At 46.5% G+C, this 71079-nt stretch overlaps 1 protein-coding gene across 2 annotated transcripts; it reads left to right on the plus strand.

The window, feature by feature from the left end:
- Positions 1 to 2927: 2927 nt before the first annotated feature.
- Positions 2928 to 43884, plus strand: RNF4 (ring finger protein 4). Of its 2 annotated transcripts, none has more exons than XM_082838352.1 (7): positions 2928 to 2985; positions 22786 to 22947; positions 26511 to 26625; positions 28705 to 28798; positions 42116 to 42271; positions 42977 to 43025; positions 43631 to 43884. In XM_082838352.1, the coding sequence occupies exons 2-7, from the start codon at positions 22939 to 22941 to the stop codon at positions 43778 to 43780; spliced, it is 573 nt and encodes a 190-aa protein (XP_082694478.1). In that variant the 5' UTR covers positions 2928 to 2985; positions 22786 to 22938; the 3' UTR covers positions 43781 to 43884. The 2 variants fall into 2 exon arrangements, with proteins under 2 accessions (XP_082694478.1, XP_082694479.1); XM_082838353.1 differs by having other exon boundaries at positions 2929 to 2969.
- Positions 43885 to 71079: the final 27195 nt, after the last annotated feature.

Raw genomic sequence — 71079 nt, forward strand, 5'->3', positions numbered from 1 at the left:
GGAATCCCCATTCTCTGCCCGGAGTCGGGTGGCTTAATCCGGGAACCCCCAAGACTGAGAATGTGATTGTTCTTGTGCGATTAGTAGTTGAGCCGCTGGGAACTGGCCCTTCTCGGCTTTATCTCCCAAACCTCACAGCGATGGGGGGGAGCTGGCGGGGGATGTAGGATCTGTCTCCCACTCCCCGTCTGCTGATGAGGCCACGGGTGCTGAGAGGTGAAGTGACCTGCTGGGAGAGCTGGACCCAAAGCTAAGCCTGGATGCCTTTAGAGCACTGCCCAGCCTTCTCCAGCATCACTGAAGGAACAAGGTTAGAGCCACTGGGCAGGAGCTGGCCCAGGGCCTGGACAGGAATGGAGTGATTCCCCTGGGTCCTCAGACCCATCACTGGACTGGAGGTGCGTGGCTGTGAGGACAGCCTGGCTGAGTGAAGGCCTGCTGGTGAATAAAGCACAGTATGCTGCAGCTCTCAGGAGAGAGAATGAGCAAGCCCATGGGGTGCAAGGCAGTAAGAGAGGGGCTGGAAACTGCCAGGCGGACAGATGTGTAGGAGAGAGCCTCCACACCCTACATCCTCCTTGGGTCTGCAGAGGGGGGAGGCTGCACCCCAGGGCACATTCAGACTAAGAGGGTGGACATCTCAAAGCGACGAGAACAGACCAAAGACCAGCGTTCTCCCCCAATACTCTGAACTGTGTCAGAACCCCAGGACTTCCCCACAACTGAGGTTGGTAGAAAGAGGAATTTCCCACCCCCGACAAATTAGAGCTGGGAGCAGATTAAATTTCATTAAAAAAAATAAACATGGCATTTCTTACATCCTGTGTTGTTATTCAAACCCATTTCATTTGACATCGAGGGAATACGTTGATGATGACCTGTCCCAAGAGAGGCTCTCAGGAGCTCTGAGGGCTTCAAAAGGGGAATTATTAGCTTCTATAACTGGCAATCCAAAATAGGGTAGACTTCAGGACATGCCTGACCCAGGAGCTCTGTCTCCAAGCTGGTAGCAGTTCCAACCTCACATGTCTGGAGGAAGAAGGACCATCTCTCCCTGGTAGTTCTCATAGGAGGGAAACCTCTCTGTCCTCCAAGCCTTGTGCTCCAGTCTCACTGGCCTGGATTGAACATGCTCTGCTGAACCAGTTCCTGTAGTGGGAGAAGGTCTGCATGGGGGCTCTTGCAGCACATGGGGGCCGAAGCAAGCACTGTGGCAGAGGAAGAGAATTACCCTTCACCTATCAGACTGGCCTCTGGAGCAGAGGGGAGAGGTGGTGGCCCAACAGACTCAGGGTGCTATTAGGAGTAATGCTGGTTGGCAATCCACAGGGTCCCCACCTGCCCTCCTGGACTGGGCAGCTGCTCAGAGCTGCCTTGAGAGCACCTGGGGCTTCGGCTCCATACAAACCCCCGTAGGGTCAGGTCTTGGGCCATCCCCCGAGTTTATGGGCTGAGGGCCAGCCTTGTGTGGTAAACTGATGGCAACAATGTCTCCCGGTATCCATGCTCCTTGCCTTGTGACCCCTGCCAAGGCAAGGAACAGAGTAGGAAATAGGCAGAGTCTGTTTCCCCCAGTCCTTGAATCTGGGCTGACTTGCTTTGGCCAATAAGGTTCAACAGGGCTGGCTGTGCACCAGTTTAGAGCCTGGACCTAGGTGGCCTTGGAGGTCCCTCTTGTTCTCTACCTGGCCGCAGTGTGGGCATGTCCAGGGTGGCCTTGCTGGGATGACCTGGTTATTCTCAGAACAAGAGAGACAAGCTGGGCTCTCTTTTCTGGTTGCCAAATTCATGTCCAAGTCCAGTTCTGGGAGCTGAACTCAAGGAACCTACCACCAGATTCTCTAATCCCAATTCTGATATGCAGCCCCACCCAGGGCTGGCATGCACCTGTGTTCACAGCGTTGAGTCCTCCCGACTCCCACCTTCCCCGAGATAAGTACTGCTATCATCTCCCCATGCTACAGGCCAGGGAAACGTGAGACTTGCCTGAACCATGGAGCTGGGATTCAATCTCAGGCAGGAGGGATCCAGGGCCCACACTCTCTTCTTGATTCTGGGAGTTGCACCAGATGCCCCAGAGACCTCCAGGCTTTTGCCTGGGCCATGGCCCCTTTCCCAGGACGGGGCTGGACCGGACCTGGGTGAGAAGAGTACTCCACGGGTTCAGTCCTTCCCTTCCCGACACCTATTGTCTTCGGGATAATCCAAACTCTTAGCTTGGCATGTGGGCCCTCCAAGGTCTGACTCGTGCCTTCCCCGACCCCAACCTCTCCCAACCTCTGAACCCGTGGCGCACTGGGCAGCCTCCAGTTTTCTGGACATGCTAGCCCACCTTTCCCCATCCAGGCTCCCTCTTCCTGGAACTCTCTCCTCCATTCTAGTCCTTTCAGTTCGCAGGTCGTTTCCTCCGGGGAGCCCTCCCAGACGTCCTGGTTGAGTGCCTCCTCCGGGATCCCGAAGATGGGCCGGGCTGTACTTCCCTCGCGTCTCCACCAACAGCCTGGCAGAGCCCGGGATCGCAGGGACCAGGCGCAGGCCCAGGGCCTGGCACGTCGTGGGGCGCGGGCGCCCGGAGGACCTGCAGATCCAGGCCGATAGTAGAGACCCCAGGAAACTGGCTGGGAGAGGCGCGTCGGGCTCCGCGCCGCGAGCCGGGCAGCCGGAGCCCAGACCACGACTCCCGGGAGGCCTTGCGGGCCGAGGGGCGCCTACCGCTCTCTCGCGGGAAGGCGAAAGCTTGAGCTCACGAGCGTGGGCGGAGCCGGAAGGAGGCCCATTTCAAAGTGGTAATAGATGGTTTCTTATCCAATAAGATTGAAAATATACCTCCTCAACCGGCCGACCACGGGAGTAGGGACAGCGGTGGCCAATAGGGACGCGCGGAGGGCGGAGCCGAGGTCTCCGGAGCGGAAGTGGGTCTCCGTTGAGGCGGCGGTGTCTTGTTGAGGGCTTCTCAGCGGCTTCCAAAGGTCCTTCCTCGCTTCGGTGCGTCGACCGCCGCGCCTGCCGAGCCTCACCAGCGCCAGGCAGGGCCAGACTTTGCGGGGAGTGGGCGGCAAGGCAGGGCCGGGCGGATTCGGGGTTCGGGCGGCTTCGCGGCCTGCGGAGGCCTCGGCGCCGCGGCCCAAGGAGCCGCCGTGGCGCGGCCGACCACGCTCGGGCCCCGACCTCCGACCGGGCCTCCCCGGGCCCGCGGGCCTGTTCGCCTGCCCGCCCGCCCCGCTCTCCGCGCAAGCCTAGCTCGGCGCGGGGACGGAAGTGGGGAGGCCCCGCCGCGGGTGCCGGCCGCCCTGGCAGGCCACGGCGCCTCGTCTTAGCGTCGCCGGGGAAACTGAGGCTGGGCGGGGAGGGACGCGCCCAAGGTCACTCGGAGGGCCGGGCGGGACGCGGGGCGCGGGCCTGCGCCGGCGTTCGGGAACACCGGGCGACGGTTTGGTCCCCACCGAGACCGCCGCCTTTGTGTGCTCGCGCAGCCGCTCCGCCATCGCGGGCCTGCGAGTCGCCTCGGGCGGCCGGGCGGAGTCTCCTCCGGGCTAGGACGGGGCTGGGGCGCCCGCCGGGGGCAGATCTCAGCAGGTCCTCAGCTTCCGGGCGTTGGCCGGGCGCGTGGCCGCCGAGGCCTGCGGCCGAGACCCCCGCGGGCGCCTGGAGACAGGTGCCTGAGGCACAGAACTCAGTGGACGCCACTTTGCACCCTTTGACCCGTCGAGGGAGAAGGGGAGAGTTCAGATCCTTGGTAGGGGTTTTTGTGAGGTTTTGGCTTTTGTGTAACTCCAGTCCCTTCCCATCGACGGTCACGGCCATACCTTCCTTGTGCTTCTGCGCCACGTTCTCGGAGCCAGACCTGGGGTCTCAGCTCTGCGGTCCTGCATTCGCTGAGGCTGCCTGAGTGGCCGGGGAGACCGAGGTGGTCTCCCCAAGGTCACAGCCTCGGTTCCCTGACTGCGGAGCTAGGTAGCCCTTTGAATTCAGTGACCAGGAGTTTGCTAACGAGAGGCAGAAACGTTGAAGGGAATCGTTTTGCTGTCTTTCTGGTGGTTTGTTTTTTGATGGATGTGGGGGACACATTGGGTAGTTTTGTGTATGAGTTTGAGGTGAAATGGGAATATTCAAGTAGAAAGATGTGTAGCTGGCTTCTGTATTGCGTGAACTTGAGTTTCCAACTTTGACTCACATCTTGCCGTAATCCAGTATTTATAAACCTTATTACAACGACGACTCCGCGCTCCCCGCCCCCGCACACCCGAGCTTTTTTACACGTTGTTTTCTTGATTGCCCACTCCCGGAAATTTTAATGCTGCTTTCACACTGTATGCCCTTTTTATTTGCTATATGCATGTTTATGCTTTGTACATAAAAAGAGGGGGCTTTTTTTCTCCCCCTTTGAGAATGCGTACGTTAATTTTTTAAGTCATCATATTTTGAGGTCTTCTGCATGTCAAGCTTTCTGCTTGCACAAAAATAGGCATGGTACAGGCCCAGGAGCCAGAGTGGAGAGAGTGAGAGACATTCCCTGAGGTTGAAATATAAATAGTAGAAAGGTGGGACTGGAGAGGTAAGCAGGAACTAGATCACAAAAGGTCTCCGGTATTCCTCCACAATAAGGAGTTCAGAAATTATCTTAAGGCCAGGTGGGAAATCACTAAATTGAGTTCTAAGCGGGGAAGTTAACAGGGTTAAGTTTGCGTTTTAGAAAAATCACTGTGCTATGAGAAGGATGGTTAGAAAGGTGGACAAAACTAGTGGCTTCAGGACCAGTTAGGAAGAGAGAAAAGGATAGCCTGGACCAGGGTAGTGACTAGTCACTGAACTTGGTAATGGCGATTGCCAGTCATGGCAGTTCTTCACTGGCTGTTTACTTAAAAGCTCTTAGCAAGGTCCATGTCCGGTAGTTTATACCCCTGCCAATTTTTGGAAACGTTTTGGGTGCTACTCAATGAAAATATGTGCACAAGGTAATTGGTTTGTATGCTGTATAAAAATGGCTTTGTATGTTCTTGTGTATATGTTATCCACGTCTCATTTTGGAATGATTTACGTGCATCTCTCACCGTCCCCAAATCAGGCATTTTTGAGGGATGAGGTGGCCCCTGTAGCATATTACAGGGCTGACTCTGTTATGAGATATAATTCACGTATGCGCTCTTCTAACTTGTCTTTCTAAATAGCTTGTTTCCCAGCAGGACTTTGGGAATTTTAGAGCCAGGCATTTCGAGGTTTCCTCTCTGAGGAGGAAGGCCCAGAGCACAGATACCGACTTACTCTGAGGTCACAGTTCCAGTGTGAGAAAAACATATGAGGTTAAGTTGGAGGGTGCCACTATAGGGTTATGGAATCTACTTTGGAAGCATTTTTTTTCCCCCGGCATAAATAAGAATTGGCAGGTTTATTGAATACCACATCATGCAGAGTAGGAGAGGCCCGGAAACATTTCAAAATGAGTATTATCAGTAGCCTGCCGGTGCAAAAGAGAAATTGTGACCATCATGCCTTCCTGGTGTATCCTGTAGGGTACATTAACTGTAGAATGTACCTCCAGATAGCTGAGTAAATTAGCTTGCTATATATATTTAGATTTACCGGGCATACACAAATTTAAAATGAAAGAATGTCTGCTAAATGGCATTATTATCTGCTAATGCCTTTTTGTTTTGGAATCATAATTTCTGGTTTTAGGAATGCGACTCAGATGTCTGTAAGGGTTACTCTAGGTTTGTGATACCACGTCTACTGTTTAGTAGTCTCTACCACTTACAAATCCACCCTGCCAGGTAGTTGTGGTTAGTTCCATTTTGTGTGTCCTGAAGCACAGGAAGGGCAGAGTCACTTGCCCAGGGTCACACAGTAAGAAGAGACCTAGCATCTGGACCTCACGTTCCGTTGCCTTTGTTCCTTTTGCTGGACTTTGTTATGTCATTCACATTTTTCTGTGGTGGGAAAGCACAGGGCTGGTGTTTCTAGTAGCTTTAAATAGTGAAAATAAAACTTAAAAGTGGGGGATATTGTCTTTATTTTTATGTTTCTTTTTCAAGTAACGTTTACCCAGGAAGGGTCTGATTATAAATATTCTCAAGAAGCTGAATTTTCAGTGACTGCATTGTATTCCTGAGGACTCTAGTTATTTTTCGTGAGTCCCCCCAACCCCCAACCCAAGGAGGTGGTCTTAGGACCCGGACATTTGTCTGTCTGCTGCACCTCCCTTCTTACTTCAGCCAAACTGTTGCTAAATTCTCCTGCTTGCTATAGCAGACCGGTATAAAATTTGCTTTCTTTCTAAGCACCTTCTTGCTATTTTTCAGTTCTTAACTAATATTTAAGAACTTTTTGCTCTGGCCTCTTTTTCCAAGTTGCAAATGCCATGATGATCATCTGTTTTGAAGTCTTCCTTTGTTTCCTTATGGTGACACTCCCTCTCTCTCTCTCTCTCTCTCTCTCTCTCTCTCTCTCTCTCTCTCTCTCTCTCTATCTATCTATCTATATCTATCTATATATATATATTTTTTTTTTTTTTTTTTTTGCGGTACGCGGGCCTCTCACCGTTGTGGCCTCTCCCGTTGCGGAGCACAGGCTCCGGACATGCAGGCTCAGCGGCCATGGCTCACGGGCCCAGCCTATCCGTGGCATGTGGGATCTTCCCGGACCGGGGCACGAACCCGTGTCCCTTACATCGGCAGGTGGACTCTCAACCACTGCGCCACCAGGGAAGCCCAAGGTGACTATATTTTTACTTGCAATGTCAGGCTCCAGTTTTCTCATCTCTGAAAGTCATCCTTTTTTCCCCCCTCTCAAAAACACTTTATGCTATCTTTTCTAAGTATCTGCTATCTCTTTCAAGCATCTAATGAGCTTGGTAATTTAATTTCAATGGGAAAAATCATTATTTTTCACCCTGTTTGTGCCAAGTGGTGTGCAAAGAAGAGGGCATGCCCTGATCAGTATTTGACATAGAGTTATGTTTAGCATACTTGTACAGTAGAAGAAATTTAGGGTCAGGAGTGAGAGAAATGTAAGTAACATTTCTTTGAGGTAGGCCTTGAACAATGAGGAGTTCCCCAAAGTGGAATGGGGGTAGGGGAACCTTTGCAGGCAAGGCAACAGCATGTATCAAATTATGGTGCTGTGATAGGAAAGAGCATGGAGTTGATACTGACATCCAGGGTACCTGAAAAGTAAGGTACAGTCAGTTCTGCTTTAAACACTTGTTTGGAAATATGGATTTGTTCCAGTGGGATTGATACTTTAGGAAACAAGTTGAATATAACGGGAATATTGAGTTTAGTGTGCATAATTTCATCATTGGTAATAGGTAAACAGAAAATTGAACTCAGCTGAACCAAGCCATGTAGACTATATACACTTCAGACATCCACCAGCTATCTCAGTCGACTGTGTGTGCCATGAGCCACACCCTGTGCACATCTCTTGTTACAACACTCACCCTATTTCCCAATAACTCATGAGCTGCAGACCTGGTTAAGTGCCATAGTTGTAGTATGTATGCATTTCTTAACCATTTAATTTGTCAAACTGTGCTGTCATTTTTGTTAGGTTTTTGTTAGCTTCTTACCGTGTGTGTGTAAGTTTACCATCTTAAGTTTTTGGGTGTTATACCCTTAATTCCACTTTTTCCCATAAACCCTGTGGACTTTTTGTGTCATATGGTGATTTTTAGGAAAACATACGTCTATAACTACAAATGAGGCCGGACCGGTGAGTTGTTGGCTATACACGTGAAGGCAATGGGTTCGATCATTTTGGAACATTTGCAATATTCTTGGGCCTCTTGGAGTCTGGCCGATTTTTTTGAGCTACCACGTGAAGCTTTTAACTTCCTCTGGCCCACTTAATGTTCTTCCTACGGCTTTCCTGCTTTTTCTCTTAGAACATTCCCAACATTCCCTTTATAATAGGTGCTTGCTGTCCTGGGAGCCAAAGACCATTGACTTAATATTTTACTTTCTAGGGAGAGAGTTGAAGAGAAGAGGATCTGGATTTCACTGCCAAGATTAATGTCTTTAGAGAATTGGGTTTGGCTAGCCATTTGGTGACTGCATGCATCCATTCATTAGCCAGCGCGCTTGTGCAACTGCCTGAATGGAAGGCTGTGCCTTGTGCTACGGAGCTCTGGGGGCAGTGCTATTTGAGACCAGCTCCCCTCTTATGCAGATGAGGGAATTCCCTCTGTGGGGCGCTGCTGGGCTGCCCTTTGCTGTAGGTATACCAGCATTTATAAGCTTCTGCCTCCCCGCTGCCACCGCCACTACAGTCTGCACGTCGGCTCTGTTTAGTGGCTCTTGGTTTACTCCACACACATACACCCCACCCCAGCCCAGCCCAGGTTCATGATTCAGTAGAAGCAGCTAAGATTCCTAGCTTTGTGCTTGGGTGCCATCCACACAGGCCCAGCATGCCTGCCTCCTGTGAGTTCTAGAGTTGGAGGTTGTTAATGGCCTCAGCACCTGAGGTCAGTTTGTCCCCTTGGCCTCTGGTATCTTTTCAACCTCTGGTGGAAAGCTTAGGTTTCCTTCATTATATTACCCTTGCTTCTGGCCCCCAGCAATTGCCTTGTTTGTATCACTGGCCTGCTCCAGAGCCCAGACCACTGTGACTGAAAGAAAATCAGAAGTTAGGGGTCAGAGAGGTGGAGAGGCCACTCGGCTTTGCTTCTGTGCTATGCCAGAGAAACCCTTCTGCAAAGGAGTAGTTATAGGACCAAGTAGGCAGCTTCTGAGCTGCCAAAATTAGTTGGTTGAATTTGGTGTCTATTAATATCCCTCCCAGTTGTGAAAATCCTCCAAATCAATCACTGATACAGCCTCATCAGACGTGGCCGTGAGAGAAGTAAGGTGCCCTTCCCGCCTGCACCCCTCCACACCCCCGCCCCCAGGCTCCAGGGGTTTCATTGACAAAAGGGTCAACCTAGTATTTGGGGGAAATTGATCATAAACCTGCATGTGAAGCTGTGGAGAAATTTCTAAGAACAGTGTCACTGAGTAGAGAATGAGCCAAGGTCCTCTTTGGCTGTGTTAGAGTCGTAGGTGTGTCCTGCAGATCCCAGGACATGGGGGAGACTGAGGGTCCCAATACAGGTGAGCTCTTTACAGGTGTTTCTGGGGCTGTACCTACTGCAGAGTGTTTCTGAATACTCGACTAAATCCTATTTAAACTATCTAGGAAAAAAGCATTAGGTGAAGTTTATTTTTTAATTTTTTTGTTGTGGTAAAATATACATAACGTAAAATAGACGATTTATAACCACTTTTAGGTGTTCAGTGGCATTAAGTAAATTCACATTGTTGTGCAACCATCACCATCTATCTCCAGAACTTTTTTCATCTTCCCAGACAGAAACTCTGTATTCATTAAAGGATAACTCCCTGTTCGCCCTTCCCCTAGTCCCTGGCAATCACCATTCTACTTCTCTCTCTGAATTTGATGTCTTGGGACCTCACATAAGAGGAATTATGCAATGTTTGCCCTTTTGTTTCTTATTTCACTGAGCATAATGTCTTCAGGGTTCATCCATGTTGCAGCAGGTATCAGAATTTTCTTTTTAAGGCTGAATAATATTCTTTTTACTGTGGATTTTTTTTCCTCATCATTTTAAAAAAGCTGAGGTTCATTCTTAATTCTGGAGCCTTGTACCTCCAGACCTGAATCGCAAACAAAAGTAGAACATCGCTATGCCCAAAGAGCTGTTCTTTTTCTCTAGTAGAAGCAAAAGGCAATCCTTGATGGGTCCTTTGTTTGGAGAAAAGGAAAGAACTTCCCTGAGTGACAAATCACTGAGCAGGTGTGAAGTCTCCTTGGCTCTGGTGCCCCTTTCAGGCTTCTGAGACTGACTGCTTCATCAGGGTCATAAGGTTAATGTGTGAAAGACCCAGTTACTGTCTCTCAGTTAGCTGCTTTCTGTTTTTGCCAGATCTAGTCTAGTCCCTGCAAAAACCTCGGGAGATCGGTGGTCGAGGCTGCTGAGCCTGCTTTAGGAATAAATAACTGGGAGAGGGTTGCCCCACTGCCTCTGTGCTGGCTCGTCAACTTCCTTTAAGCCTAAGCAGGAGTGATTAGCCACATCCTGCCAAGTCTTTTCTGGAAATGAATTAAGCCTTGCTGAGAGCCGGAAACATTTGTTCCACTTCTTCCTGGGGCTGAAAGTTTGCTTTGCTCTCATCTAGTAGCACTCACACTTGTAAGAAGAGCTATGGTTTCTGGCTTTTCTAATGTAATCCATATTTATTACTTGATTTATTGATTGTCTTTCCACTTAGAGTATATGCTCCAGGAGTGTCTCTCTCTTTTAAAAAATAAATAAATAAATAGATTTATTTATTTATTTATATATTTGGCTGTGTTGGGTCTTTGTTGCTACGCACGGGCTTTCTCTAGTTGCAGTGAGTGGGGGCTACTCTTCATTGCGGTGCGCGGGCTTCTCATTGCAGTGGCTTCTCTTGTGGAGCATGGGCTCTAGGCGCACGGGCCTCAGTAGTTGTGACACGTGGGCTCAGTAGTTGTGGCTCACGGGCTTAGTTGCTCCGCAGCATGTGAGATCTTCCTGGACCAGGGCTTGAACCCGTGTCCCCTCCATTGGCAGGCCAATTCTTAACCACTGCGTCACCAGGGAAGCCCCAGGAATGTCTCTTGTTCGCCATTATATTTCTAGCCCCTGAAGTAGTGTCTGACCAGAGTAGGCACCTGTACATAGTTGCTGAATTACTCAGATGATAGGGTGCCTCCAGGGTGCTGGGAACCTACTGGGCCCTTTGATTCATCATCACGGCTGCAAGGTAAGGGATATTTTTCTGACATTGAAGATGATAAAACTGAGACATGGAGATCAAGTATTTGTGCAGGGCTCTGGAGCTCATTTGGCCAGTCTCATCATTGCTCTCTATACCATGCACCCTCCTCTGTATAACAAGCAAGACGTTCATATTTTTCTTAAGTACTAAGGTCTGGATGTTGATGTGACAGTGGCATCAAAGTTCATTTAAGAAGCTTTGAAGGGAATTCCCTGGCAGTCCAGTTGTTAGAACTCCGCACTTTCACTGCCTAGGGCTCGGGTTCGATCCCTGGTTGGAGAACTAAGATCCCACAAGCCGCGAGGTGCAGCCAAAATAATAAAAAGGAGAGACGTGACCTAGACTGTTGGTACTAGCCAGTGCCTAATCAGTTGCTGGTAAATTGGCATCACCCTGATGAGATTCTGTAGGATTTAGGCTTTTCTCTGCCTTTACCATGCCAACATGAAGGGGTTGCCCCGGCCACTTCAGTCGGACTCACTCTGCTTGTGTCTCAGAATGGCCATTTATGAGTTTACAGTGAGATCTGCTTTACAGTTGCCCCACAGAATGAGTGAGTGACCCAGTGTGTCTGAGTATCCTCTCCCGGAAGGAAAACGCACAAGGAGCCACCTTAGAATCCAGATTGCCTGGGACTTGTGGAAGCAGTGCTGGGGAGTTTGGTCTCAGATTTTCAGTGAGTGATTATATCAGCCTTGGCTGCCCTGGCTTGTGTGAGGGCTCTGTGTGCCTGCCGTGGGCTGGGCTGGACAGAGCTGCTCACCCAGATATCTCCCTTGGCCTCGCTGCATAGTTGCTGCTTCCTTCTGTCTCTGGTGAACCCCTCCCCTCCACTTTTCTGCTGACTCTTCCTTTCTTGGCTTGTGGGAAAACTGGTGGGAGATACGGTGACAGAATCCAGCTCTAGTCTAACACTGCCAGTCTGTTTCTAACCATCATGTGTGTAGACGTACACATATAATCACATCCACATAGGCGTCACATATATATGATTACGTGTGTCACACTCCTAACTAGAGTTGGGGGGTATCATCTTTAGTGTCCATAATAGCTTCCTGGGAAGAAAAATCAACCTCTAACAGTAACGTCACAATTGAGTAGACCATTAAATCTGTAAGAACACTGAAGGTACTAACCTCACCAACCCCCCTCCCATCTAGTCAGGGGCCTCACGTCTTTCCACTACCTCCAAGCCACACGGCTTTCTTCTTGCTTGGGTTCCTCTAAGTCTCCACGCAGGTCTGCATTCTGACATGTCCAGTTTCCCTTTGGTCCTCAGCGCCCAGGTGCCGCAGTCTCCAGATGCAACTCTGTCTGAAACCCTTGATGGCCCTGCCCCTGGGGTGTGGGTTAGGAGGCCTGTGGGGTTGCGTCACGCCACTGTGTGGCCCTCAGTTCTCACTGCTGACACACTACTTGTCTAGGGCAGATAATTCCTCTCCCCTTCGATGCCCTGCTGCCCACCCGATTTGTTTGTTAAATAAGTCCGGTCACTTTCTGGCCTCATCTTCAGTGTCACTTCCTCCGCGCAGCCCAGCTTGGCCCTCAGTAACAGTTTGGGCCTCCGCTTGCTTGGTCGACAGTGTCCAGCTCCCTGTGGCCGGCTCACTGGCCTCGTTCTGGTTCCCCTGCCTGTTTACTGCTGCTTTCTCGTTGAAATGCCAGCTTTTGTCTAACCGATACCTCCAAGTTCTCCAAGCTTTGTTTCTGGCTTTTTATTCTCTTTACAGGCTTCTTTTTTCTCTACCTGACTCCCCAGATTTTAACACAGATTCTAAAACCTCTACCTCTACCCTAGTTATCTCCTCTGAGTTTTTCAGCTACCTTTGGACCTTTCTACTTGGATACCCCACATGCAGCATTTCTAAAACTAAAGCTGGCTACCCTTGACACCTGTTTCTTTTTATCCCTTCTCTAGCCCGGTTTCATGGCATTACTACCATGGAATAACCAGTTAGACACCTTGGCATGGGTTGGTCTCCCCTCACCCTCCTGTCAGAGCTTTCGGGATTCCTGACATCTGGCCTTCTTGACCATTCCCAGTGCCAAGCTCTACCCCAGGTCTTTTCTTAGTGGCAGGGACAACATTTACCACTCCTCTCTCACCTACAAGCCTTCAGTAAACATGAGCATCTGCTTTGGGCAAGAGGTGAGCTAGGTACAAAGTATCCTCTGTGGCACTTCCATCAAGTGAGGGCATGCTGGGGCTTCCCTGGTGGCGCAGTGGTTAAGAATCCACCTGCCAGGGCAGGGGACACAGCTTCGATCCTTGCTCCCAGAAGATCCCACATGCTGTGGAGCAACTAAGCCCGTGCACCACAACTGCTGAGCCTGTGCTCTAGAGCCCTGAAGCCACAACTACTGAAGCCTGCGCGCCTAGAGCCCGTGCTCCACACAGGGAAGCCACCACAGTGAGAAGCCACACACTGCAACAAAGAGTAGCCCCCGCTTGCTGGAACTAGAGAAAGCCCGCGTGCAGGAACGGAGACCCAATGCAGCCAAAAATAAATTAAAAGAAAAAAAAAGTGAGATCTTGCTGAATGACTGCAGTTTGCTTTGGAAACCAAGGGGTGGTGGGGCCATTTGCCAAGATGGAGTGCTGGCATGTTAGAAGGAGTTTCTTTCTGGACACACTAAATTTGAGGAACCTGGAAAACATCTGTGTTCCATATTGTTTCTGGAATTAATACATCAGACTCTGGCTTAACTTTGTTTAAGGCTGGGGGGCTTCTGGCATCAGACTGCCCTGGTTTAAATCTAGGCTCTGGTGTTTACTCGGTGTGGACTTCGGGCAAGTTACTTAACCCCTGGTCATCCTTAGCTCCCTTGTGTGTGAAATGGTGATCATAACAGTACGTGCCTCCTTGTTTGGTGAGAGGAGGATTACAGGAGATGGTGCTTGGAAAGTGCTTAGTGTCTTGAACGTAGAAGTGGCCTCTGAGTTTTAGCTATCGTTAGTTTTATTGTTCTGATGACCTCTATTAACCTGCATGATCCAGAACCCTTTGCAGTTGGCGAGAGCCACTTTTCCCATGACCCCTAGCCTCTCTGTTCACACACTGCACTTCCATGTCCCCAAACTGGTCTGCTGGGAATGCCGCGCCCACCCCCCCCCAAACCCCCCCCCCCCCCCCCCCCCGCATCTTCCTATCTTCCCACCTCCGTTCTCTGGTGAAATCCAGCCCCTTGGCAGATTTCCCTAAGGCGGCCAGCCTTCCAACTTTTTATGTCGTCTGACCACTGACCTTTATTATCCCCTAAAGAAAAACACAGATATGGAACAAATTGCTAGTTGGCGTTGGGCATGGGAGGGCGTGGCAGAATCTGTAGAATGAGGAAGCTCTGGGAAGCAGCCGCTGGGGCTCAGGAGGCTGGTTTCAGAGAGCAGGGAGGGTGTGCAAGCTGAGGAATGGGGGCCCCTCCAGATGGTTGCAAGACATGTCTTTAATGACCATATTTGAAAACCTAAAAATCAAACAAGTAGAAGGCAAGAGGCTTATGGAGCAACCAAGGTATGTGCATTAAATTATTTCCCTTTGCTCAGCGGACCTATCTCTCCCTCCTCTGTCAGTGACATTTTTATCAGATTTTTCTCAATTCTAAGAGACACCGCTGAGATAGATAAGGTTTCCCCCAAAAGCTGCATCATGGCTGTATACTCAAACATAAGATACTTCTTGTGGTTAGCAACAGGAAGTACGGCGGATCTGGGACTATGTGTGATCTGGTCTTGTGAGTCCTAAGTGACTGTTGAGGTGTTCAGAACACCTGGCTTGAACACCTTCTGTTCAAGCCAGGTGTCCTGTCCTCATCTCGGGTGGTGTTGCATTGGGAAGCATTTGTGCCATTCTCGAGTGAGAGCACCTGTGGGCCAGCCTGAGGGCTGTCAGGAGATGTTGTGCTGTAGGCCACCCGCGAGTCTCCCTGGAGAGAGTGACACGGTGAAGAGATAACTCTTTAAACCACTGAGTGGATAATGGGAGATGGGGGGCATGCACAGATGCAGACCACCATGTGCTGGAGAAAGAGGCTCAGCTGGCTGGGCAGTCCTTTTATCTTTATTTTTTTAATCTTTTTCGAATTTTATTTAATCTATTTTTTTATATAGCAGATTCTTATTATCCATTTTATACGTATTAGTGTGTATATGTCAATCCTAATCTCACAATTCATGACGCTACCACCACCCCCGCCGCCACTTTTCCCCCTTGGTGTTGATACGTTTTTTCTCTACTTCTGTGACTCAATTTCTGCCCTGCAAACTGGATCTGTACCAGTTTTCTAGGTTCCACATATATGCATTAATATACGGTATTTGTTTTTCTCTTTCTGACTTACTCCACTCTGTTTGACAGTCTCTGGGTTCATCCATGTCTCTACAAATGACCCAATTTCATTCCTTTTTATGGCTGAGTAATATTCCATCGTATATATGTACCACATCTTTATCAATTTGTCTGTCAGTGGGCATTTAGTTTGCTTCCATGACCTGGCTATTGTAAATAGTGCTGCAGTGAACATTGGGGTGTATGTGTCTTTCTAAATTATGGTTTTCTCTGGGTATATGCCCAGTAGTGGGATTGCTGGGTCATATGGTAATTCTGTTTTTAGTTTTTTAAGGAACCTCCTAGTGGCTGTATCAATTTACATTCCCACCAACAGTGCAAGAGGGTTCCCTTTTCTCCACACCCCCTCCAGCATTTTTTTGTGGATTTTGTGATGATGCCCATTCTAACCGGTGTGAGGTGTAGTTTTGATTTGCATTTCTCTAATAATTAGTGATGTTGAGTAGCTTTTCATGTGCTTCTTGATCATCTGTATGTCCTCTTTGGATAAATGTCTATTTAGGCCTTCTGCCCATTTTTGGATTGGGTTGTTTGTTTTTTTGATAATGAGCTGCTTGAGCTGTTTATATATTTTGGAGATTATTCCTTTGTCCGTTGATTCATTTGCAAATATTTTCTCCCATTCTGAGGTTGTCTTTTCTTCTTGTTTGTAGTTTCCTTTGCTTTGCAAAAGGTTTTAAGTTTCATTAGGTCCCATTTGTTTATTTTTGTTTTTATTTCCATTACTCGAGGAGGTGGATCAAAAAACATCTTGCTGTGATTTATGTCAGAGTATTCTTCCTATGTTTTCCTCTAAGAGTTTTATGGTGTCTGGCCTTACATTTAGGTCTTTAATCCATTTTGAGTTTTTCGTGTGTGTATGGTATTAGGGAGTGTTCTAATTTCATTCTTTTACATTTAGCTGTCCAGTTTTCCTTATTGAAGGAAACCACTTATTGAAGAGGTCGCCTTTTCTCCATTGTATATTCTTGCCTCCTTTATCAAAGATAAGGTGACCATATGTGTGTGGGTTTATCTCTGGGCTTTCTCTCCTGTTCCATTGATCTATATTTCTGTTTTTGTGCCAGTACCATACTGTCTTGATTACTGTAGCTTTGTAGTATAGTCTGAAGTTAGGGAGTCTGATTCCTCCAGCTCCATTTTTTCCCCTCAAGACTGCTTTGGCTATTCGGGGTCTTTTATGTCTCCATACAAATTTTAAGACTTTTTGTTCTAATTCTGTAAAAAATGCCATTGGTAATTTGTTAGGGATGGCATTGAATCTGTAAATTGCTTTGTGTAGTATAGTCATTTTCACAGTATTGATTCTTCCAATCCAAGAACATGGTATATTTCTCCATCTGTTTGTATCATCTTTGATTTCTTTCATCATTGTCTTATACTTTTCTGCATACAGGTCTTTTTTCTCCCTAGGTAGGTTTATTCCTAGGTGTTTTATTCTTTTTGTTGCAGTGGTAAGTGGGGGTGTTTTCTTAATTTCTCTTTCAGATTTTTCATCATTAGTGTATAGGAATGCAGGAGATTTCTGTGCATTAATTTTGTATCCTGCAACCTTACCAAATTCGTTGATTAGCTCTAGTAGTTTTCTGGTGGCATCTTTAGGATTCTTTATGTATAGTATCATGTCATCTGCATACAGTGACAGTTTTACTTTTTCTTTTCCAATTTGTATTCCTTTTATTTCTTTTTCTTCTGTGATTGCCGTGGTTTGGACTTCCAAAACTATGTTGCATAACAGTGGTGAGAGTGGACTTCCTTCTCTTGTTCCTGATCTTAGAGGAAATGCTTTCTGTTTTTCACCATTGAGAATGATGTTTGCTCTGGGTTTGTCATATATGGCCTTTACTATGTTGAGGTAGGTTCCCTTTATGCCCACTTTCTGGAGAGTTTTTATCATAAATGGGTGTTGAATTTTGTCAAAAGCTTTTTCTGCATCTACTGAGATGATCATATGGTTTTTACCCTTCAATTTGTTAATATGGTGTATCCCATTGATGGATTTGCATATATTGAAGAATCCTTGCATCCTTGGGATAAATCCCACTTGATCATGGTGTATGATCCTTTTAATGTGTTGTTGGATTCTGTTTGCTAGTATTTTGTTGAGGATTTTTGCATGTATATTTGTCAGTGATATTGGTCTGTAATTTCCTTTTTTTGTAGCGTCTTTGTCTGGTTTTGGTATCAGGGTGATGGTGGCCTCATAGAATGAGTTTGGGAGTGTTCCTTCCTCTGCAATTTTTTGGAAGAGTTTGAGAAGGATGGGTGTTAGCTCTTCTCTAAATGTTTGATAGAATTCACCTGTGAAGCCATCTGGTCCTGGACTTTTGTTTGTTGGAAGATTTTTAATCACAGTTTCAATTTCATTAGTTGTGATTAGTCTGTTCATATTTTCTAATTCTTCCTGTTTCAACCTTTTTTTTTTTTTTTTTTTTTTTTTGTGGTACGCGGGCCTCTCACTGTTGTGGCCTCTCCTGTTGCGGAGCACAGGCTCCAGACGCGCAGGCTCAGTGGCCATGGTTCACGGGCCTAACCGCTCCGCAGCATGTGGGATCTTCCTGGACCGGGGCACGAACCCGAGTCCCCTGCATCGGCAGGCGGACTCTCAACCACTGCGCCAACAGGGAAGCCCCCTGGTTCGATCTTGAACGTTTATACCTTTCTAAGAATTTGTCCCTTTCTTCCAGGTTGTCCATCTTATTGGCATAGAGTTACTTGTAGTAGTCTCTTAGGATGCTTTGTATTTCTGTGGTGTCTGTTGTAACTTCTCCTTTTTCATTTCTAACTTTATTGATTTGAGTCCTCTCTCTCTTTTTCTTGATGAGTCTGGCTAATGGTTTATCAGTTTTGTTTATCTTCTCAAAGAATCAGCTTTTTTAGTTTTATTGAACTTTGCTGTTGTTTTCTTTGTTTCTATTTCATTTATTTCTGCTCTGATCTTTATGATTTTTTTCCTTCTACTAACTTCGGGTTTTGTTTGTTCTTTATTTAGTTTCTTTAGGTGTAAAGTTAGATTGTTTATTTGAGATTTTTCTTGTTTCCTCAGGTAGGCTTGTATTGGTATAAACTTACCTCTTAGAACTGCTTTTGCTGCATCCCATAGGTTTTGGATCATTGTATTTTCGTTGTCATTTGTCTCTAGGTATTTTTTGATTTCCTCTTTGATTTCTTCAGTGATCTCTTGGTTATTTAGTAACGTACTGTTTAGCCTTCATGTGTTTGTGTTTTTTACATTTTTTTCCCTGTAATTGATTTCTAATCTCATGGTGTGGTCAGAAAAGATGCTTGATATGATTTCAGTTTTCTTTACTGAGACTTGATTTGTGACCCAAGACGTGATCTATCCTGGAGATTGTTCCGTGCGCACTTGAGAAGAAAGTGTAATCTGCTATTTTCAGATGGAATGTGCTGTAAATATCAATTAAATCTATCTGGTCTGTTGTGTCATTTAAAGCTTGTGTTTCCTTATTAATTTTCTGTTTGGATGATCTGTCCATTGGTGTAAGTGAGGTGTTGAAGTCCCCCACTATTATTGTGTTACTGTCAATTTCCTCTTTTATGGCTGTTAGCAGTTGCCTTATGTATTGAGGTGCTCCCGTGTTGGGTGCATATGTGTTTATAATTGATATGTCTTCTTGGATTGATTCCTTCATCATTATGTAGTGTCTTTCCTTGTTTCTTGTAACATTTTTTATTTTAAAGTCTGTTTTATCTGATATGAGTATTGCTATTCCAGCTTTGTTGTGATTTCCATTTGCATGGAGTATCTTTTTCCATCCCCTCAACTTTCAGTCTGTCTGTGTCCCTAGGTCTGAAGTGGTTCTCTTGTAGACAGCATATATTTGGGTCTTGTTTTTGTATCCATTCAGCGAGCCTGTGTCTTTTGGTTGGAGCATTTAATCCATTCACGTTTAGGGTAATTATTGCTAGGTATGTTCCTGTTACCATTTTCTTAATTGTTATGGCTTTGCTTGTGTAGGTCCTTTTCTTCTCTTGTGTTTCCCAGTTAGAGAAGTTCCTTTAGCATTTGTTGTAGAGCTGGTTTGGTGGTACTGAATTCTCTTAGCTTTTTTTTTTTTTTTTTGCGGTACACGGGCCTCTCACTGTTGTGGCCTCTCCCGTTGCGGAGCACAGGCTCCGGACACGCAGGCTCAGCGGCCATGGCTCACGGGCCTAGCCGCTCCGTGGCATGTGGGATCTTCCCGGACCAGGGCACGAACCCCGTGTCCCCTGCATTGGCAGGCGGATTCTTAACCACTGCACCACCAGGGAAGCCCTCTCTTAGCTTTTACTTGTCTGTAAAGCTTTGATTTCTCCATCGAATCTGAATGAGATCCTTGCCTGGTAGAGTAATCTTGGTTGTAGATTCTTCCCTTTTATCACTTTAAATATGTCATGCCCCTCCCTTCTGGCTTGTAGAGTTTCTGCTGAGAAATCAGCTCTTAACCTTATGGGAGTTCCCTTGTATGTTACTTGTTGTTTTTGCTTTGTTGCTTTCAGTAATTTTTCTTTGTCTTTAATTTTTGTCAGTTTGATTGCTATGTGTCTCGGCATGTTTTTCCTTGGGTTTATCCTGCCTGGGACTCTCTGAGCTTCCTGGACTTGGGTGGCTACTTCCTTTCCCATGTCAGGGAAGTTTTCAACTATAATCTCTTCAAATATTTTCTCAGGTCCTTTCTCTCTCTTCTCCTTCTGGGACCCCTATACTGCGAATGTTGTTGTGTTTAATGTTGTCCCAGAGGTCTCTCAGGCTGTCTTGATTTCTTTTCATTCTCTTTTCTTTATACTGTTCCACAGCAGTGAATTCCACCATTCTGTTTTCCAGGTCACTTATCCGTTCTTCTGCCTCAGTTATTCTGTGATTGATTCCTTGTAGTGTATTTTTCATTTTAGTTATTGTATTGTCCATCTCTTGTTTGTTTGGTCTTTAATTCTTATAGGTCTTTGTTAAACATTTCTTGCATCTTCTCGATCTTTGCCTCCATGCTTTTTCTGAGATCCTGGATCATTTTCACTATCATTATACTGAATTCTTTTTCTGGAAGATTGCGTATCTCCACTTCATTTAGTTGTTTTTGTGGGGTTTTATCTTGTTCCTTAATCTGGTACATAGCCCTCTGCCTTTTCATCTTGTCTGTCTTCCTGTGAATGAGGTTTTTGTTCCACAGGCTGCAGGATTATAGTTTTTGTTGCTTCTGATGTCTGCTCTCTGCTGGATGAGGCTATCTGGGCAGTCCCATTAATGTGTCTTCTCCTGGCAAACCTCCTCTGGCCTCTCCTTGTCCTCCTGGTTTCTTTTGCACCTGGCTCATATGCCCCAGTTACCACAGCTGAGCTGCCTGCCAGCAGCCACCCCCAGATAGGAGCTGGTGGCTGGATTTATTCATCGCTGTATTCCGGGGAAGGAGCCATACTGATAAGTGAATGAGGTGGGGAGATGTGCAGTCCTGGGTTCTTTTTTAAAGCTGGATTGGGTGCAGTGTTGCACAGCACTTTAGGGCTTGAGCAAAGGGGTGGAGCTGTTCAGTGGGCGGTACATTTGGAGAGACTGCAAGGCTGGTGCTGGCAGAACAAGTCAGTGATACCCACCCACAGTCCTTGAGCCTTTAAAACTGTGCACACTGGTCCAAGTGCTCTTTACATTAACTCCTGTAATCCTCACACAACCATTGAGGTGGGTGCTATCTTGTTCTATAGATAAGGAAGTAAGGCACAGAGAAGTTCAGTGTTTCGCCCGAGGTCACAAGTAGGGGTTATGGAAGCCTGACCCCTGTCCAAGCTGTCTGGCTCTGGAGAAGTGCTCTAACTGTAAGGCCAGCTTGCCTCCACAGGCAATGCTTAGGAGTTAGGACGTGATGGGGAACCAGGGAAAGGCTGTGGGGGTCGGCTGTATGTTTTAGAGTGACGCGTTGGCAGTAGGGTAGAAGGATACCAGGAGATGGGCAGTCGTTTGGAGGAGGTAGCGGCACTGGAGATGAGAAGAAAGATGGGTTTGAGAGTGGTCCTGCATTAATTTCGCTCAGATACGACTAGTTCTCCCCAGCTCCGAGGCCATTGTCCTAGGCCATTGGGTTCCCATGTTGTAGCCTCTGGAGCAGAACCGTCAGAATTGCCTAGGAGTGCAGAGTTTTGAGCCCCATCCCAGACCTGCTGAATCAGAATCTAGTTTAACAAGCCCTCCAGATGAGCCTGACGTCCAAGCCACTATCACCCAGGACCAGGTGACCAGAGCCTTCTCCTTGCTTTGACTCTGCTCTGGTCCCTCAGCCTTGCCCTGAGCTCAGGCCCTCCCCCACTAGAAGCCCTTCTACACGGGTTACACCCTGACTCCTGGCTTCACGTTTTTGCTTCTCATTTGCTGCTTTATCCACTACATCCCTGAACACTGATATATCGTGGTTAGTTGTCACCTTCCAGTGGGCCCTGAGTGAATGCAAGGGCCTCTCATTCTCCAGGAGCCTCCGCATCTGCTGCCTTCTCTGCTCTTCCTGGAACCTGCTTGGCTTCCCAATTCACAGTTTCTAGGTTTTTGTCTACTCGTGTTGCCAGTGACAGAAGTCTCAGCTGGGCACACAGGGTGGATCAGGGTTGGTGGCTCTCATCTGCTCCCCTAAATTATCAGCTCCTCCAGAGAGCAACAGTTCCCGGTCATTGGGAAGAGGCCGAGGCTCTGGGCTCTGGACTGGCCTAGGAAGCTCTGTTCCTTCCTGGTTGCTAGGTGTTGGTGAGGTCACGTGTAAGCAGTTCTGATTCTCTTGTCTTTTCCCAGAAGCTAGTACAGGACTGTGCAGGAGGGTGTTTTTTTGTTTTGGTTTTGTTTGTTTTGTGGGGTGGAGGGGTTTCCATTTGTTTATTGATCTCCTCATTACTCCAGAGAGGATTCAAGATGGGAGGGGGCTTCAGCATCACCCACCCTCCCAGTCCGCAGGGATCCTCAGAGCATGTGCAGTGAGGCACGGTCACTGTATCCTGGGAAGCTAGGAACTGAAGGCTGTGAGCTCTGGGTCCCTAGCCTCGCACGGTCAAAGTAATGGCACAGTAGCTGCTTTGCTAAGCCTGAGTGAGGCAAGCCGCATCTGCGCAGATTGCGCGAGAGGGCTCAGGATTTCTCCTTTCTAACTGAGACACCAGGGCTCTGTCCCCTCTGCCTGCTCCCTCAGCGGGTCACAGAACATCACCATGCTGGCTGCCTGGGTTTAACCAGAGCGAATCATGCAATGACCAGCAGCTGGCTGGGGCCCTGCCATTTGCACTGTCTCCTAGCACAGCCTGGTGGGGCGGGGGTGGGCACAAGCTTGGACAAAGGCCAGAGCCTATCTTTCAACTGGGCCTCACAGGGGCAGGTCCAGACAGGCAGGGAGGGTGCCAAGGGCTGAGGAGAATCTGTGGGGGTTTCAACGGCCAGAAAGGAGGGCAAGAGGTGGCATAATGTTTCCAACTGCAGGCTTTGGGGTCAGGTAGTCCTGTATTTTACAAGAATGCTTACTTCCTAAGAAGAACATGGATTAAGGACATAAATTGCATTAAGTGTTCAGCAAAGCACGCAGCTGACAGAAAAGACCAGTAAATGATTGAACTGAGCTTTGCTGTCGATGATGCAGGGGGCAGCATTTATCAACTTGATAATCTTTGTTTTTCAGGGCTTGAAGATACTGGAAGTCTGTTTGGCTACAAATTCCTATGCTAGCCAGAGGATGAGTAATGAGCAGGCATGAGAGGTTGAGGCATTCAGCTTCTCTGCAAATCCTGGTATAGATCACCTTCTCCTCTATAGGTTGGAACCACAGAGCACAATGAGTACGGTGAGTTTTGTAAGTTCATGAATTTTATTTTTTCAGGCTAAACAATTACTTCATCCCTTGTGTACCCTAATGAGAGTACCATAAAGGTGTTTCTAAGTAACCCTAGTTCTTACAGGAGTGTGTACAGGACCTTCTGGTAGTTACACCAACCTGCTTGTCTTAGGTCAGAGTCCAGTGTTTTGGGTGGTGCCCTAAAGACAGAAGGCTGAGGATGGTTGAGGGTTTTGACGTTTTATACCTCCAGAGCAGCTGTCAGTGTCCCAGAAATATTAGGGCTCTGGTTTATTTAATTATTTACAGCCCAATCTTCCGTTTTTCCTTCTATTTCTTTTCCCTGTGTAGTTCTTGGTCCGATGTGAGCATCGGTAGTGGTAATAATCCTTGGTGAGTTTTCTTAGGGTCAGTGACCAAAGTTGGTAAGTCATTGTAACTCCTGTTTAGAGCTTTTATCAGACTGCAGGGGCAGCTCTGGTTTGGTGTAACCCAGATGTCACCTGGAGCCCCTTGAGTCCAGAGAGTGCCTGAAGGTCCCCCTCCCCACTTTACTCCCTACTAACAGGGCTGCTCATATGATCTAAACTCAAAACAGCTGTTTTCTGAGATAGTGCATTCACATCAGGTGGACCAGATGTGAAACCCATACTCTTTTTCCAGGTTCCAGAAGTGCTGTGAATGGTGTTGGGTGGGGGGGTGCAGGATAAGGCTGAAAAAACGGTTCCCAGGGTGATAGAAACAGTGGTAGAAATCCTGTAGACTCTGTTCACCGACCCCCACCCCCTCCCCTTGGCCCATCCCTTCTGACCACTCCTGGCCCCCACTGTGTTCCAGACCCACTGTTGACCTTCATACACAAAAGGGCCTTTGTTTCGCTGGAGCTATCTTTTTAAAGGGCAGGTGACCTCCCATCTTGGTCCCGTATCTGAAGGTTGCCACCACAGTTCACCTTAGGGAAACCTCCTAAGCCTGGGCACCTCACCTCTGAAGCCCACGCTCTGCCCAGGCAGGACCTGAACAGACTGAGCAGTGTAGCCTCTTATAAGAGTGTGTGAAGAATTTGGTTAAAATTTCCTCAGAGTGGTGTGAATAACTTGTGTGGTGGTGATTGGATGGTCGGTTTTAACTGGAAGCTGTGAGGGCTCTGCTATTAAAAAGCAGGAGAGCGTGACAAGAGTAATAGGAAGGCAGAGGGGGCGAAGTCTTTTCCCATATTCTAGGGTTTCTTGAGCCTGGCCCTGTGCTAACAGCCACCTCCTCCCTGCCCTCGGGGAGTGCAGGTGGAAGAGGAGGTGGAGTGGGGGTTCTGGAGGCTTGGGGTGGGGGGTCATGAGATGGTCAGCCGGAGGGCATGAGGAACGTCCTCATGGTGGAGCTCACAGTGAGTAGGTTCCTGAAAGCTGTGTAAGAACTGGCTGAGTGAAGAAGGGAAGGGATGGGTCATCCAGGCTGGGAAGGGTGCCAGGTGAAGGGCAGGGAGCGGCTGAAAGAGCAGCCAGGAAAGGACTGCTGTTGGTGGGGGCAGGGGTGAGTGCTGGCAGGACACATTACTACAGTGACCACGACGGGGCTTTTAGGCTTCAGCACCTGGACTTTGGCCAGGACCTGTGACTACTTCTTAACCTCCCTCATTGGAAAAGCTGCACAGGTTGGGGCATGAAGGGTTCTGTTTAGCAGTGTCTGCTAAGACAGATTTGGTCCTTTTCAGAGGATGGAAGATACAAGGGCAACTTCAAAGAGAATGGGGTAAAAGTTAAGGAGCCCTAAGTAACCTGGCAGCTGCTGGGGAAACTCACACAAACACCAGGTAATGGACTCATGCCAGCTCCCCGGAGGGACAGAGCAGCTCCTCACTGGGCCGTTTGGAGCAGCTGCTGTCGCTTGCCTCTGGGACTTCCTGGGGGTGCTTCCCTGTTTCTTAGATCCGTGGGAGTTGCTCAACCCAGCTACATTTCCGAAACTTCTCAAGCTGCCATTTGATAAGAGAGTCAGAACACAAACGGAATCAGGCTTCTGTCTGTTGCCAGAGAGTTGGGCTGGGTGATGGATGTTCCCGAGTCTTGTGCACATCTCATGGACACTTGCCTGTCCTTCAGCATTTCCAGGGATATGATGCCTAGTAAGGCGTATAAGGAACTAGGGTAGTAATGCTATCTTCTAACAGCACTCAGTACTGTACATATGGTATGTCGCCTCGTCCTTAGGAGAGCTCTGCGAGTCTGGTACTGGTGAGGAAGTTCAGACTTAGTAGTGAAGTAACTGCCCCACATCGCCCAGTGTGAAGCAGAGCAGGCCCGGTGTCAGTGAGGAGTGGGACAGGCCAGGGGAGAGAAGAAGCACCGAAACACAGGGAGCTAGGTTTGGGTGGGGCCGTACAGGGTGGGAGTGATGAGGCTGCGGGTCACTTGGGAGGTTCTGTCTCTTGAGGAAGATGGCAGGGGGCGGGTTCTCAACTTGTCTTTCAGGACCAGCCAGGCCCCAGCCAGGCCAGAAATGCTGGAGCGTATTGGTAAACCAGCTCAAGGACGTGGAAGAAAGGCTGGTCAGGGGGTCTGGGCTGCAGATAGGCTGGTTAACAGCTCAGACCTTCCAGAGGCATGTTTCTCGGGCAGCCCCCAGGAACAGCCTTTTAAAGACTTTGGTTCTTAGAGTACCTACTGTACAGCACAGGGAACTCTACTCAGCACTTGGTAATGGTCTTTATGGATATGTGTATATGTGTAACTAATTCACTTTGCTGTATAGCAGAAACTGCACAACATTGTAAATCAACTACAATGAAAAAATTTTTTTAAAAGTTCTCATCACAAGAAAAAAAAATAAAACTTTGGTTCTTGGAGCTGTGGCGGGTGATTATTAGGGTGTAAACTACAACTTGATAGCATCCTAAAAGGTTAGAGGCCAGAAACCTTTCCCAAAGAAAGACCCACTTTTCACAGTGAATAGAAACTTGGGAAACTGAAGGGCTTTGGGCTGAAAAACAGAAGGGGCTCAGTAAGGCCAAATACAAATCCAAGGAAAATAGGTCTGTAACTTTTGGTTAAAAGAAGGGGTTTCTGGCCAAATCCCAACCTGGACCAGAGGCTTCCATAGAGTTATGTGTCATGTACTTTAGACAGACCAATAGTCTTTATAACAGAAATTTTACTTTATAGAATTTGTATTCACTATGTTCTGGATGATTTCTCTCTATAAACATTCAGTGTTCTAGAATCTCAAGTTTTGAAAGGACCCTGACCTCAGGTCTGCTCACTGGCCTCCTATTCTTCTTCTTCTTTTTTTAATTTTTTTAATTTTTTTTTGCGGTACGCGGGCCTCTCACTGTCGTGGCCTCTTCCGTTGCGGAGCACAGGCTCCAGACGCGCAGGCTCAGCCGTTCCGCGGCACGTGGGATCTTCCCGGACCGGGGCATGAACCCGTGTCCCCTGCATCGGCAGGCGGACTCTCAGCCACTGCGCCACCAGGGAAGCCCCTGTTCTTCTTAATGAGTTGATCTTTTTATTCTTTTGGCTGAAATCTTACTGGTCAGGAGCTTATGTAACTGTTTCTTTTTCCCCCGATACCCTCAGAGAAAGCGTCGTGGAGGAACAGTAAATTCTAGACAAGCCCAGAAGCGAACTCGAGAAGCATCCTCCCCCCCTGAGATGGCCCTGGAGGCAGAACCCATAGAACTTGTGGAAAGCGGTAAGATTGCCAGTGACACTGGGCATGAGTGAGCACATATGCCCAACATGCCACCTACCAGCCACGGGCCTTGTGCAAGTTACACAACCTGTAACTCAGGCTTAAGTTTCCTCATCTGAAACGGGGGATAATGCTGTGCATATATATGCAGTAGCTGCTGTGTAGAGTTATCATAGCACTGAAATGAGTCAATGACACAGGACACGTAGAACAGTGCTTGTCACGTAACACTATACGAGGTTTAGCTTATATCAGTGTATTTATAAGACCTACAGTCTCAGACTCGCCTACCGTTCGCAACTTAAAAAAGCTAAGGTGAGCAAGAGCTGCCTCCTTGGTTGCCCTGAGACTCCACAGGTTTAGAAACGGCCACTCAGCTGGGCTCACCGTCCAGCCTTTCAGGGGTGTGCAGCATGGAGTGGAGACTGCCGTGGGTCCACCTTTTCTCTTTGAAACTGTGCCTCAACTTACTTGGCCTCGGGAAGTACTCAGCTTTCTTCCTCTCTCCTTCCTTAAGACAAAAAATTGCCCCAGCAGGCAGACTTGTTGGCAGAGCTGGGTGTGTTGGGAGTTTGGTGCAGGCAGAGGCCAGATTGGCTTTTCCCCCTTCTTCCTGCCTCGGGAGTGGCAGATGGCCTGAATCAAGTGCCTCAGCTCTGCAGGTAGTAAGGTTGTTTTTATAATTACGATGCCTGAAAACTGACATTAGAAGAGAAGCAAGCAGGTTAGCTTGTCTGTAGATTTCATGGGCCCTTCAGGGGAGTGAAGTTCTCTGTATTGTCTCTGTGGTCTCTGAGCTTCACTTCTAACATAAATTCACAGCCCTGGGCCGTCCTCCCCTCCACCCCAAAGCTGATGCCCTGGTGTCTGAATTCTTCCACCCTGCAGGAGAGGCAGGTGCAGGAGGCTCCTCATTTGGGACCCTGAACCCACAAGTGGAATCTCCAACCTGGCCAAGATCCACTGCTTTCCACTGCAGCACTGCTCGTCCTCAGTCAGTCTTACACCCATGTGCAGGGCTGTATGCACAAGCTGCCCGTTGGAATACCGTTTTTATTTGTAGGAGCCAAAAATTGTGTCCATCAGAAAGAGAGCGGTTCTGTAAATTATGGTATGTCCATATATGGACTATTCTTTAAAAAGAATGAAGTCATTTTGTATAAATTACGTTGGACGGCTTTGATGTATTGTGGTTTTTATTCCTGTGAAACTTTTTAATACATGAGAACAAAACAAGTTTGAATATGTTAAATGTATTACAAGTCACTTTCCCTGAGTATTAAACAAACATTATTTCTAAGAGTTCTTCCCTCTTACTTTTTAATGTTAATAATAATAGAAACAAACATGGTTGTAAGTCTTGTTTCAGTTTATATAAATGGAAGTTGTACTCCGCCCCTCTTTTCTGCCTGCTGGATGTAAGCGCTGGTGACCGTTTGGCACGTGCCTTTCCCCCCCTTGTCTTGTGCTCAGGTAGACAGTGCGCTGTCCTCTAGGGCTCAAAGGCAAGTTGCAGAACAGGCTCAACCCATCTGCGTGGGTTGGGGTTCTAGGGGACCAGTAATAAACGCTTGTTGTCCACCCAAGTGGGAAGCACTTTAGAGCCAAATGGAGTTTAAAACGTAACTGATGAAGGTGCAGAGCTAAGCATGACCGGAGGTCTGAGGGGAGCAGAGGTTTCAGACAGATCCATCCCAAAGCCCAAGCTGAGCATGCTTGGTCCCTTCCCCAGATGTGCACCCCCCATCCCACCTCAGGTAAGTTGCTGCCTCTCCCCTGTGAATGAGCTGAGCAGGTGCGGGGCACGGAGGCCTAGCTGTGTGGCAGTGTGAGGACACGGGGAGAGGTGTGCGTGTGCACAGACACACACAGGATGGTGTATTTGTAAAGCCCATACCCTGTTACTCACAGTAGAATTCTGGAAGAGTATTCATTGCCTGTCACCCCGTTACTTCTGTACTTCAGGGACTTTAGTTTGGTATAAGACTGTGCTCTGTTTGTAATCATATTAATAATGAAACTTAGAGCAGTAGTCCTTTACTTTCCTCCTAAAGCTTGTTCAAATGCTTTATTTTGAAGCTGGAGATGAAATAGTGGACCTCACCTGTGAATCTTTAGAGCCTGTGGTCGTCGACCTGACTCACAGCGACTCTGTCGTGGTAAGTGCTGGAGCGTGAGGATTGCCCTTTCTTGGCTGTGGGCCCCTGGCCTGCACGTCTGAAGGCCTTGGTCACAGGCTACAGCTTGGGCTAAAGAAGGCATGCTTTCAGTGACTGGTGCTCAAGATGGAAAATGTTTCAGGAAAGTCATTTGTTGCGACATTATTGCTTAAATTAATCACATTAGTAAATCTGTGCGATCCTGTCCTTTACATAGCTGGCCATAAAGGCTTTTGGGGAGAACTCTGAGGCCCGATCTCTCTTTGGTCCCCGATTCTACGCTTAACACCAGCTGTGTGACCTTGGGCAAGTTACTTAGCCTCATTCACTTTGTCCATAAGATGGGGATAATGCCATCCATGTCAATAGAGTGTTGTGAGGATTAAAAGAGATCCTGTATGTGAGTGCCTGGCACCTAACGTGGTGCCCAGTAAAGCTGAGTAAATGTGAGTTTACACCCTCGCGGCTGGTGGGAATGGGGATATTTGCTCAGCACTGCCAGTGGGAAATCTCTCGAGTCCCAGAAGCAGCTGCCTTGGAGGATGCAGGCCCCCTGCATTGCCACCTGATGCCTTGGTTGTGTCGTGCCTCCAGGGAGGGTGGCACCTGGGAGGCTGCTTGTGCCCCCTCCCACAGGGAGCATGCCTGCCCCTGTGCGGCCCTCAGGAAGGAGACCTGGTCTGGTCAGGGGACATGTGGAGAAGTGGTTCTGGCAGCCTGGCTCCACAGGTCAGGGGCGCATAGCTGTGTGTGGGTCTGGGAGTCTGGTCAGCCCACAGACCCACATCCTGAGGACATACTGGCCTCTTGGGATGCTTCTGCAGTGCCTTTTGATGCAGTGTGCAGTTGTGTGGAGTGGAGGTGGTGACACCCTGGATGGTCTTGGGCCAGTAGGGGGCAGGTGCTGCTGAGGGCTGCGGTTTGGTGGGGCGAGTGGGGTTGCTAGGAGCTGAGTCTTCCCCTTGGCCTTGGGGCTGTCCTGGCTGTGCTTAGAACCGTAGACTAGGGTTGCACTGAGAAGCTTCAAGACTTTAAAAGGAGAAAAGAGCGAGGACAGGGAACGTCTTGACAAATTAAGAGATTTAGACTCTGGTCAGTCTGAAACTGCTGGGCTGTCCTGTGGTGTGTCCTTCCCTCTCATTCCTCCCCTCCCCCCATCCCAAAGGCGAGGCAGCTGCCCTTGCTGCGTCATCAGACCGTCCCCAGCAGATTTTGGATGAATGCTCAGGGGAGACCGTGGCCCCCAAACAGGAGGCAGTAATTTCCCTGGAGACCAGTCGGAACTTTCTGAGATAAGCCTGAGCAGGTTTAGGGCCTGATTAGTGTGATTGCTAGGGCAGGGGTCCCCAACCCCTGGGCCGCAGCCTGTTAGGAACCAGACCGCAGAGCTGGAGGTGAGCAGCCAGTGAGCAAAGCTTCATCTGGGGCTCCCCATCGCTCGCATCACCGCCTGAACCTCCACCTGCCACCCCGCCACTGGTGCGCAGAAAAATTGTCTTCCACAAAACCGGTCCCTGGTTCCAAAAAGGCTGGGACCGCTGTTCTAAGGTACACACATATTGGGTTGGCTGAAAAGTTCGTTCCGGATTTTCCGTGACATCTAATGGGAAAGTACCCGAATGAACTTTTTAGCCAAGCCCACACATACAGCTTTGCTGCTGCTCCCTGCGGGCTCCCGCAGGTTCTGGAAAGGTAGCTTGATTTGGTACCGTGGCTGGAGCCTCAGCCCAGTTGCTGATTAACACTTCAAAGTGCTGCTAGTCCTTAATTTCTCCAGTATTCAGTGTCCACCTGCAGTGTGCCAGGCCCTGGGAGATGGCCGGGATTCTGCTCACAAGACTGCATTTTCTGCCCTCAAGGAGACAAGGATTGGCTTCTGTTGGGTGCCAGACCCATGTCATCATGTCCCCTTTTACGCCTTGGTTTTGTTTTGATGGCCAGTCTGCCCTCCCTACATGGGCTTCTTTTCTGAGCTTTCCAGCCTTCTTCCTGTTTCTCTGGGTGTGGAGAGTCATTGAGAGACAACAGGATGGGAATGCTAGAGTTGGGGGAGCTGCCCTGGGAGTGGGTGGATAGCCAGGGGCAGGTGGATAGGTGAAGGGGAGGCTAACTTGAGAAGGAGTCCTCGCTTCTTGTCCCAGAGGCACTGGCCAGTTTGGTCGGAGGACTTACCTTCCCATGGCCTCAGTGGCCCCAGACATGGAATAATTGTTTTGGACTTAATAGCACCCCTTATTCTAATCATCCTTCATTCTTTATTGGTGTTTAATAAATCCAAATGCCAGTTTTAAAATTTACAGTGAGAAGTATACCTGAGACTGAAATTCTCACTCTCTAAAGCAGATCTACTTGGAAAACCTAATAGTATTATTAGCTTATCAAGGAGCATCTATTAGAGGAATTACAAGTTTAGGGTTACCTCAGGCCCCGCCTACAGGAGAGTATGAAATGAATAAATATATCGTTTCCCAAATTGGGGTAATCGTACCAGTTCGGCCAGAATGCAGGGGGACAGGCTTAAGTGTACCACCTGAATATCACCTGGGAGTAGCTCTGCATCTTTTACATCCCAGGATCCAGGGACAACGTTAGAACTCTTGTGAACCCTCTTAAGACTGGATGAGAAACTACACAGGCTGTGTTATTCTAACTCTAAGGAATCCTAAACCCCTGATGAATTAGGAGAAGCCTTAAAAGCTGTAAGGTGCAATGAGACCTTGTACATCTCTGCTTTAATATTTTCCCTCAAAATTTAACTTATTTTTGGCATTGCGTACCCAAAAAAGGCCGTCACTGCTGGGTCCTAGGGTATGTATATCTTTGATTGTCACTAGATAGTGACAAGCTGTTCTCCAGAGAGGATGTACCAGTTGATGCTCCTACCAGTGCTGGAGGTTCTTCCACATCTCACTGCCACTGTAACCTTTAGCCAGTCTGGTGTTGTCTAGAGTACCCCACATGGTTTTAATGTGTGTTTTCCCATCAGTGGTGGGGTTGAACATCTTTTCATGTTTAGTGGTGTTTCATTTTCCTCTTTGGCGAATTGCCTGTTGCAATCTTTTTTTTAAAACACTTGAGTCTTTTTTTCTACTCATTTTTCTGTGTGATTGTCGACCTTGTCTCATTTTTTAGGAATTCTTTATAAGTTCTAAATATGAGCCTGCCATTAGTTGTGTTTTGAATCTGCTACTCAGAGGCTTGTCTTTTCTCTTTTTGGTTTATGTACAGAGGTTCTTAATTTTAATACAGTTCAACTTATCAATTTGTTGATGAAAATCCCATACCATAAAAATATGTTCCTCTACTCCAAAAGTTTTACTGTTTTGCATTTCACATTTAGGTCTATAATCTATATGAGTTTTGTGTATGTTTTTTTTTTTAATTATTTTTATTTATTTTTGGCTGCATTGGATCTTCGTTGCGGTGCGCGGGCTTCTCATTGCAGTGACTTCTCTTGTTGCAGAGCACGGGCTGTAGGCACGCGGGCTTCAGTAGTTGTGGCTCGCGGGCTCTAGAGCGCAGGCTCAGTAGTCGTGGCACGTGGGCTTAGTTGCTCTGCGGCATGTGGGATCTTCCCAGACCAGGGCTGGAACCCGTGTCCCCTGCATTGGCAGGCGGATTCTTAACCACTGCGCCACCAGGAAAGCCCTTTGTGTATGGATTTATAATATTCCCTGGAGTGATTTTGCAAGTCTTTTGTTAGAGATTTATTTCTAGGTACATAGTATTTTAGGATGCTATAAAAAAATGGTGTTTAAAATTTTCACTTTTTTGTTTTTATTATTAGCTAATATAAAGAAATGCAATTGGTTTTTCTTTTTTTTAGTACAACAGTTCTTAATCTGTAAATCTTTTTTTTTAATTTATTTTAATTTATTTATTTTTGGCTGCATTGGGTCTTTGTTGCTGTGTGCGGGCTTTCTCTGCGGTGAGCGGGGGCTACTCTTTTGTTGCGGTGCGCTGGCTTCTCATTGAGGCGGCTTCTCTTGTTGCAGAGCACAGGCTATAGGTGTGCAGGCTTCAGTAGTTGTGGCCCACGGGCTCAGTAGTTGTGGCTTGCGGCCTCTAGAGTGCAGGCTCAGTAGTTGTGGCACACGGGCTTAGTTGCTCCGCAGCATGTGGGATCTTCCCAGACCAGGGCTCGAACCCATGTCTCCTGCACTGGCAGGTGGATTTTTAACTGCTGTGCCACCAGGGAAGCCTTTAATATGTAAATCTTTGAATTTCTGTGTACACAGAACAAGTTTTGGTTCTTCTCTATTTTCCTTTTTTTTTTTCCTTGGCCTTAACACACTGGCTAGAAAATTCAACACTGGCTGAATAAAAATGGTGACAGTCATTGACATTCTTGTTTCATTCTAAATCTGAAAGAGTCTTTTCAGAGTTCCACCATTAAATAAGACTTCTGCTCTAAGTTTTTTCGATTTGTTTATATCCTTTACCAGAGTGGAAAAGTTTCTCTATTTCCTGTTTGGCTATAAGTTTCATCTTGAATCAATGTCGAAATTTAACAATTTCATCTAATGTTGCTTTTTCCCCTGCTTCTAGTGTTAAACCACTTAAGCATTGTGGTCATGGCATTATCTTTTTATGTTGCTAGATTTGGTTTGGTAATGTTTCATATATAATTTTGCCTCTGTTTTTATGAGTAAGATTGGTGGTCTGTAATTTTTCCTTATAGAGTTCTGGTATCAGCATATTGGTATCTTTACAAAGTGAGTTGGACACCTTTTTTTCCGTTCCACAGAAGATTTTGTAAGATTGGACTATTTCTTCCATGAATGTTTGTTAGAACTTGACAGTGAAGTACATAACCTAGAGTTTTAATAGGGTTTGGTAATTACATTTTTTAGGAATTTGTTGATGTCATCTAAAGTTTTCACTTTTATTTGCATAAATTTGTTCATAATGTCTTGTGTTCTGTGGAATCTATAGTGATGTCTCCTTTTTCATTTCTGATACTGGTTATTTGTGTTTTCTATTTTTTTAGATTAGTATCACCAGAGCTTTATTAGATCTTTCAAAGAACCAACTTTTAGCTTTGTGGATCCTTTCTCTTGTAAGTTTTTCATTCATTGATTATTCCTTTCTTTGTTTGAGTTTATTTTGCTGTTTTTCTAATTTTCATCATTTCTTTTCCAATAAATGCATTAAAGATTATACTGTCTTTAGCTATATCTTACAAATTATGTTACTGGTACTTTATGTTTAATTCAACATATTTATCAAATTTATATTTTTTAACTTCCAAATATATGGGTACTTTCTTTTTGTTATTGATTGCTTGCAGTATTGGTCAGAAAATAACATTCTGTATGTCAGTTCTTTGATACTTACTGGGTCTTGCTTTAAGCCTGGCTTGCCCCCGATGGCTGGCCTTCACTAGATAACCTGCCCCCATGGTTCCTGCCTGGGCTTTGGTTTCTCTGTGGGGCTTTCAAAAGTAGGCTTCAATTTTTTAAGAATTCTCTGTGCTTTTTTTCCCTCTGGGTTACTGTATTCCCTATACTGTTGACCGAATTCTTCTCTTTTTTTGATACCTCTTTATTTAAAAATATGTATGTTTTATCTTGTTTTTGGTTGTTTTCAGTGGAAAAATGGATGGAAATACCAGCCTGCCATTTATTGGAAGTCTCTGCTTGTTTTCCATCCTTCTGCTCTCTTTCTTTTTTCATTATTTTAATTAATTTATTTATTTAATTTTGGCTGTGTTGGGTCTTCGTTGCTGTGCATGGGCATTCTCTAGTTGTGGCGAGCGGGGGCTACTCTTTTTTGCGGTGCATGGGCTTCTTATTATGGTGGCTTCTCTTGTTGCAGAGCACAGGCTATAGGTGTGCAGGCTTCAGTAGTTCCAGCACGTGGCCTCAGTATTTGTGGCACACGGGCTTAGTTGCTCCGCGGCATGTGGGATCTTCCCGGACCAGGGCTCGAACCCGTGTCCCCTGCATTAGCAGGCGGATTCTTAACCACTGTGCCACCAGGGAAGTCCCATCCTTCTGCTTTCTTATCTGGTTTGATAGATGAATTAAAATTTTCAGACCACTTTTCATGAGCATTTGCAGTACGCCAGTCTCTGTTCCAGCTGGAAGTCATGCAGTGATGGAAAAGAGACTCACTCCTCTCGTTAAGAAACTGAGTCTTCCAGGGGAAAGTTATTAAAAATGGGACTTGCTTGGACTATTTTCCTTCATCGAATTTCAAAAGATTGTTTCTTTTAAAGTCAGGTTGGTTTTCCTGGAATCTTTTTTTGTTCTGTTCCCATAGTGTACTAATGTATAGAGCTATTTGTGTTATACTCTGTACCTCACCTGGTTTATGATTTATGAGACTGTTGAAAGGGTCTGCTTGGTGAAGCCTTACGGGCAGGGACAGAGCCTGGTCCGTCTCTGGCTGGGAGTAGTAAAGGGCATGAGAGGTACACAGTGACTGCTAGAATGAGTGAATGAACCAGTGTAATTATATATGAAGGAAGAAGAGCCCAGACATCGTATCCCAGAATTGGGGAAGTGAAACAGTTGTCCGTGGAATCCGACATGATTGCTCACTCGACTGGGATGTTCACGTCAGCACAGTCTTCCTGGTGCTCGTGGCGGTGCTACAGTAAAAGTACTCTGTAATTGTGTGATGCGAGCACCTGTTGGATGTGAGGCGTATCCTTCGTGGGCACGGTGGTTGCGTGTGGCTGTTCCTTCCAGTGGAATGATGTGCCGTGCTGCCTAGGAAGGTCACTTAGAGCAAGCGGCTCTCTGAGCTCCCAGCTGGGTGAGCTTTCTTGGGAATGCCAGAGGTCAGCTTGCCTGCAGAGGACCCCAGGGACCCTGCTACTTGGTTCCATTCTGTTGTTTAACCCCAGCATGTTGCTGTAGCCCTAAGAATGCCAAGCGTTTTGTCCACTAGTAGAAGAAGAAAGGCTTATCCTGCCCCACTGACCAGGAGTCTGTGACACAGGTGTCACTGTTTGCAGGGGTTCTGAGGCTCACTTGTGCTTCAGAAGCCCACCGGGGTTCTGGGTGCCTGACATGGAGTCAGTGTGCCCGGGTGTGGAGGCAGGCGGCGCCGGTGCTGCTGTGGGTTGTTCATGCTCCACATGTCTCCACGTGTTTGTCTCTGACACACTGCCTGTAGTTTATTCTAGAGTCAGGAAGGAGAAGCCAGGCTGAAGGTGGGGTGGAATGTGTGGTCTGAGCTTGAGCCAGTTTTTCACAGTGTTGATTTGGCTGTACATACTAGGGGACTGGGGAATTGTTTCCCTTTGGTATTTTGTTTCTTTGAAAGGCCTCTCAGCCAGATGAGAGGTCCAAGAGCTGGTATTATTCCTATTTGCATCTGTTTACTCCTGGAGTCAACATTTCTGAAGCCCCAGTGCTTCTCCCCACCTCTGTCTCTTGTGCTAGGTAAGCACTTTGTTACCTGCAGAGCTATGACCACGGGGAAGGGACATTCCAGAACACCTGCAGAGTTCTTGATTTTTTTGTTTGTTTGTTTGTTTTTGTTTTGGCTGTGTTGGGTCTTCGCTGCTGTGCACGGGCTTTCTCTAGTTGCGGCGAGCAGGGGCTACTCTTTGTTGCAGTGTGCGGGCTTCTCATTGCAGTGGCTTCTTTTGTTGGAGAGTACGGGCTTGAGGCGCGCAAGCTTCAGTAGTTGGGCCTGCGGGCTCTAGAGCACGTGGGCTCAGTAGTTGTGGCTTGCGGGCTCTAGAGCGCAGGCTCAGTAGTGTGGCACACGTGCTTAGTTGCTCTGTGGCATGTGGGATCTTCCTGGACCAGGGCTCAAACCCGTGTCCCCTGCATTGGCAGGTGGATTCTTAACCACTGCGCCACCAGGGAAGTCCAGAGTTCTCGATTTGTTGTGACTTGGCTGCTGGGTGGAGGGAATACCAGTGATAGTATCTCACCTCCATCAGCTAGGAGGTGGCTCCGGGTCACCGGAAGTCATGGAGCTTGGAGGCCAGGCTGTGGTGCCATTCTTTTCTGCCCTTTGGGCAAGAAGCCTCATCTCTGAGCTGTTCTTCCATTGAACATGGATGGGGACAGAGTCATCACCAGTGAAGGAGGCTCTCTGGCCACCGTGTATTCATTTACCTAGTAGTTAAGTATGGAGCACCTGCCGTTGTGCCAGCAGCATCCTGGGCCTTGGGACTTTCCTGGGGGCTCAGTGTTCAGGTCCGGCCTCAGCTTGGCACTGCCAAGAGGCGAGCTGGGTCTGGCTCACAAGAGCCTGTGGAGACCTGGTTGCCACATTCTGGTGGCCTGGGACCCAGGGGCGTCACATTCCTTCCAGGTGCATCCACACCTGGTCAGTGGTCCTTCTTGGCAAAGGGCAGTAAAAGCAGTGTTGGAGTGGAGGAAAACTGGGGTCTTCCCTGCCCACAGCAGAATTTCCTTCTGCTCTTGGCTAACTTCAGAGCTCCCCTTATAGGCTTCATATGAACAGCACCTTCTGCCAGCCCAAGCTTGTCTTCCAGTTCATGGTCCTGGTGATGAAGTTGACTGTCGCCAGTTTCATAGTCACACTTTCCAGCTTCTTCTGGGGGGAAGGGGAAGTGTCTTCAGTGGCTTCTCATCTGCAAAATGAAGATCTTTATGCTCAGACCTTCTTCCTTCCTGTGATGGCCATTTGTATTTGGCAGGGTTGAGGCTGGAGAAACCGAAATCCGCTCTACTTATTCTGGAGCAGAAATGGATTTTAATACATGGGAGGGGGACTTCCCTGGTGGCAGTGGGCAGTGGTTAAAAATCCACCTGCCAGTGCAAGGGACACGGGTTTGATCCCTGGTCCGCAAAGAATGCCACATGCCGCGGGAACAACTAAGCCCGTGCGCCACAACTTCTGATCCTGCGCTGTAGAGCCCGCGAGCCACAACTGCTGAGCCCGTGAGCCACAACTGAGACTGTGTGCCACAACTACTGAAGCCTGCGTGCCTAGAGCCCGTGTTCCGCGACAAGAGAAGCCGCCGCAATGAGAAGCCCGCGCACGGCAACGGAGAGTAGCCCCTGCTCGCCGCAACTGGAGAAAGCCCGCACACAGCAATGAAGACCCAACACGGCCAAAAATAAATAAATTAATTTATTAATTAAAAAAAATACACGGGAGGAATTGCTTCATGGTGTTGTAAAGGCGGGAGGAGCAGGTGTCTAGGAATAACTCCGGACATCTCAGCCTTGACGCACCATGGGATCTGCTACCTCCGCTCCAAGCAGAAGGATGGGAGGGGGCAGCTACCACCTGTACTAATCTCTTTGGGCTCAAGGAAATGCTACTGTGTTTTCTTGCTTGGGAGGACAGACCTGGGCTTTGGACATTGCAGCCTCGGCCACGACTGCCTCTTGATCCCCGCATCTGTGTCCACCTACAGCAGCTGAAATTGTCCTCTACCCTTCTGCCCTCCAAATAGCATGAGTGTATCTCACTGAGGGAATTTAGTTCGTGTCTAGAATCCCCACTGCAAGGGAGTTGGAATAGAGTTGAGCTTCCCATCTCTGCGGGGCAGGATGGCATGCCAGAAAGGGTCAGCCTCTGTGCCCCTGAACACGGGGGCAGCCAAGGAGAGGTGGCAGCAGGGCTTTCAACAGCAATCCTGAGAGCTCTCCTGAAGTAGCTGATCACACACACAAGCGAGAGGGAAAAGGGGTGCTACTGGTGATGGTGTAGACAGACAGGTAGTAGCTCAGTGAGAGAGCTGACTTGACAGGTTTGAAACTGTTGCAGAAAAGAATCTTAACAAGTTCTGAGTACAGGCACACCTTGGAGATGGTGGGCTCAGTTCCAGACCACCGTAGTACAGTGAGTACGTTTCTCAGTGCATGTAAAAAAGTTGTTTGTGCTATACTGCAGTCTATTAAGTGCGCAATCGCACATTATGACAATTTGCCTTCCTTAATTTTCTTTCTTTTTTCTTTTTTTTTTTTTTTTTTTGCGGTACGCGGGCCTCTCACTGCTGTGGCCTCTCCCATCGCGGAGCAGAGGCTCAGCAGCTGTGGCTCACGGGCCCAGCCGCTCCGCAGCATGTGGGATCCTCCCAGACCAGGGCACGAACCCGCGTCCTCCGCATCGGCAGGCGGACTCCCAACCACTGTGCCAGCGGGGAAGCCCTTGCCTTCCTTAATTTAAAAGTACTTTATTGCTAAGTGCTAACCATCATCTGAGCCTTCAGCAGGTTGTAATCTCTTTACAGGTGGAGGGTCTGGCCTCGATGTTGATGCTGCTGCCTGATCAGGGCGGTGGCTGCTGAAGGCTGGGGGCCCTGTGAGAATTTCTTCAAAGAAGACAGCGATGAAGTTGCTGTATTAATCAACTCTTCCTTTCATGAACAGTTTCTCTGTAGCAGCAATGCTGTTTGACAGCATTTTACCCATAGCAGAATTTCTTTCAAACCCTGCTGCTGCTTTACCAACTAAGTTTATGTGGTATTCTAATTCTTCCCTGTTATTTCAACAATCTTCACAGCATCTTCACCAGGAGTAGCTTCCATCTCAAGAAACCACTTTCTCATCCGCACGGAGCAAGTCGTCACCTGTTCACGTTTCACTTGGAGATTACAGCAGCTCAGCCCCGTCTGCAGGCCCCACTCCCAACTCTAGTTCTCTTGCTTTTTCCACCACAGATGCAGCTTCTTCCTCCCCTGCAGTCTCGAACCCCTCAAAGTCATCTGATAGGGTTGGAATCAACTTCTTCCAAATTCCTCACCCGTGAAATCACAAGTGTTCTTAATGGCATCTAGAATGGTGAACCCCTTCCAGAAGGTTTTTAGTTTACTTTGCCTGGATCCATGAGAGAAATTACTGTCTATGGCAGCTATCCTTACAAAATATATTTCTTAAATTATAAGACTTGAAAGTTGAAATGACTCCTTGATCCGTGGGCTGCAGGATGGATGCTGTGTTAGCAGGCCTGGAAACATCACTGATCTCATTGTCCGTCTCCATCAGAGCTCTTGGCTGACCAGGTGCACTGTCAGCGAGCAGTAATATTGTGAAAGAAATCTTTTTTTCTGAGCAGTATGTCTCAGTAGTTTAAAATATTCAGTAAACGATTTTGTAAACAGATGTGCTGTCATTCAGGCTTTGTTGTTTCATTTGTAGAGCACAGGCAGAGTAGATTTAGCACCATTCTTAAGGGCTCTAGGACTTTTGGAATGGTAAATGAGCACTTAAAAGGCCTCAGCTTAAAGTCACCAGCTAAGGAGAGAGTCAGCCTGTCCTTTGAAGCTTTGAAGCCAGGCACTGACTTCTCCTCTCTAGCTATGAAGGTCCTAGATGGTATCTTCTTCCAATAGCGGCTGTTGTCTACATTGAAAATCTGTTGTTCAGTGTAGCCACCTTCGTTAATGATCTTAGCTGGATATTTTGGATAACTTGCTGCAGCTTCTACACCAGCACTTGCTGCCTTACCTTTGCAATATGGTGTTATGGAGACGGTTTTTTTCCTTCAGCCTCATGAGCCAACCTCTGCTGGCTTCAGACGTTTCTTCTGCAGCTTCCTCACCTCTCTCAGCCTTCATAGAATTGAAGAGAGTTAGGGCCTTTCTCTGATTAGGCTTCAACTTAAGAGAATGTTGTGGCTGGTTTGATCTTCTATCCAGACCACTCGAACTTTCTACACATCAGCAATAAGGCTGTTCCACTTTCTTATCATTGTGTGTTCACTGGAGTAGCACTTTAATTTCCTTCAAGAGCTTTTCCTTTGCATTCACGACTGGGCTAACTGGCGCAAGAGGCCTGGCTCTAGGCCTGTCTCAGCTTGACATGCCTTCCTCAGTAACCTTAATCATTTCTAGGTTTTGATTTAAAGTGAGACATGTGCAGCTCTTCCTTTCATTTGAAGACTTAGAGGTTATTGTAGGATATATATTTTTTAATATTTATTTATTCATTTATTTATTTGGCTGTGCTGGGTCTTAGTTGCGGCACGCGGGCTGTTTTAGTTGCAGCATGCAGGCTTTAGTTCCCTGACCAGGGATCGAACCCGGGCCCCCTGCTTTGGGAGGGCAGAGTCCCAACCACTAGACCACCAGGGAAGTCCCTATTGTAGGATTATTAATTGGCCTAATTTCAATATTGTTGTGTGTAGGGAGTAGGGAGGCTCAAAAAGAGGGAGGGAGTCATGAAAGAGTTGTTCTGTGGAGCAGTCAGAACACACATTTATCAATTAAATTCATCGTCTTGTATGGGTGAGGTTCACGGTGCCCAAAACAATTACAGTAGTAACATCAGAAATCACCGATCACATATAGCCATAGCGAATATAATAATGATGAACAAGTTTGACATATTGTGAGAATTACTGAAAAGTGACACAGACACGAGGTGAGCAAATGATGTTGGAAAAATGGTACCAATAGACTTGATTGACACAGGGTTGCCACAAACCTTTAATTTGTACGAAACGCGGTATCTGTGAAGCGCAGTAAAGCAAAGCACAGGTGTGCCTGTAGTCAGGCGATGGGCTTGTCAGGTTCTCACTAGCTCTTTCTGTAGGCCTCGAACACAGGATTGGATTGATCTCAGTCCTTGGTGTATGCTACTCTCCGTAGTCCCTGCATGGCCTACTTCAGCTGTTTAATTATTTTTAATAAAGTATTAAGCACTGCAAACCCTTCTGCCAGTAAAGGCTCCGTCTCCGGCAGTAGCCCACGTGGAGTGAAGACAAGGAGAACGGGTGGAGCTGGTTGGGAGCTTCAGGCCACTGGTGCCCTGTGGCATCGTTGTGATCTCACTTAGTTCTCACAGCAGCGAGGGGGCGCTGTTTTTCAGAAGAGGAAGTTGGCAGTTCCTGAGGGTATGGAACTTCCCCAGGTCACGCAGCTCCCAGAGACTCACTAAACACCTGCAGGCTGGGGCACAGTGTGTCAGCTGCTGGGAGGCTTTGCTGCTCCCGAGGATTTTGCATTTGAAACAAATGCTTCAATTTTATTGTTTTAAGAGTTTAAAAGAATACAGAATATTTTATGTCAAATTAATTGTGTATTTCTCTTTTGTTTTTCTCCTTTTTCAAAGATTGTTGAAGGTGAGTGGTTTCCTCTCCTTCCTTGGGTTTGGGTAGAGGACTGACGAGGGTGCGGTGGCAGGGCCTCGGGCCTTGCCAGCTCTGTAGGTGTGGGAACACTCCCGGGATGCTGCTGCTCACGCCTGCAGTCAGTCCCCTTCCTGCTGAGGAGACGTCCCCCTGGGCATCTGCACGCAGCAGGGGTGGGGGCTTCTTCTCTTGGGAAGATGGGAGGGTGGTCTCCGTGCAGCTGGGACTGGCCTTTTCCCAGTCAGAAAGGAGGGTGGGTGGTGAGGGTGGTAGGACTGGGAGGCCCTGCTCTGAACGTGGGCTCACATCTCAGAAAGGAGGCGGCCAAGGAGGAACGGCAGGAGGCTGCGCCAGGAACACGCCGACAGCTGTGTGCTGAGCAGTGATGACGAGGAGCTGCCCAGGGACAAGGACGTGTATGTGACCACCCACACCCCCAGAAATGCCCGGGAGGAGGCCGCTACCGGACTCAGGTACCAGCGTGCCCGCTGCTCTGCTGCTGCCGTGCTGGGGACAGGCTCTCTGCCGGGAAGCTTCTGGATCTGTGGGACCCCATCGTCCCTGGAGTGAGGATCCTCTTCCTTCCTCTCCATATTTCAGTGGAGAGGTTGGGGCAGGAAGCAGGGTATTAGAGACACTGACCTTCAGCCCTGGGCTCAAGAAGGGCTTGTTGTAGCATCTGGGTGGCAGGTGGATCTGGAGCTGGGCTCAGCTGTTCGCACTGTGACCAGGGCGTGCCAGGCACTGGCTGGGCGGGTGTGAATAGCTCCAGGCTGAAGGCAAAGCCCCGCCACCTGGGGTGGAGAACAGACCCAGCGGCCCCCGGCCTTCTGCAGCAGGACTCCTTGGAGGAAGGGGGTGCTAGGCGCAGCCCCTGCCCCAGACAGGGAGGCTGGAAGGGGGCTCTGAGGGAGCACAGGCCAGAGGTGCGGGGCGGGGGCAGGGCGGCCCCAGTTGCCTGTGCCTTCTCTTGCCCCCATCTCTCTCCTCCCCTTTCTCATAGCCTCCCCCACCCCCGTCGGGGCAGCCGGCCGTCTTGTAAGTGTCCCGGGTGCCTGTGCTGAGGCAGGGTCAGAGGAGGCTTTTGTGAAGGGGATGTGGGCTGCTTACATGAAGCCACTTAAGAGTAATTGATGTTTGCGTTTGCTGAGGAACTGACATGAGCACTGTGATTTTAGGCCCTCTGGTACTGTCAGTTGTCCCATCTGCATGGACGGGTACTCGGAGGTAAGCAAACTTATTCTGTATTCTTTTAAACTCTTAAAACAATAAAATTGAAGCATTTGTTTCTGGTTCTCAAACTGCTTCAGTGAAAGAATTAGATGAGAGAGCACTCCTCGCTGGGTGGGCTTTTGATGCCTCTGTTTTGCAGTCACACTTGGGTTGGCACATGGCTTGGCACACCTCTGTGAAGGGGGAGGGTACCATCTTTTTGGGCCCTACAGTCTTGAACTCTGGGCTGCCCTGTGCATCAGTCCTGTGTATTCCCTACCTGGCCTAATTGGAAGCTGCCAGTGTTCACTGTGGCCCCAGGCCCTAGGGCACTGCCCCACTGGGTGCCTGGAGGTTCGTCAAACCCCCTTGGGCTGTCGCTGCCAGAGACTGGCTGCTGCCTCTGCTCTCGGCTTCAGAGACACCGCTCATACTTGCCTGAGCCTACAGAGCAGCATCTTTAGTTCTTCAGACCATCTCCCTGCTTTTCCTGCTGCAGCCCTTGGCCCCCCTCCTCTCATTTCGGCATCTCAAAGACGGGCGGGAGTGGATTCTCTGGGGGCTCCCGCTGCTCTGGTACAAGGCCAGACATGAAGCCTGTTCTTTTTTATGTTTTCTAGATTGTGCAGAATGGACGTCTCATTGTTTCTACAGAATGTGGCCACGTCTTCTGTAGCCAGTGCCTCCGTGATTCCCTTAAGAATGCTAACACTTGCCCAACTTGCAGGAAAAAGATCAGCCACAAGCGGTACCACCCCATTTATATATGAAGTGCTGGGCTGCTCGGGAGACGGATGGACAGACAGAGCCTGGCAGGGTTCTCTACGGCCTTACGTGGGCTATCTGCCGCCAGTTTCTTGAGCTCAGAAAGACTATTTCAGAATCAGCATCTGTAATGTAAACTGCTCTCGTTTCCCACCCCGTCTTTGATCCTTCTGTTACCTCTAGTCTGATGCTGTGGAGCTGGGCCCAGGGCCCTCCCAGCCCAGGGTCTACATCTGCTCCTCTGGGTGGTCTGGTTCCAGGCAAGGAGAGAGGGAGTCAGGCCCGTTGGAATTGAGAATCGTGGTTCCAGCCTCTTTCCGGAACCTGCACGTTGCCAAGAAGTTTTCCCCATTTGGAAAGTTTGCCCCAGCTTCCTGCTGGCAGTGTGTCGAGGGCTGGCCCCGGTCGGAGAGCAGACAGGTCCACCCAGCTCTCCTGGGCACGCTACCTCCTCCCAGGCATCTGCCCACCACAGTGACCAAGCCAGACAAGGGTCCATCTGGCCTGAGGATCCCAGGTGCAAGCATGGCCCCGGAAAGACCAACCACTGGACTTTTTTCTCTTCCCTTGAGTTTCAGAGGTCACCCGTGATTCCATCTGCATTGATGTCGGGTTCCTGCAGATCACAAGGACCTCTGCAGGGCAATCCCCAGTTTTCTAAGAACGAAATGTGCAATAAAGCCTGTTCTTTGCCTACTTTTCAGCAGCCCAGGAGATGTAGCACTATTAGTGTCCTTCAGAGGCCTCATGTTGCCTACAGAGCAGTGCCTGTCTCGCCCCGTCTGGTTCACCACCTGTTCTCAGGAACCTTACGCATGCCCGAGTTCACCTGGTGCAGGCTGTGCAAGGTCAGTGGGGCAGGCACGTCGTCGAGTATCCTCTCTTTTCTGATAAAAATCCATCCTTTGTTTACCACGTGCCCTCCGGTCCTCAGTTCCCACTGCCTCATATCTACTCAAGCATAGACCCTGGGCGGTGGTGGCAGTAATTGTGGCCTTATTAGCCGCCCGTGTCCATGCTGTTGCCCAAGTCACAGCTGACCTGCGTTTCAAAGACCTCGGCTCTCCAGACTTGAGCTGGGCACCCCCAACCCCGCAACTGACGTTCATCTCCGAAGCTGCTCTTCTGGCCACTGGGCTTTGATCCTTCGGGCTTTGATTGCTCCTTAGGTTCTGGTTGGCAAAGTACGGTGGCCTCTCCTCCCCAGGGGCCCAGATAGCACCCTCTGCTCGACTCCACGTGGGTAAAAGCCTCTGGTCTCAAGGAGGCAGAAGGTGGCCCGAGCTGACCTGAACTGCCCCCCGCTGCACAGGGCTTGCCTCCACCTCTGTACCCCTCCTTCCTCCGAGGCCTTCAAGCCAAACCAACAGCCTTTTCGTGTGAAACATCTTCGAGGTGGAAAAGGGGCCACCTCTGGCTTTGCTAGCAATAACTGACCTTCAGTTTCTCCTTCTGGAGGAGCAGGGACTCAGCACAGAATTCACTTTAAATGGGGCTGAAGGAGTATCCCTCCTCTATGTGAAAAGAATTGTTTCATTCTTCATTCTGACTTTTTAACTGTTTGGCTCACTTCCGGTTCGTTTGATGAAAGTACTGCTTTCTACTTGGAGTCGAGGAGGGCCGACATCAGTTGTCATCTGCGTGGTGTGCAGCGCGTCTGCCCTTCGACTGGACATCGTTGCCATTAAGTTCCTTCTGGGCTTCATGGAATCTCTTTTCTTATGTTCTGACAATACCCGGACTTCAGGAGCCAAGACAGCCGCAGCCAAAATTTCTCACGTTTTATGCTTAAGGACAAATGGTTGATCGTAAAAGTTGTATTCCTTCATACTAACTTAAGTTGGGAAAAAATGTTTAGTTTCTACTGTTCAGAAGTTGCAAAACAGGAAAAGGTTGATAAGAAAAATCCTTTCCCTCCCTCCGTGTACATAGTTCAGATCTTCTTTGTTACACTTAAACTATATCCATGTATGTCAGTCTGTTTTGGACTCTCCTCTGCTAGTGTTACAGGCGGAAATAAACCAGTTTGAACCAGGTATCTCGTGTGTGCATTCATTTGCTCTTTTGGATCAGTATCACCCCCCACCCTTGCCCAAGGTGTGTGATCCTGTCTGCCTCGTGTTTGGTGTATTTTGTGACAGTATGTGTGCAAGAAAGTTGCTTGGTCATGTGCTGACCCAGAAGTCAGCAAGTAAGAGGTCATCCTTGGAGCAGAACCCCAAGTCCAGGCCCTGGAATCCCTAAACGAGCAGAATCTTAAACCTCAGGCCTGAAGAAGCAAGGTTGGCTGTGGGCTGTCTGCTCAGTCTGGCCAGTGCCAGCTCAGGAGAGGAGCTCCGAGCAGTGTGGACTCGGACTGACCTGGGGTCCTGGCAGTGCAGCGCACCTGCCCCAACCACTGTATACAGTTTGCCCTCCGCGTGGGAATGGGGGCCCAGGAGTGCATGGTGGGCCCGTTAGAGCCCCAAGCAAGCTGTGCGGGGAAAGCTGAAAAGACAGCATGGGCTTGGCTTACTTCCCAGAGAGTAAGTGATGGCAGAGTTGGCCTTTGCCTGCCTGCTGTTCTCCATTCCTGTCAAGTGGTCCCCAGAGACAGAACAGGCTAATGTGCTGGGTGCTTGGGGGCACAGAGGTGCTAAACTTCAGACGCCTGCCTGCCTTCCGTTGGAGACCACCAGAGACAAAAAACACAGTTATTCAAATGCTTGTTGCACATTTGCCATGCTCCTGGTACCACACTTGGCCTGGTGGGTGTTGAGAAACCCAACTCCCATGCCCTGCTAGGCCGTACATCATCGAGGGAGACAGTTCCCCAGGCCAATGGAAAATAAAACTGGCAAAGGTGAGGTACGGGAGTCCAAGAGAACAGGAAGAGATGCTCAGCTGTGCTCCTCAAGGTCTGAAACTTGTCTAGGTAAAGAGAAGAGGAAAGGGTCCTTGAGTGCAGATCCCAGGCCTGGCGCCCTCCCAGTGTACAGGCCTCCCGAGACCTGAGGGTGTGATTGACCAGACACTCCCTTGGTGGCCCCCCTAGAGCAGCAGTGTCTGAAGCCAGGAGCCAGGTGAGGCCTCCACCCTCGGCAAGCCCAGGGAGGAGAGCAGAGTCCCATGAAAGGGCGGGGAGTGTGTACCACAGGTGTGTACTAGCAGAGGATGTCCCCCAAAGCTGGCTACAGAAGGGGCTTGTTTCTAGGTTTCTTAGTTTTGAAACTTAAGTGGCATCTTAACTACCTTTTTTGGTTGTTGCCATATGGAAATTTAATTGGTTTTGTAAATTGTGTAAGCATTCTTGCCAAAGTCTCATTCTAATTAAGAATCTGGATTCTGTTAAAATTTTGTACGTTCACAACTATATCATCTGCAATGGAATGTTCTAATTCTTGGAACTTTCTTTTTCTTTATGAACTTGTTAGATAACAGGTAACAGAGGTTCCTTTTCCAACCACGAGATAGGAGTTTGTATTTTATTTCTGTTTTATTTTGTCACAAGGGATGTATCACCTTATTGGTTCTTTTTCTACTTCTACTGAGACATAGGATGTTCCCCCTTTGGATCAGTTAATGTAGTGTATCACAGTGATTTTTTTTCAGTGCTCACCAGCATATTTCATGGGTAAATCTACTTTGTTCATGATGTTTTATCTTACACATTTCTTACTTTGTTTTGCCAATATTTGGTTTAGGGTTTCTAAATATCCATGTTCATGAGTTATATTGACCTATCATTTTCTTACACTGTCTTTGTCAGGTTTTGGTTTCAAAGTAAGTTCCCTACAGTGAGACTAAGGAGAATTGTCTCTATACCCTGGATTCGAATTATTTGTTCCCTGAATGTTTAGTAGAACTCAGCAATAAAATTTCTGGGCTATTATTTTTATTAAGGAAAGATTTTAAAATACTGATTTGATTTTTTAATGTTTGCAAATTATTCACATTTAAGTCAGTTAAGTTACAGGTTTCTGGGAATTTGTGTATTTCATCTCGTTACAAGTCTTTGGTATAAAGTTCAAAATATTCTCTTGTAAGCTAATTAGTCTCTGCAGCATCTTTTTATCATTAATACTAATTTATGCTTTCTGTTTTAATCAGTTTTAGAGATTTGTCTGTTTCATATTCTATTTCTGTTAATTCCAGTACCCAAAGTCTTTGTGGGTCTAATTCTGAGGCCTTTTATTCCGGCTGGCTCTCACTAATGATGACTTCCTTCTTTGTGTGTTTTGTAAACTTTTTTCTCCCTTACTTTGAACCCAGGTAACTTGGTAACTATCTGAAAATTCTTTGAGACCTGAATTGAAGGTGGGTTCCTCCAGAAAGTATTTACCCTTGCTTTTTAATTTTTTACCCTTGCTTTTATGAGGTGTTTAAGGCTTAGTTACGAACTCAAGGCCACTGTATTTATTTATCTTTTATACTGTGAAATATACCACACAAAAAGCATACCTCACTGAATTACTTCAAAAGTACAGTTCAGTGAATTACCATAAAGCAAAAGCCTGTGAAACAACCAACTGCAACAAGAAACTATTACCAACACCTTAGAAGCCCCTTCTTGTCCTCCCTCCTGGTCAGTACAGTCTGCCTTTTCCTCCAAGGTAATCGCTATTCTGACTTTTATGAAAATCACTCCTTTAACTATAATTATAGTTTAATTACCAAAACCCAATCCTACTCACGTACCTTACTTTTGCCTTTTCTTTGCACTTTAAACAGATGGAATTGGGGACTTCCTGGCGGTCCAGTGGTTAAGACTCTGTGCTTCCACTGCAGGGGGCAAAGGTTTAATCCCTGGGCAGGGAACTGAGATCCTGCATACAGCACGGCATGGCCAAACTAAAAAGTAAATAGATGGAATCACTCAATGTGTATTTTGTGGAGGAGGGGGGTGGCTTCTGTTGCTCAATATTATATTTGTGAGATTCATGTTGTGTAGTTTGTTCATTTTCCGTACTGTATAGTATTTCATTAGATGAATATGCTTCAGTTTATCCATTCTGTCATTAATTTATGTTTTTTGCTATTAGTAGCCAAATGTGAACATTCTGTATATCTTTTGGTGCAGTTTTGCTCACATACCTGTTGGACATATACTTAAGTGTGAAATTACTGGGTTATAGGGAATGAACATTTAGGAGAACCCACAAATACGTGGACATTAAACAACACACTTTTAAATGACCAATGGTTCAAAGAAGAAATCACAAGGGAAATTAGAAAATACGTTGAGAAGAATGAAAATGAGAACACAGCATACCAAAACATGGGATGCAGTGAAACCAGTGCTCAGGGGGATGGTCATAGCTATAAATGTCTACATTAGAAGATCAAATCAATAACTGTATGCCTTAAGGAACTGAAAAAAAAACAAACTAAACCCAAAGTTAGCGCACAGTTACAGTACAAATTCAGCAAAGTTCTGGGGTATAAATTCACAAATCAGTTGTATTTCTATACACTGTCAACGATCTGAAAGGGAAATAAAGAAAATTCCATTTTCAATAGCGTCAAAAAAAATAAAAGGAGTAAATTTAACCAAGTAGGTGCATAATTTGTACACTGAGACATATACATCCCTACAAAACACTGCTGAAGGAAGCAAACGTAAATAAATAGGCATCCCATGCTTGTGGGTTGGAAGACAGTATTAAGATCGCAATAGTACCCAAAGCAATATAGTATAGAATCAATGCAGTCCCTACCAAAGCCCAATGGCAATTTTAATAGAAATTTGTATGGAATTTTAAAGGACCCAGGATAGCTAAAACAATCTTGAAAAAGAAGTTGGGAGACTCACTTCCCAATCTGAGAACATTATAGAGGTACAGGAATCAAAACAATGTGGTGCTGACTTAGGGACAGACATACAGACCAATGGAGTATGATTGAGAGCACAGAAATGAATCCTCACTTCCATGGCCAAATGATTTTCCCAAGGGTTTCAAGACCATTCAATGAAGAAAGGTCTCTCCAACAAATGGTGCTTGGAAAACTGGATATTCACGTGCATAAGAATTAAGTTGGTGGAGCTTCCCTGGTGGCGCAGTGGTTGAGAATCTGCCTGACAATGCAGGGGACATGGGTTCGAGCCCTGGTCCGGGAAGATCCCACATGCCGCAGAGCAACTAGGCCCGTGAGCCGCAACTACTGAGCCTGCGCAGCTGGAGCCTGTGCTCCGCCAACAAGAGAGGCCGCGATAGAGGCCCGCACACCACGATGAAGGGTGGCCCCCGCTTGCCGCAACTAGAGAGAGCCCTCGCACAGAAACGGAGACCCAACACAGCCAAAAATAAATATAAAAATAAATTAATTTAAAAAAATTAAGTTGGGTCTTTAAACAGTATATAAAAATTAATGAAGAAATGGATCACAGACCTAGATTTAAAAGCTAAAACTATAAAATTCTTAGAAAAAAACATGAAGGCAAATATTCATGACTTTGGATTTGGCAAAGTTTTCTTATATATGACACCAAAAACACAGGCAACAAAAGGAAAAATTAATTTGACTTCATTAAAATTAAAAACTTTTGTGCATCAAAGGATACTATCAGGAGAGTGAAAAGACAACTCACAGAATGGGAGAAAATATTTGCAAGTCATCTATTTAATAAGGGCCTAATAACCAGAATATATAAAGTGCTTCTCCAACTCAGCAAGCACAAAAAATCAGCCCAATTTAAAAATTGGCAAAGGACCGAAATAGATATTTCTCCAAAGAAGACATACAAATAACCAATAAGCACATGAAAGGAACTCGGCATCATTAGTCATGAGTGAAATGTATATTAAAACCACAGATACCACTTTACACCCACCGGCTATTATCAGAAACACAGAAATAAGTGTTGGTGAGGATGTGCAGAAATTAGAATCCTTGTGCATTACTGGTAGAAATATAAAATGATGAAGCTGATCTAGAAAACAGTTTGGTGGCTCCTCAAAAAGTTAAACATAGGATTACCATGTGTTCCAACAATTTCTCTCCCAGATAGATACCCAAAAGAATTGACTCACATACTTGGGACTCAGGTACTTGTATACCAATGTTCATAGCAACATTATTCACAACAGCCAAAAGGTAGAAACAACCCAAATATCCATCAACAGATGAATGGATAAAGTGTGCTATATCCATACAATGGAATATTACTCAGCCTGAAGAATGAAATTCTGATACATACTTACAACATGGATGAACCATGATAACATCATGCTAAGTGAAATAAGCTAGACACAAAAGTACAAATACTGTATGATTCTACTTACATGATGTATCTAGAATAGGCAGATTCATAGAGACAGTAGAGTAGAGGTTACCGGGGCCTGGGGTTGTTATTTAATGGGTACAGAGTTTCTGCTTGGGATGGTGGAACATTCTGGAAGTGGATAAAGGTGATGGTTGTACAGCATTGTGAATGTAGGTATGCCACTGAATTGTACACTTGAAAAGGATTACAATGGTAAATTTTGTATTATTTTACCAAAGTTTTTTAAATGAAAAAAATACTAGCATACTATTATCATTCATATATCTATATATAAAGTCATATATATGCATATATATATATACACACACACACACACACACACACACACACACACACACACCCCATTTGTATGTCTTTGGTCTTTATTCCTCCATTTCAATCTGGAATAATTTTCCTACTGCCCATAGAATTTCCTTTAGTATTTCTTTTTTTCTGTTTGTTTTTGTTTGTTAGTTTTGTTTTTTTGGCGGTACGTGGGCCTCTCACTGCCGTGGCCTCTCCCGCTGCGGAGCACAGGCTCCGGACGTGCAGGCTCATCGGCCATGGCTCACGGGCCCAGCCGCTCCACGGCACATGGGATCCTCCCAGACCAGGGCTCGAACCCGTGTCCCCTGCATTGACAGGCGGATTCTTAACCTCTGAGCCACCAAGGAAGTCCCTGTATTATTTCTTTCAAAAGTTATTTACCTCCATTTTTTCCCCTAGAATTCTTATTGGAAAGTTGCTGGACCGCCTGGATTGAGATTTTAAGTCTCATTTCTCTCTGATTTTCTGTGTCTTTTGTTCTGCTTTCTGAATAATTTCCTTTATCTTGCAGCCCTTCTATTGAATTTCTTTTACAATTTTGGCTGTATTTTTAATTTTCAAGCCTCCTTTCTTAAACATCTGTGAGGCTATTAGCAGTTTTTGAAAAAGTTTTTGATTCCTTCCATTAACCATTTCTTTGCCTGCCCCCCCGCACACACATTTTTTCTATCCACACTTGAGCCATTTCTTAAATGACTGGTGATCTTTCACTGTCCCTTCATGTTTACAAGTGACATGTTTTAAAAGCTGATTAGAAGCTCCAGGTGGGCAGAGCTTTTGACCTGTGGGCTTCAATTCTGGGTGAGCATCAAGGACTGCCTGATTCTTTGGGATCCCCAAACATTAATACGCCCATTGCTGCTCTTGCATCGTATAGTTTCTACAGAGAATTCCCTGTGCTCTGCTTGGGGGTGGAAGCCTGCTGCCGTAGTTCTGCCTGGGGCAAGGAAATGGCTTGAGCAGAGGTGTTCAACTGTTCTTTCTGCAGACTTAATAAAGCCAGAAATTAGAAAAGGCTTTCTAGGTAATGATTCATTACTATGTAATGCTCCCTGGTTATAAATTGTGAGATAATGAACATATCTAATTTTTCTTATAAAATTGTTTTGTGTTACTAGTACATATTCATATCTTGGTTAATATTTACTGCACATGAAAGTCATAAAACTTGACTTTTACAAAAATATCCAACACATGCTGCCTTTTCCTGTAAGTGGTTCTAAGAGCCTTCCAGAGCATGAGGGTGCTTTGAGTGGCCATCTCCATGCCTAAATCCTCTCCAAGGTCACTGCCCACAAGTCCGTGACCACTTGTGCTCCTGCCAGACTGAGCTGCTTTTATTTTTAACAGTATACATAGACCTTTCTGGCCCTATGTCCTGCATTCTCCCTTGTGATGGTTAGTTTAGGTCAACATGACTGGGCCTTAGGGTGCCCAGACATTTGGTTAAACATAATTCTGGATGTGTCTGTTGAGAGTGTTTCTCGATGAGATTAACATTTGCATTGGTAGACTGAGTAAAGCAGATTGCCCTTCTCAATGTGGGTGGGGGACTTCCCTGGTGGTCCAGAGGTTAAGATGCCATGCTTCCAATGCAGGGGGCAAGGGTTCAAACCCTGGTTGGGGAGCTAAGATCCCACATGCCAGGTGGCCAAAAAACCCCACAAAAACCAGCAACAACAGAAAAAAACTGTGGGGACTTCCCTGGTGGTGCAGTGGTTAAGAATCTGCCTGCCAGTGCAGGGGACAAGGGTTCAAGCCCTAGTCCGGGAGGATCCCACATGCTGAGGAGCAACAAAGCCCGTGTGCTGCAACTACTGAGCCCACGTGCTGCAACTACTGAAGGCCACGCCTGGAGCCTGTGCTCTGCAACAAGAGAATCCACCACAAGGAAGAGTAGCCTCCACTCGCTGCAACTAGAGAAAGCCCACGCGCAGCAACAAAGACCCAACACAGCCAAAAGTAAATAAATTAAAAAAAACAAAAACAAAAACAAACCTGTGGGTGGGACTCATACCATCAGCTGAAGGCCTGGATAGAACAAAAAGCCAGCTCCTGGTGCCTGAGTGCCTCCGAGCTGGATCACTTTTTCCCCTACCTTTTGGACTCAAACTGAAACATCAGCTCTTCTTGGGTCTCAGACCTGCTGGGTTTTGGACTAGAACAACTCCATTGGCCCTCCTGGCTCTCAGGCGTTTGAACTTGGACTTGGACTACACGATTGGGTCTCCTGGGCTTCCAGCTTGCTGACTGAAGGTCTTGGGACTTGTCAGCCTCCATCACTGTGTGAGCCAATTCCTTATTTTAAATATATATATATATATATATATTTATACATTTATATATAGTATATTATATATGTGTGTATATATATGTGTATATAAATATATGTATGTATGTATGTATATATGTGTATATATGTATGTATATGTATATGTGTGTATATATATGTATGTATTTATGTGTGTGTATATATATGTATGTATATATGTATGTGTATATATATATATCTCCTATTGGTTCTCAAGGGGGTGAAAACTGATTCTTAAGAGGAGAAACAAATCGTAGATATTACAGTGGTTTGTGGCCCTCCCAAAGCTCAACTCTACCAGACAAAATCTTATTCCTTAGTATTTTCTCCTTAGTATCTTAATTTTTCCTTAGGGGGGAGATAATGAAAAACAAAGGTTGAGAACCGCTGCTTTATGCCTTTGCTTCGTAACTTCTGTCCGCCAGGAGCACCCCCTCCACCTGCTGCGCCAGCCTCCAATCTTGCTACCCTGACATCCATTCTCAACGTAACAGCCAGAGCTTTCTCAGAAACATACATCCTACCATGACAGTCCCTGCTCAAAACGCTGCATGGCTCTCAGCTGTACTTAGAATAAAACCCAACCTTGCTTTTGTTGGTTCCTGGGACATGCTGAGCTTCCCCCCTGCTTGAGTCTCGCACTGCTCAAAGTTCTTTCCTCTGACGGTGCTTGGCTCTGGTTCAGCTCACCTCCTCAGAGAGGCTGCTCCTGTCCCCAGGCGCCAGAAGGACTCTTCACTGTATCACCCTGTGCTCTGCTGGAACACAGAAGTCACGCCTGAGCCACATCTGAATTGGAATCTGGGCCCTGCCTCTGACTATCTGGGTGACTTTGGGCAAATCCCTCAGCATCCTTGAACTTCAGTTTCTCATCCATAATATAGGGCTAATGGTGCCTATCTCGAGAACGGTTGTGTGGATTAGATGAGATGATATAGCAGGAGGCAGAGTGGCTGGTGCATAATTGCTTGACAGATGGTCATTATTATGTCATTCATTCATCCAGCAAATACTGGATTGATGTGTGCCCAGCCCTTGCCTGGCAGGAGCTGGGGTTCAGAGGCGCAGGATGCAGACACTCCCATGCTCCCCCCGGCCCAAGACTTGACTTCTCTGGGGATACTGGTGAGCACCAAGAACCCCAATCCAGCGCAATGTGCTCTGACAGGCGAAGTCACAGGGGCTGTGCGAGTGGGGAGTGTCTGACGCAGCCTGTATGGGGAAGGGGGCAGCCCAAAACACTGCCCACCCAGTGGGGTGCTAAGGCAGGCACCCCACCCACCTTCTCAAACTCTACCTTCAGCAGCAGGGTCATTCAAGACACTCCAGGAGGGGTGAGGGGTCTTATTCTGCCTACATAACATGGAATCTCTGAAAGGCTTTAAAGAGAGGATTAATTTGATCACACTGACTCATTCCGGTTGTGGAACGAATGGGTCAGGAGATTAGAAGGCCGCGGCTGCAGCTGGGGCAAGGGTAACGGCCAGGCAGTGGCACCTGGCAGGCCCAGAGCTAACGGTGCCGGGCCCAGGAAACAGTGCAAATGGAGGCCCTCGTACTACACATTCTAGCACCAAGTTTCTCTGCATCTCGGTCCCGTAACCAGCCATGGAACCAAAGAGGGGAACACATACATGTTTTTGTGTCTCGGTGTTTGCGATGGGTGGGACCCAGGCGAGGGACTCCTGTGGTCCGGGTCTAAGGGCAAAACTGTACCTGGGGCTTGCTGATGACGGGCAAGGGGCCCGGGGAGGAGGAGGGTCCAGACGGAGCGGCCCCACTGGGAGGCCCGGGAGGGTCTGACGGGGTTCGTGGCCTCTGCGGTGGGGTGATTGCGAGATCGTGAGACATGGCTGGACCACCCTGGGACCGTGCAGGGTCGCAAGGCACCGGGAGGCCGGGCGACGGCTGCACGGGACCTCAGGGAGAGGGCGAGCTCAGAAGGGTGCCTCCGGGCCAGGGGTTCTAAGCTAACGGCAAGGTCTGCCGGTTCGCGGCAGCCCCAGCGCCCAGGGCGGTCCCCGACCCGAAGGCGGCCCGGGCCAGCGCTTTCCAGGCGCCCTCCGGAACAGCCTAACCCACGAGGAGGGTCATTCTCGTCCCAATGAGTCACCTGGACACGGGCGAGGGGCCCGGCCCAAGATCACAGAGCCAGCCAGTGGAGGAGGCGGATTCGAACCCAGATCAGGGCCAAGGTCACCGGGCCTTTCCTGGCGGGCCAGAGCCGAAGCTGCCCGCCCGGCGCATCCCAGGGACAGGACCGGCCTGCAGACCCGGTGGCGGGGACGCGGGGCTCTGGGGCGTCTGGGAGGCTGTCAAAGAGGCGGAACTCCTCGCCGCCAGCCTTGTAGTTCATCCACCGCGGGCGACGCGGCCCTGAGCTGGCCAGACCACTCCGCCCAACTACAGGTCCCAGAAGGCCGCGCGGCTCGGGTGGGGCCGAGCGGCGCGAGCGCGGGGTGACGTCACCGCCGCATCCAGCTCCCCTGCCGCAGCCCCTCGCGGCGTCCGGGCGCTCGGTCGCGCGCGTCCTGACGGGAATCGTGGTCCCCGCGCCGGACGCCCCCAGCAGCAGAGCGGGCGCGCGGACTCCAGCTCCCGGCGTGCCTGCGTGCCGGCGCAAGTTAACGGCGGGAGGGGAGGGCGCGGCAGAGGGGGAGCGGCGCTCGGGAGGGCGGAGTAAGGCGGGGGGGGAGGGCGCCCACACCCCTCCCCCTCCCCGCCGCTCCTTCCCCCTCCCCCGACGTAAACTGGGATCCCTTTCCCCTTGTGTCCGCCATATTGGACTCTAACTCTGGTCAGCGGCGGCGCCGGGCCCGGTGGACTCGCCGTTGCTCCCGCCCAGCGGCCGCCCCGCAATTCCCATCCGCCCGGCCCTCCCCGCCCGGAGGCGACCCCGCGCAGCGCCCCCCGCCCGCGGCCGGCCGGAGCGCCCCGCCGCTGCCTCAGCCTCCCCGCCTTCCCCGCCCTCCGCCGCCGCCCGCGGCCCCGCGCCCGCTCCGCGCCCTCCCCGCCCGCCAGCCCGCCCGCCATGAGCCCGGCCGACGCCAAGCGCGGGGCCAAGCGCCGGAAGAACAAGCGGGGCGGCGGCGGCGGCTCGGGCGGTGGCAACGGCGGCGCGGGCGGCGGCAAGGCCGGCCCGGCGGCGGCGCTGCGCGGCTCCCAGGCCACGGGCCTGGCAGCCCCGGGCGGCGCGGCGGCGGCCAACGGGCCCCTCGGCGCGGGCGCGGGCGGCGCCGCCCCCGGAGGCTACTTCGAGGTAAGCGGCGGTGGGGCGGGGGCGGGGGCCACGGGCGGGTGGCGCCCTGACAGCCTCCTGCGGGGCCGGCGGGGACCGCGGGCCGGGGTGGGAGGCGCCGCCGACCCGCGCCCCGAGCCTCGGGCCAGGCTGCAGCGCGCCAGGTGCCGCATCTCCCGGGAGCGCGGCGCCGCCTGCCCACCTGCACGGCGCTGTCACGGATCCGGGCTGGTGCTGTGTCGCCCCGCGCTGAGGTCGTCCTTGAGGTTACTCGGGTGCAATTCCAGAATAATTGTGAGTCAGGTGACGAGCGGGGCTTCCCTTGCGGTGCCCACCTCCTCCACGCCTGGCGAATGATCATCGGGAAGTGCCTCCTAGAAGTTTTCTTGTTCTTCTCCAAAACGGTCATTTGAAAGATACCTGACAGTCTTCGGAGGTGGCGGCCCTGGCTCTTCACCTCTGCTTTTAAAAAGTTTTTAGAGGTAATTGGTGGTCTGGTTACCCAGGTATATATTTAGGGTTTGAACTTAAGGAATTTGAGTAGTAATTTTTTCTGTTTTGCTTTTGAAGGCAGCTAGCACACACTGCCTCTGCCAGTTGTGGATTGTTGCCACTTTTATTCCGCTCTTGGTCACAACACTTTACAAGACACGGTACTGGTACGTGGGTATGCAGTTGGCAGTCATTTCCACTCATTCCGTTGTCTCCTGAAAGATAATGGGTTTTTTCAAAAGTTATGTTGTTAGGACTGTTAAATTAAGTTGTTTTAAAGACATTTGCAACAGTAACAACAAAAGCCTCATCAGGAGTATTTATTTGTGTACCAAATTCCGAGACAGAAATTGTTTTATGCGGGATTCTAAATGTTGTGTTGGAAAAGATATGTAGTGAGAGCAGATAAGAAATCATTGCATATGGCATGGTTCTCTGATGCTTATACTATTATACGAACACACAGTGTTCTCTGCAGTTGGAGCTTCCTTTAGATTATGTTGTCAGATTTGTTTTGGGTGCTGGGTTGTAGCCCTGGAGGTTGCCATTTTCCAGTACACTGGAGAGTGAAACAGGTGTAGTTCTTGGGATCCAGGGTGAGGCTTATGCATTTGCATCGATGGAGTGTAAATTAAGGGCAGTGTTTGTTGCTGCTGGGGAGGGGAGGCTGGGAGGTCTGCCCAAACAAATGCTTTACAAAAGTGTTTATAATATTGGCTGTAGTTGGGTGTAAAATACACCCATTTTTATTGATTTAGTAAAAATTCTTATGCTAGCCTTTCATACCATTATTTCAGGTTTAATAATTCTCCATTACTTTGCAATATTTGGCTAAAATAACCGTTCAGTTATTCTTTTTTCTAATTTTTTTCCATAATTCCTTTTATTTATTTATTTTTGGCTGTGTTGGGTCTTCGTTTCCGTGTGCGGGCTTTCTCTAGTTGCTGAGAGCGGGGGCTACTCTTCGTTGCAGCGCGCGGGCTTCTCACTGCGGTGGCTTCTCTCGTTGTGGAGCACGGGCTCTAGGTGCGCGGCTTCAGTAGTTGCGGCACACGGGCTCAGTAGTTGTGACTCATGGGCTCTAGAGCACAGGCTCAGTAGTTGTGGCTCACGGGCTCCAGAGTGCAGGCTCAGTAGTTGTGGTGCACGGGTTGAGTTGCTCCATGGTATGTGAGATCTTCCCGGACCAGGGCTCGAACCCGTGTCCCCTGCATTGGCAGGCGGATTCTCAACCACTGCGCCACCAGGGAAGCCCTCAGTTATTATTCTAATCACACTTTTGAACTCACACAACCATACACCTAGTATTATTTTTGTTTGACAAGACTGTTTTCTATTAAACTTATGAATCCAGAGTTTTGACCATGACCCACTATCAGCAATAAAATATACCACACACACACTCACACAGCAGGTTTTACAAAACAATACTCTGATACTTTTTGATCTTTTCTTTTTCGTTCAATTTCATTAATAAAATGCTGGTTGTATTTTATTAATGAATTATTAATATTATTTTACTTATGTACTGTTGAGTTGTGACCTGAACCTTTAAAAACATTCTCTTTTACTATATTTTAAAGTTTTAAAGCTATGTCTTTAGTTTTAAAATTTCTTCACAAGTGTTTTAATAATAGTGCATCAAAGATACTTTTTATGGTAACAGGGTGATGCCAATCACAAACATTCTTCATGTAATTCTGAAACCTCTGAATTGTTTCCCTACAGATGGTGAGCTTTTTGGGACACCTTATCTAGGGCAGAACAGGCACCCAAGACAGCGTTTGTCAACAAGTAATGGTGAATGGGTACTGGCCCTGCGTTTCCCAGAGAGGCTTATGATTCTTGGGGTGCATGTTTCCATTTCATATTGGGTCACCGGGGCAGAAGGTGTCTAAGAGAAGTAAGAGTGTAAGGACTGTCTTGATTCTCAGGAGGGGTCTTAGGCCCACTGCCCAGTGTGCTGGGGACAGCACTGAGCGTTAGACCCAGGACCACCTTCATCAGAGGCGGCTTCTGAGGCAAAGAGGGCATTTTTGCATGTAGGTGGCTTCTACAAAGAAATGAGGGCTGTAGGATAAGTAGGAAAACATAACTTAGCTTATAGAGTTCTTGGCCCACAACAAAACTCTGGTGTACAAAGCTCAGGGGACACAAACTTGTTAGGTTCTGTGCCCTCAGGCAGAGCCTCACAGGCCGTGTTTTCTAGGTGGTGTGGCTTCCGGCTCCTAGGGTTGTTGGAAGAATTAAACGCGTGGAGGCTGGAAGGTGCTTACACAGTGCCTAGTGGCACACAGTGCTGTGCATGTGCTTGATGGCTGTTTTCAGGAGGCTGGCCTGGCTTGCTTTATAGGGCTCTGCTGCAGGGTGTTATTGATGAAGCGTTCCCACTTGTGAAATGATGATGTAAAAATGATGACATGCGTCTTGGACAAGTCCCGCTCTTAACAGCCTAGTGTGCTGGTCTGCTCTAATGTGACAATAAAGGGTTAGCCCTGAGTAAAAACTTGGTAGGTGAAGGATATCATGAAAATATCTTACTTTTTTGCATTTCTGTTTTAAAATGTAATTTGCATAGTGTTCATGATGTATTAAGAAAGAGAAAAGCTTACAAAATAGAAAACAGTGTTTGTGGGAATTTCCTGGGGGTCCAGTGGTTAGGAATCCACGCTTTCACTGCTGAGGGCCCAGGTTCAATCTCTGGTCCGGGAACTAAATCCTGCAAGCCGCATGGCATGGCCAAAAAAAAAAAAAGAAAACTGAATCCTGCAGGCGGCATGGCATGGCCATTTTTGTAAAGTGTCTGTGTGTATATATATTTGCATAGGAAGGTCTGATAGGGTATACACATCAAAATATTTTGTGGTGGAAGTTCTGATGGCTTTCTTTTTTCCTTTTGGCACATGCCTCAAGCTTTAAGACTTTTCTACAATGAATATTACTTATGGACAAAAAGGTGAATGATACTTTTACAACCTTATATTACCAATAATTTTGCTTTTTCAAATAAAACTGATTTTGGCTTTTCCCACTCTTTAACAGTTAAACATTTAGGAATTTACACACAATAAAAATATCTATACCATCTGAATTCTGTAGTTGAATCGGTGTGCAAAATTAAGTCATACACATATTATTTACCAAAATTTTTGTATTGTGGAAATTGATCCGTGTTATTAGCTGCTGGGATATCAAATTACATAAAATTTACACTTTTGGAGAGCTCAAATGGGAATTTAGGGCTATTTTTGTAACGCTGTTAGAGGTTTATAAAAGGAAACTGTTTGGGGTAGGGATCAAAGTACATTTCGAACAGTGATATTACAGTTTTAAAGTCAGAGAAACATGTAGTGTAGGGAGCATTTGTAATAACGTAAATCCTCTTTCATTGCTGAAAAGGTGGCAAGAAGGAGATAATGTTATTAATGTTTAAAGGCCACCATACAGTGTATCCTGTGGTCAGATGGTATGATTATATATCTTGGGGTATACTGGGATGCACTTAGAGGCCTTCCCTGTGTTGTAGAAATAGCTGCCGTGACTAAATGAGGTTTAGTCATTACTATCTAGTGCACATTTGCCTTAGTGACCTGAGGAAGTAAAGATCTAGAACCTTATGTGATTTAGCTAAGTTTGACAGTGGGTAAAGCTGCAGAGAGCATCTCTGTGATACAATATTCTATGTATGTGTACACACATGGGACCAATATTTCAACATACAGAATATAGATAAAGAATATTCCCAGTATGCTAGAATGTGCCCTTGTTCTCTTCCTCGTCATCCCTACCACTTTCTCACGTGTTTTGCCTGTTTTTGAATTTCACTTAAAGGTACTCTGTGCTGGTGCTGTTTGGCTGAACATTATATTTGAGATGCATCCGTGTTGTTGATGTAGCAAGTCGTCATTCTCTTCCGTGGCGTGCAGTTTTCCGTTGCGTGAATATTCCACAATTTATCCATTCTGATGTTGATGGACGTTTGGCTTATTTTATTTTATGGCTGATATGAATCAAGCTGATATGCACATTCCTGTACATGTTTTTGGTGGATAAGAGTGTTCCTTTTTGTTGAGCATATGCCCTAAGTGGATTTGCTAGGTATACATGTGGTTTGACTCTAGTAGATACTGCGAGAGAGGTTTTCTAAGGGGTTTTACTGTACGCTAATCAAAAAAATTAACGTGTAGTAAAATATATTTTGTATGTATGTATATTGGGCTTGTGGCATGTGGGATCTCAGTTCCCTGACCAGGGATTGAACCTGGGCCACAGTAGTGAAAGCCTGGAATCCTAACCACTTGGCCACCAGGGAACTCTCCCGAATTTATATTTTTTGATGTGCAGTTGTTTGGACTTTAACACACGTGGATTCATGTACCACTGTCAGGATACAGAGCAATTTCATTACCCAGAAAGGCTCCCTCCTGCTGTTCCTGTGCAGTCACACTCTTCCCCCACCCCTAAACTCTGGACAGCCACTTACTGTGCTTTTGTCTTCTGGGGAGGTCATATAAATGGAATCATACAGTATGTAACTTTTTTTTAAAGTTTTTTTTTTTTTTTGATGTGGACCATTTTTAAAGTCTTTATTGAATTTGTTACAGTATTGCTTCTGTTTTATGTTTTGGTTTTTTGGCCGCAAGTCATGTGGGATCTTAGGTCCCCGACCAGGGATCAACCCCCACCCGAAGTCTTAACCACTGGACCACCAGGGAAGTCCCTAGTATGTAACTTCCTGAGGCTGGTTCCTTTCACTAAGCTTAGTCACTTTGAGATTCATCCAGGTTGTTGCAGGTATGAGTAGTTTGTTCCTTTTTACTGTCAAGTAGTATTCTGTTGTATGGATGTACCACAGTTATCCATTCTCCTATTGGTGGACATTGGGCTTCTGTTAGTTTTTGATGATAATAAATAGAGCTGCTGTAAAACATATGTGTACAGGTTTTTGTGTGACAGTAAATTTTCATTTCTCTAGGGTAGATACCAAGGAGTGGGAGCAGGGTCATGTGGTAACATTGTGAGAAACTGCCAGACTGTTTTCCAGAGTGGCTGCACCATTTCGACTTCCCACCAGCAATGATGAGAGTTCAGTTGCTCTGCATCCGTGCTAGCACTTGTTATTGTCAGTAGATATTATTTTAACCATTAATAAATAGGTGTGTAGTGGTGTTGTGGTTTTAATTTACATTTCCCTAGTGCCATTTATTTTTAAAAAATTAATTTTTGGCTGCGTTGGGTCTTCATTGCTTTGCGCGGGCTTTCTCTAGTTGCGGCAAGCGGGGACTGCTCTTTGTTGTGGTGAGTGAGCTTCTCATTGCGGTGGCTTCTCGTTGCGGAGCACAGGCTCTAGGTGCGCAGGCTCAGTAGTTGTGGCTCTCGTGCTCTAGAGTGCAGGCTAAGAAGTTGTGGCGCATGGGCTTAGTTGCTCCGCAGCATGTGGGATTTTCCTGGACCAGGGATCGAACCATGTCCCCTGCATTGGCAGGTGGATTCTTAACTACTGCACCACCAGGGAAGTCCCTCCCTAGTGACTACCGTTATTGAACACTTTTCACTTGTTTATTTGCCATTCTTGTATACTCTTGGGTGAAGTGTTTAAGACTTTGCTTATTTTTATTTATTTATTTTAGGACTTTGCTTATTTTTAATTGAGTTGTTTTATTTTCTTAGTTTTGAGTTTTGAGAGTTCTTTATAATTCTGGTTATGAGTCCTATGTCAGATTTGTGATTTGCAAACATTTCCTTTCAGTCTGTAGCTAGTCTTTTTTTTTTTTTTAATATGTATTATTTATTTGGCTGCACCAGGTCTTAGTTGCGGCATGCATGTGGGATCTAGTTCCCCGACCAGGGATACAATCCAGGCCCCCTGCATTGGGAGCAGAGAGTTCCAACCACTGGGCCACTAGGGAAGTCCCTGTAGCTAGTTTTTATACTTTATTAACTGTTTTTTGGGTTTGTTTGTTTTTTTTGCAAAGAAAAAAAATTAAATTTTGATGAAGTTCGGCTTCCTAGTTATTTTTTTGGGTCATACTTTTTGGTATCACATCTAAGAACTCTTTCTTTTATAAAACCTCATAAAGATTTTATTCCTATATTCTAAAAATGCCATAGTTGTACATTTAGATCTATTATTTATTTTGAGTTAATTTTGTATAAGGTATCAGATTTGGGTAGGGGTTCTTTTTTTTCTCCCCCCATATAGTTGTCAGGTTTGTTCCAAACCCATTTGTTGAAAGGATACCCTTTGTCCATAGAATTGACTTTTCACTTGTGTCAGAAATCAGTTAACCTTATTTGTGTGGGTTATTTCTGGACTGTATTCTGTTCCTTTGATCTGTGGGTTTATCCCATTGCCTGTGTCACATTGTCTTAATTACTGTGAGCCTTAAAAAATTAACAAGGTGATTCCTCCAACTTAAAAAAAACCTGTTTTTGCTATTTAGTCATTTTGCTTTTGTATGTATTTTAGAATCAGCTTGTCTGGGTCTACAAATAATTCTGCTGGGCTTTGATAGGAGTAGCCTTAAATCTGTAGATCAATTTGATGGAGAATTGACATGTTAACAGTGTTGAATCTTCCAGTCTGTGAACATTGTGTGTGTTTCTATTTATTTGATTATCTTTGATTCTTTTTTAAATTGAGATAGAATTTATGTATAGCACATCTTTGATTTCTTTCATCAGTGTTTCATAGTTTTCAGCATACATATCCTGTACATGTCTTTTAGATTCATAAATTATTTCATTTTTTTTTTCAACTTTTGTAAATGGTGTTTTTAAGAATTTCAGTTTCTTTTTATTCATTGCTGGTATATAAAGATGTGATTAATTTTTGTGTTCAACTTCTGTCTGTTGATCTTGCTAAAATCATGTATTCTGAGAGTTTTTTTGTGGATTTGTTTAGGTTTTCTGTGTAGGTAATTGTGTCTGTGAATAGTGAATTTTTTTGTTTCCTATTCTGAATGCCTTTTATTTCTTTTTCTTTCTTTATTGCACTGGATAGGGCTTTTAGTACAATTTCCTTGTTTCTGACTTTAGGGGGAAAGCATTCAGTCTTTCACAATAAAGTGTGATGTCTATTGTAGTTTTTTTGTAGATGCCCATTATTATGTTGAGGAAGTTTCTATTTCTAGTTTGCTGAGAATTTTCTCAATAGGTGTTAAAATTTGCCAGGTGGTTTTTGAATCTGTTGATATAACCGTGTGTTTTTTCTTTTTTAGTCTGTTAATGTGGTAGATCACATTTTTGATTATTGGATATTGAGCCAGCTTTGCATTCCTGGAATAAACCCTGCTTGAGTGTGGTATATTACTCGTTTTAAATTAATTGCTGGATTCACTTTACTAATATTTTGTTGTGCTTTGTTGTATCTATTTTTTATAAGATATACGTAAGTAGTTTCCTTATATTGTCCTTGCCTGGCTTTGGTGTTAGTATAATGCTGGCCTCATAAAGCAAATTAAGAATCGTTCCCTTCTATTTTAGTAGTTTGTGCTTTTCAACGAATTGGTCCATTTCAACTTAGTTGCTGAGTTTATGTGTGCAGAATTGTCGGTAGTGTTCCTTTTATCCTTTTAATGTCTGTGGAGGTCTGTGTCCTCTCTTTGATTCCTGATATTGGCAATTTGTCTTCTCTCTTTTCTGCCAGTCTTGTAGAAGTTCCTCAAGTTTATAATCTTTTTAAAGAACCAACTTTTAGTTTTGTTGATTTTTTTCTATTATCTTTCTTTTTTGATTTCTTTTTTTTTTTGCGGTATGCGGGCCTCTCACCGTTGTGGCCTCGCCCGCTGCGGAGCACAGGCTCCAGACGCGCAGGCTCAGCAACCATGGCTCACAGGCCTGGCTGCTGCGCGGCATGTGGGATCCTCCCAGACCGGGGCACGAACCCGTGTCCCCTGCATCAGCAGGTGGACTCTCAACCACTGCGCCACCTGGGAAGCCCTGATTTCACTATTAAAAAAAAATTTTTTTTTAATTTTAATTTTATATTTTATTCTTTGCCTTATTTCTTTCTTTGGGTTTATTTTGATTTTTCTTTTCTAATTCCTTAAAGTAGAAGCTTAGATTATTGATTTGAAGCTATTTTTCTTTCCTAATATACATATTCTCAATATACATATCTTTATATATATATGTGTGTGTGTGTATACATATATATATATATGTATATATACACATGCTATAAATTTCCCTCTTAGCCATAATTTAGCTTCATCCCATAAATTTTGGTATGTTGTACTTTCATTTTCATTCAGTTTAAAACATTTTCTAATTTCCCTTGAATCTTTCTGTTTCACGGGTTATTTAAAAGTATGTTCTTGAATTTCCTGTTATCATGTTTCTGTGTTCTAGTCTAATTCCAGTATGGCCAGAGAACATGCTTTTATGATTTTAATTATTTGAAGAATTTTAAGGTTTTTATGGTCTATCTTGGTATTACTTATGCACTTAAAACATGTGTATTCTGCTATTATTATTTTAAATTATTTATTTATTTATTTTTGTCTACATTGGGTCTTCATTGCTGCACGTGGGCTTTCCGTGGTCGCGGTGAGTGGGGGCTACTCTTCGTTGTGCGCAGACGTCTCATTGTGGTGGCTTCTCTTGTTGCGGAGCACGGGCTTCAGTAATTGTGACACGCAGGCTCAGCAGTTGCAGCTCGCAGGCTTAGTAGTTGTGGCACACGGGCTTAGTTTCTCTACAGCATGTGGGATCTTCCTGGACCAGGGCTCGAACCTGTGTACCCTGAATTGGAAGGTGGATTCTTAACCACTGCACCATCAGGGAAGTCCCTATTCTGCTATTATTGAGTGGAGTGATCTCTCAAATGTCAGCTAGATTTTTTTGTTTAATGCTATATTCCTTCCTTTTAAAAATTTGTATTGGTGTATAGTTGATTTACAATGTTGTGTTAATTTCAGGTGTACAGCAGAGTGATCAGTTATACATTAATTATATATTCTTGATGATTTTTTGTTTACTAGTTCTGTCAATTGCTGAGAGAGGAGTGTTGAAGTCTGGCTAAAATTGTGGATGTCTTCATTTCTCCTTACAGTTTGTTTAGTTTTTGCTTCATGTACTTTGAAGATCTCATGTTTGGTGCATATACATTTATGTTTGTTGTGTCTTCTTGGTGACTTGACCCTATTTTTCATTTATGTTCCTCTTGTCCCTGGTAGTTTTCTTGGCTCTGAAGACTGCTTTGTCTGATACTAGCATAGCCATTCCAGCTTTCTTTTAATTGGTATTTGCATGGTATATGTTCTTCTTTTCCTTTTTACCTACCTATATACTTTTATTTGAAGTGGGTTTCTTATAGACAGCTGCTTGATTTTCATTAATCATTCATATTCATATTTTCACCTTTACTTGTATTTCATTTACTTGGAATATGTTTATTAACTTGAGGCCTTTTTTCCTGGCTTGATTACTAATTGAATATCTATTTGGTGCTAGTGTGGGGTGCTTCTCTGCATTGTATGACTCTCTGTTGGACTTTTTTTGACTCTATAGGCTTTCTGAATACAGATGGAGACACAAGGTGACTTTATTTTTAGAGACCATATAACCAGAATGAGCTGAAATTGAATAATTTGTATTTCATGAGCCTGTGAGACTTTTTTTTTTTAACAGTTCAAATCAATGTTAGTTTCTAGGTTATCTTAGAGTAATTCCAGTAATATTTGTGGCATTGAATTATCTATCACACCTCCTGTGGAAATTAACTTTTTCTCATTCATAGAACACAGAGAACATTTTTCTCTTGATTTGAGTACATTATTAGTTACATCTTGAAACTGAATGAGAAGTTAAGGAATTTAACTTCCGATGACCCAGGATTTTTTTAACAACCTTTTTATTTTGGAGTAATTTTAGACTTACAGAAAAGTTTCCAAGTTAGTATAGAGAGTTCTCATAGCCCCTTCAACCAACTTTCCCTAATGTTGACGTCTCCCTTAACCTTTGTATATTTGTCAAAACTAAGGAATTAAAATTGGTACAATATTGTTAACTACAGGCTTTATTTGGGTTTCACTGATTTTTCCACAAATTACCTATTTCTGTTCCTGGATTGAATTCAGGACACCACATTGCATTTAGTGATTTAGAATTTTAATTATTTTTAGCTGCCTCATCTATAAATGGGAATATTGATTTTTATTTTCCTCAAGAATGTTCTACAAAAGCTAATTAGTACTTATGTTTAAAATATAGTAGTAATATTATATTAATTTTATTTATTTTTAAATTGTATTTATTTTTGGCTCCATTGGGTCTTGGTTGCTGCACGCGGGCTTTCTCTAGTTGCAGTGAGCGGGGGCTACTCCTCATTGTGGTGTGCGGACTTCTCATTACGGTGGCTTCTCTTTGTTGTGGAGCACGGGCTCTAGGTGCATGGGCTCCGTAGTTGTGGTTTGCGGGCTCTAGAACGCAGGCTCAGTGGTTGTGGTGCACGGTCTTAGTTGCTCCATGGCATGTGGGATCTTCCCAGACCAGGGCTCGAACCCCTGTCCCCTGCATTGGCAGGCGGATTCTTAACCACTGTGCCACCAGGGAAGTCCCTATATATTTATTTTAAAATTCAGTGAGATCGTTAACTATTTAATAGTTTGCGACAAGCTAATTTTTTTCTCTAGAGGTGCTTGGCTGTTACTCCACTGTGGTGAAAGTAGCCCAGCAAGGGAAACACTGTCTACAAGTTCCTGCTGAGAGCTCAGCCCCCTCTTTAGAGATTACTGAAGGGGGTGCCCTGTCAGTGCAGGTACACCCCTAGCTGATGCTCAGGACAGCTTAGAGAAGGGAGTTACTAGCCCTTTGCCAAAGCTGTTTGGTTGCCTTGGATAAAGACATTCCATAAGTGAATTCTTGACTTTCTTTATAATATTGTTGTTGGTTTCTGTTTTTAAAAGCATAAAAAGCAGCATTACTCATTAAGTGGTTTAAATTGTAGTTACTGTCAATATTCTCTGTTGTTATTTTTTTTCGTTTGGCTGCGCTGGGTGGCTTGCAGGATCTCAGTTCCCCGACCAGGGGCTGAACCCGGGCCACAGCAGGGAAAGTGCCGAATCCTAACTGCTAGACCACCAGAGAACTCCCCAATATACTCCTTTCCTTTAAAAGAACAATTGTATCTCACTTTTAAAAAGAAAAATAGCAAGGTTGGATCTGTCAACCAGTCATTCCAATTACATGCCTCTCTGCAAACCATGATTTGATACTCCTTTATGCGTTTGCACATTTACTGATGCCCGTACCAGTGTTCCAGTTGGAATGCTGGGATTGGCAAATCATAGACTCATAGAACTTTAGAACTGGGCGGGACAACAGCAGAACACACATTTATTGCTGAGACAGTATTTGCTAGCTGAGGAAGGTGAGGCCCAAAGAGTTGACTTTGAAAACTTCTTTTAATTGTTCTAGCAAGGGTCCTCTCTTGTACCTTTCAGCTCCTGGTGGCGTTCATTACTTATCAGTAGTCACCCAAGATATAAAATCCTCCTGTTATTCTAGTCTTGCTTATTCTCATCCCAGCCTGTACGTCTTGTCTGTCTCTAAGTCAGGCTTTGCTACTACTTTCTTCACCTTTTCTACACATAAACCTGCCGCTGGCCTGAGTAGCTGGAAGCCTTCACTTTTCTTTGATGACACCTTCACTTGTTCTTCCTACGGCACCTTGTCTGCCAGACTGGCTGACGGACAGGTTCTCATCCTTCTTGCTCTTAGCTAGCTTCCTTCTGCCTTGTTGTTCCGCTGCTGCCACCACCTTTGTCTGGCACCACAGTAGCCATGTTGCTCTGCCTGTATGGTGTGGCCTGCATAGCATGAACGGGCCGTGTCCGCTGTGCCTTTCCCGGTGCTGCTTCTGCGCAGTGTTTCTCTGCCTTCACTGCCCAGTTAACTGCCGTCTCTCCAGGAGGAGGTCATGTGCCGTCCGTCCGTGTGGGAAGTGTTGCCTTCAGCACCCTAGGCCAGGCTGTTGCCTCCCTCTGGGTTCCCTTGGTACCTGTCCTTAGCTTGGCCACAGCCCTGGGTTAGGCTGGATTGCACTCCCTGGGTTATTGGAATGTTTTCTGTAAACCGTGCTCTGTGGCTTACTCGGTATATAGTACATACTCAGAAAACGCTGCTCTGGGATCCAGGCCAGCTGATGTGAGCTCCTGTGATTTCTCCCTCTTTCCCTTTTTTCTGAAATGTGTTGTCCTTGTCTTCTAATTTGGAAGAAAGCATTTGTCCTTTTTTTCAAAGTTAATCCTATACTCCAGAGGTTCTTAACTGATAGATTTGAGTGAGTCTATTAACCCATGGGAACTCAGGGCAAAATTTGTGTGTGAATATGTTACTTGAGGGTCTTTTCCAAAGCTCTTTGTCCTTTCTCTCCTGGGTCTTGAATCTTTCCTCCTCTACTGGGTTGTTTTCCATTCAGATTTTGAGTTTACCATCTTCCCTTTCCCCTCAGTCTGTCTCTTGACCTTGCTTAACCATTTTAGGCACATTTCTGTCTGGCGTTGTCCTACCCATTGCTGTCAAATCACTTGAAATAATGGATAATGATACTGGTTAACACTGCTTCTACTTCCTTCACCCTCAACTCCTGTTTTCCTCCCTGATCTAGCTCTTTCATCTACCACTTTAATCAGCCTTCCCAGAGGTCATTAAGTGATCATACTTAAAAAATCCTGTAGTTGTTTTTAAATTCTGATACCCTTTGAGCTTGTTGCATCTGACCTTGATCATACATGCCTTTCTGGAACTCTCTTTTGCCTTTCTTTGTATGGCCGTGTCCTGGTTCTTCTCCCCCCACACTTAACAGCACTCACCTTGTTACAGGTGAGTCTATGTCCCATTCTTCCTCTCAAGTTCAGACTTATACTTGATATTTTTACCATGTGTTGGTAGAGATTTCTGATCATAGTTAGAAACTCACACGGTTGATTAAGTCTGCCACTATGGTTGTGCTCACTAGAATGATGGCGGAGGCCTGTGTTCCCCTCGTCTGTGCCAAGTGAACTCAGCTTGTCCACGTTTAGACTAAACTCTTCTTTCCACATTACAAAGTAGTGGTTAGGTATTACTGGTTTGTTTGCTAGAAAGTTTATCAAGAGAAGCTTTTTTCTAAAGATCTCAGGCCAGTTGTATGTGGTTGTACATTGGACACATCTCTCAGGTAAGAAGATTGTGCTAGATAATCTTGACGTTCTTTACAACTTTATGATTCTCTGGTTGTCACTCCTTTGGTCACACGCTTTGAGAGACCACGCATTGCCCCCTGCAAGGGTCTCTAACGTGTGGTATACGTCAGAGGCCCACGCGGAGTAAGTAAGGTGCTCCTTGGTGCTGCAGGAAGAGCATATTAGTCCTTATGTTTTCAAGTAAGACATTACACTTCACAGATATGTAGTATGTGGGTCGAGACTGACACCCTCACTTGATCTGTACTTCAGAATCATGAGTCTTGTGTGGTTTCTGAGGTACCTTGAGTCAATAGAGGATGTTTGTTCACTTAACAGAGTGTTGCCGCCCATGGCAGTTAATGAGTGTTCATTAAGTACGTTCATGACTTCTGCTGTCTAGTTTTAATTAAACTGGTCCTCACAAAACAGGCAGTCTTAAAAGAAACCCTGGATTGGAGATACTGCCCATAACGAAAGCATATGAAACAACAAGGAAATTGATGGCAGAGCCACCGCTACTA

This window comes from Leucopleurus acutus, assembly GCF_964270905.1.
Source record: "Leucopleurus acutus genome assembly, chromosome: 4".
Lineage (NCBI taxonomy): Eukaryota > Metazoa > Chordata > Mammalia > Artiodactyla > Delphinidae > Leucopleurus > Leucopleurus acutus.

What these genes read in the sequence shown, in the direction of transcription:
- RNF4 (XM_082838352.1), top strand. An exon ending in GAGGCCGCTACCGGACTCAG is followed by an intron (nt 42,272 to 42,976) that starts GTACCAGCGTGC and finishes CTGTGATTTTAG; the next exon opens with GCCCTCTGGTACTGTCAGTT. An exon ending in GCATGGACGGGTACTCGGAG is followed by an intron (nt 43,026 to 43,630) that starts GTAAGCAAACTT and finishes TATGTTTTCTAG; the next exon opens with ATTGTGCAGAATGGACGTCT.